This window comes from Ursus americanus, chromosome X (assembly GCF_024610735.1).
Source record: "Ursus americanus isolate L20-20 chromosome X, mUrsAme1.1.p, whole genome shotgun sequence".
Lineage (NCBI taxonomy): Eukaryota > Metazoa > Chordata > Mammalia > Carnivora > Ursidae > Ursus > Ursus americanus.
The window spans coordinates 30,668,839-30,735,387 of NC_142164.1; the positions used below are offsets into that span (position 1 = coordinate 30,668,839).

The window sequence follows — 66,549 nt, forward strand, 5'->3', positions numbered from 1 at the left end:
TTATTTTTGTTTGTGGCATGAGGTAGGAATTGTAGTTTGTTTGTTTGTTTTTCCTGGAGGATAACTGGCCCCATTTACTGAATAGGCCATCCTCTCCCCATTGCTGTGTAATTTCACTTCTGTTGTGTTTTAAGTTTGTGTAGGTCTGTTTTGTAGTTTTCTGTTTGGTTGTTTTGGGCTATATGTCGCTGCACTGTTACCATACTGTCACAACTCTAGTTCTTTTTTTTTTTCTTTAAGATTTTATTTATTTATCTGAGAGAGAGAATGAGAGAGAGAGAGAGAGCATGGGGGGGAGGGTCAGAGGGAGAAGCAGACTCCCCGCTGAGCAGGGAGCCCAATGTGGGACTCTATCCTGGGACTCCAGGCAGTCACTTAACCAACTGAGCCACCCAGGCACCCCACAACTCCAGTTCTATGGTAAAATCTGTAAAGCAAGTTTCTTCTGTTTTGCTTTTCTTGATCAATTTTCTCACTCGTCTTGGCTCTTTGTTCTTCCATATGGATTTAGAATCAATTTATAACATCCCACAAAAATATTTTTTAAGGTTTTATTTATTTAAGTAATCTCTACATCCATGTGGGGCTCGAACTCAGGACAGCAAGATCAAGAGTCGCATGCTCTTATGACTGAGCCAGCCAGGTGCCCCCAAAATCTTTTTTATTGAAGTGTAGTTGGCATACAATACTATATTAGTTTCAGGTGTACAACATAGTGATCTGATATTCATATACATTATGAAGGGATTACCGTGATGAGTACAGTTACCATACGCGACCATACAAAATGTTTACGATATTGTCAACTATATCCCTGTGCTGTGCATTATATCCCTGAGATTTATTTATAACTGGAAGATTGTACCTCTTAACCCCCTTCAGCTATTTTATGCATTCCCCCACTCCCTCCCCTCTGGCAAGCACCAGTTTGTTCTCCTCATTTATGAGTCTGTTTCTGTTTTTTGTTTGTTCTTTAGATTCTACATATAAATGAAATTATACAGTATTTTGTCTTTCTCTGATGTATTTCACTTACCATAATACTCTCTAGGACTATCCATGTTGTCGCAAATGGCATGATTTCGTTCTTTTTTATGGCTGAGTAATATTCCATTCCATATTCTTTATCCATTCATCTGTTGAATTGGTGTTTTTGTTTTCTTTGGGTAAATACTCAGTGGTGTAATTACTGGATTGTATATTTCTATTTTTAATTTTTTCAGGAACCTCCATACTGTTTTCCACAGTGGCTGCACCAATTTACATTTCTACCAACAGGGCATGAGTGTTCCCTTTTTGCCACACCTCTCTAGCATTTGTCATTTCTTGTCTTTTTGATACCGGCCATCCTCCAAAGTGATATCTCATTGTGGTTTTGATTTGCATTTCCCCGACAATTAGTAACGTTGAGCATCTTTTCACGTGTCTGTTGGCCATCTGTATGTCTTGCTTTGAAAAATGTCCATTCAGATCCTCTGTTCAGATCCAGTGTTTTATAAATGAATTGTTTCTTTGGTGTTAAGTTGTATGAGTTCTTTATATATTTTGGGTATTAGCCCCTTATCAGATATATAATTTGCAAATATCTTGTCCCATTCAGCAGGTTACCTTTTTATTTTGTGGATGGGTTCCTCTGCTATGCAAAAGCTTTTAGTCTTATGTAGTCCCAATAGTTTAATTTTGGTTTTGTTTCCATTGCTTGAAGAGACTTATCCAGAAAAATGTTACTAAAGCCAATGTCGAAGAGATAATTGCCTATGCTTACATTTAGGAGTTTTTATGGTTTCAGGTCTCACATTTAGGTCGTTTTAGAAAGTTTTTTAAAGTTTATTTATTTAAGTAATATCTGTATCCAATGTGGGGCTTGAACTCATGACCCCAAGATCAAGAATTGCACACTCTTCTGACTGAGCCAGCCAAGCACCCCACACTTAAGTCTTTCAATCCATTTTGAGTTTATTTTTGTGTGTTGTATAAGAAAGTGGTCCAATGGTTTCATACTTTTGCATGTAGCTATCTAGTTTTCCCAACACCATTTATTAAGGAGACTGTCTTCCACCCATTTTATAGTCTTGCCTCCATTTTCATAGATTAATTGATCATATAAGCGTATGCTTATTTTGGGGATCTGTGTTCTGTTTTGTTGAGGTATGTGTCTATTTTGCGCCAGTGCCATACTGTTTTGATTACTATAGCTTTGTAGTATTGCTTGACATCTAGGATTGTGATACCTCCAGCTTTATATTTCTTCTTCTTTTTTTTTTAAGATTTTATTAATTTATTTGACACAGAGAGAGAGCATGAGCAGGGGAAGTGGCAGGCAGAGGGAGAGGGAGAAGCAGGCTCCCTGCTGGGTGCCAGACCTGGGGCTCGATCCCTGGACTATGGGATCATGACCTGAGCTGAAGGCAGATGCTTAACCAACTGAGCCACCCAGGTACCCCTGTTTTTCTTTTTCAAGACTGCTTTGGCTATTAGGAGTCTTTTGTGGTTCCATACAAATTTTAGGATTATTTGTTCTAGTTCTGTGAAAAATACAGTTGGCATCTTTTTAAAAAGATTTTATTTATTTGTGTGAGAGAGAGTGTTCAAGAGAGAGCACGAGTGGGGGTGAGGGGCACAGGGAGAGGGGCAAGCAGACTCCCCACTGAGCAGGGTGCCCTATGTGGGGCTTGATCCCAGGACCCCGGGATCATGACCTGAGCCAAAGGCAGACACTTAACTGACTGAGCCAACCAGGTGCCCCTACAGTTGGCATTTTGATAGGGATTGCATTGAATCTGTAGATTGCTTTGGGTAGTACGGACATTTTAACAATATTCTTCCAATCCATGAGCATGGTATATCTTTCTCTTTATGTCATCTTCTTTTTCTTTCACCAATGTCTTACAGTTTTAAGAATGCAGGTCTTTTACTTCCTTGGTTAAATTTATTCCTAAATATTGTATTCTTTTTGATGCAATTGTAAATGGGATTGTTTTCTTAATTTCTTTTTCTTTTACTTCATTATTAGTGTAGACTTCTGTATATTGATTTTGTATTCTGCAACTGCACTGAATTCATTTATTAGTTCTAATCTTTTTTTTTTTTTTTGGCAGAGTCTTTAGGGCTTTTGTCGTAATCTGAAAACAGTGACAGTTTTCCTTCTTCCTTACCACTTTGGTTACATTTTATTTCTTTTTTTGTCTGATTGCCGCAGCTAGACAGGGTCAGTTTTTTATAAATGTTTCATGTGTACTTGAAATGAATCTATTTTTTAATTGTTATATGTAAGATTATATAAATATGTATTTTTAAAAGTATAGTTATGTGTTCACTTCTTCAACATGATTACTAGGTTCTGAAGGTCTAGCTTTGAAGCCTTATTTACATGTTGGTATAAACATGTCACCTTTGTTGATTATGAAATATGTAATTTATTTAAGTTACTACATGTGTTTTTTACTTTTTTTCAAGATTTTATTTAAATTCAAGTTAGTTCAATACAGACATTGTGTACATTTTTATCAAGTTGTTTTTTCTAATACATGGATGTGATTAAGTACACGTGTCAGTCTTTTAAGCATCTATACTTTTGTATTTGTTATCATAACATGTTTATATTTTCACCCTATCATTTTCTCTTGGACTTTCTGGTATTCTCATAGCAAATTATTTTTTGTTATGTAATTGCTACACCCAACATGAGGCTTGAACTCATGATCTCGAGACAGAGAGTTGCATGCTCTACTGACTCTCATAGCAAATTTTGAACTTTCCTAGCTTTGCTAAAGTATTTTGCTCCCTTCTTACATTACAAGAATATTAAACAGAGCTAGAACTTGAAGTGAAAATTTAGTAAAATAGAAACCTCCAGAACATCTCCTGGGTCTTATTAAAATAAGATAGCAGGTGCTGTTGCTATAGCACTCAAAGTCTATGTTGCTTTAAATTGCAGCTCTGCTCCACGAGGCTCAAACCTCAGTAGACCCCTGATTTAACTATCACTGCATTGTATGGAACATACATTAACAAATCAGAGTGTCCTAGAAATCTGAATATGAATGAGTCTTGGCTGAATACCCTTATTTGGCTAATTTGAAAGGCCTTACAAAATGCGTTGGTGTTCTTGGAGCCAATGTAATTTGTAATGAGTCTAAGAATCTAAAGAATCATTACCATTGGGCTCCAGAATAAAATAATATTTTTTGTTGTTATATTTTGCCTCTATCTTTGATGTGATGCTTTTAAAGTGGAACAGAGACTATTAACCGGATGCAAGCAAGTGGAGACTATCACATTTCAAAATCTAAAAATTTCCCAGCTGCCAGTGATTCACATTTATGTCTTAAATAATTCCATATATTGCTTGGAAGTTTAGAATGTTTGGGGGTGGGGTTGTTTCCTCTGGAGAGATGCTCAGTTTGTACAATAACTGTGTTGGCTCCTAAAGTTTTTAGGGGCTTGGCGAGTGTTGTGGCTTTCTCTATGGTGGTCAGATTTTGGACATCAGCTGCCTGAAGCAATACTTTTCTTGGCCTTTCTTTTAGATCACAGAAAGGAAATCATTATTTTTTTGTTATTTGGAAGTAGGAGAAGAAATGATATTCTAAATCATTTGAGAGGATGGTTAGGGTTAAGTCTGTGTAAGCCCTCTTTAGGAGAAGACTTCAGGAAGGTAATACCACGTTATGCTTGCATAAACTGGAATCTAAAATGTTATAGTTGTCTGCACAGCTAACCCTCAAATTTACAGAGATCTATTCCCACACTTTGTAAGTTGCATGTTTGGAATTTGGCATTTGGTTTCCCACAGAAATAATGCTATATTTGATTAGGGTTCAAGGTGGGCCTACAGAAACTGTGTTTCACCCACAGCGTGACTGAAATACTGTTGCATCTATGATTTTAAACTGTATTTCTTTTAAGCTTTGTAAAGTACATTAAAACGTACAAAATCCCTGCAAAAGATACCAAACATTCGGCATCCTAAGCCACCTGGCCCATATTTGGGAACTCAGGTGGCGTGTTGCACATTGCTTGATCCCCCAAAAGCCCTGCTAGAAATTGGCCAGCAATTGGAAGGAATGATGTTTCCTGGACCTCAAGGTTCAACAACAGTCTGGATGCTTCTGTTTCTGCTTTTCTAGGTCTCAGGGATCAAAAGCACCTCTCACCAAGAAGGGACAGAATAAGGTGGACCGTGGGAGCATTAGCACTAGCATATCTGGTATCAGCTAGCCACCCAAACAGCCAGACCGAGCCCTCGCTGGCAGCCACTGGGAGCAGGGAAACTGGCTTCTTTCAATCAGTCATGCTGTGGAGTGGAGTGAGGACAGCTCCCACAGAGCTGCCGGAGCTGCCAGCCTGCCCTAGCGAGATGAGGGGGAGGTTGGGAAAGAAAGTAAATTTGTTAAAATACCAATGGATTGGCATACTGATTTTTTAAAAGATTTTATTTATTTATTCATGAGAGACAGAGAGAGAAGCAGAGGCAAAGGGAGAAGCAGGCTCCTCACGGAGCAGGGAGCCCAATGCGGGATTTGATCCCAGGACCCAGGGGCCTCTTGTCTAGACTTTTATAGTCATCACATCCATGCTTTTCTTTAAAAAGTTTTCTCACCTATATGTGCATCCCTAGACACCATATCTTAGTCTTACCCATTTAAAAAATTACATATGTCTTTCACGTCTCTCTCTTTTTTTTTTTTAAGATTTTATTTATTTATTTATTTGACACAGAGAGAAAGATAGCCAGTGAGAGAGGAAACACAAGTAGGGGGGGTGGGAGAGGAAGAAGCAGGCTCCCAGCGGAGCAGGGAGCCCAATGCGGGGCTCAATCCCAGGACCCTGGGATCATACCCTGGGCCGAAGGCAGACACTTAACAACTGAGCCACCCAGGCGCCCCTCTATCACGTCTCTTTTAATCTGTAAGTTCTCCCTCCATTCCTCTTTACCTTCTAAATATCTGTTGAAACACCCAGGCTTTTTGACTACTCGTTTCCCAGTCTGGATTTTGCTAATCAGTGTGCCAGTCCAGGGCACCTGGGTGGCTCAGTCGGTTAAGTGTCTGTCTTTGGCTCGGGTCCTGACCTTGGGGTCCTGGGATGGAGCCCTGCATCGGGCTCCCTGCTCCGTGGGGAATGTGCTTCTCCTTCTCTCTTTCTCTCAAATAAATAAATAAAATATAAAAAAATAAAAGTCTAGACAATAGCTCTGTCTGAGCAAAGGAGGGGCTTGTGATCTGGCCGCCACATACGGAAGGGGCTCCTGGGGTCACCAACAAAGATCTAGTTCTTGACCTGACAGTGGTTGCAAGAGTGTTGCTTTATATGAACTCATTAAGCCATATGTCTGTGTGGCATTCTTTATCTGTTTTACTTTACAATATAAAGCATTAAAAAATAGAAGGGCCTATCCATGGAGTCAAAGCGCTAAGCTAGACTCCTGGGGACTGACCTGGTTGTGGAAGCTTTCAAAGGAAGGGAAAAAGCATTCCCATCAGAGCAGAGGTAGAGTGGAGTGGAGAAGGAGGAGATGACTGGGGCGGGCCAGCAGGGACAGAAAAGAAGGGATACTCAGGGCTTGGAGAGAATGGGAGCACTTGCTAAGTAGTTTGAGGCCGGATCCAGGCTGAGGGTACTGTTCCTCACTTAGGGAACATGGATTGAGGATGCTTGTAATGGTGCTGCCCCAGATAGCCCCGGGGACCAGAAACAAATGTTTCACATGTTTTTGCTCCATTTCCAAACAAGGATAATGTCCCCAACCTGCCTCAGGATGTTATGAATTAACAATAATACACGGTCTGATATTTTATTCTAAATTTTAACAGTATGGGTCAAAGTAACACAAGATTTCTCGGTCAGGAAACACCTAATAAGATGGCAAGGAGTTAAAAACAGTCAGCCTGTGAGCAGGCAAGAAAAACAGGGAGCAAGGAGGTGCTTAGCAATATGGAGTGGGGACCTGGCAGCTGGGTTGAAATTCAAGGTCAGGACCCTAATCTATCTTTCTTTTCTTTTTTTTAAAAAATATTTTATTTATTTATTTGACAGAGAGATAGAGAGAGCCAGAGAGCACAAGCGGGGGAAATGGCAGAGGTAGAAGGAGAAGCAGGCTCTCCGTCGATCAGGGAGCCCAACGCGGGGCTCGATCCCAGGACCCTGAGATCATGACCTGAGCCAAAGGCAGATGCTTCACCGACTGAGCACCCAGGTGCCCCTCAGGGCCCTAATCTTTAGGAATATTGTAGGAATAAAGCGGAGTCCCTGTTCCAGAGTGACTGTCACAACAGGTAAGTTAACCAGATAGAAACGTAGTCACAGGGCCCAAAGCAGGCAACTAATAACTGGGTCTGGGGCATAAGTCTCAGTGTTCTAGCAGGGCCAATGGCCAGGTGGACTGTATGCAGTCATGTGGGTTATGGAACTCGGGCTCCTTAATTTCCCCTTAATGAATAAACAGGATTTGTTCCAGAGCTTGGGGCTGACTGAATCTATAGGGGTGGGGTTGGGTAGGGCAAGTGGCTTCAGCTGTGAGAATTGGTTTGCTCTTTTACTTCTTGACTATAAATCAACCACTTTTCATAACTGTAGTTTTTTTTTCCTAGAGATTGGATTAGATTCGAGTTCACTTTTTAAGTTAAGAATCCCTCATGGGGGGTGTTCTTTATCCTGTATTGCATCTTGACATCAGGAGGCCTATACTGTCTGGTGTCTCCCTTTTTATAATATTAAGGTTGATGAGTGGGGTTCATTCAGGTGGTTCAGGCTGATTTTTGCATCATAGTATCCTATCAGGCTTCAAGCTGATGATTTTAGCAGTCGCTGATGATCGTGGCCTAGGTCCATTATTTCATTAGAAGGAGGGGATCGTTGATTTTCCAATGCCATCATTTCTTCTGCATTAGCTAGAATTCTATAAAGAAGAAATTTCCCTCATCAACATCGTGTCAACTTGAAATGCTGTTCTTATAGAAAAGGTCGGACAACCGTGTGATTTTTGCCTTGTAGTTATCAATTTTCAGAATGATTTTGGTGTCCAAGTAAGCTTCAACGGTGACTAATAGGTTTTTATCAGCTCATGAGGAATTCAGAGATTCTTATATATTGGATGTGTCTCAGTAAGTCAGTGATTTTTCACTTTGATGCCCCAATTGCCCCATATCAGGCTAGTGGGAGCCCCTTTTAAGTTGACTCATGAGGCCTGTTGACATGACCATAGTAATTGTTGATAGCTTCCTTGTTTTCCCGCACAAGAAGACCTCCCCAGCTCATCTAGTACAGCCCCTATCCCAGACCTGGAGTCAGAGATTTCTCTAAGGAATCCTGTTTTATTTAGTGGGGGATGATATTCAGAGATCATAATTTGTGTCCGGATCCTCATTGCTATAAGGTGGTCATTGACTCTTCGGCGGTCAGGGCAAGAAATGGCCTTTTTGTTTTAAGAAACCTGAATTTATAGTGGTATTTCCAATTTAAATTGAATGTTGCAGGGTTTTTACCTAGCTTTGAATTTGTATATGTATCTCCTTTCTCTGATTTGGAACATCTTTGTTCTTAACAGCATTAACATAGTTGCCTATAATATAACTCCCTATAAAAATAAAACTAGCACTATTATCATTAACAATAAAACTACTGAATGTGGTTTAGAATTTCTTTGTAGTTCTCTATGTCCTGATGGTATATCCAATTTGGCATGGACAGTCAAAATTCTGTGTTTTAAAGTCAAGTTGAAATAATTCTTTCCTCCATATTGTTTTGTCACCAATTGAGTATAAAGTTCAGTTCATTTGTTTCCATTTGCTTTCTATCTTTAGGGATTTTTTTTCTTTTTTATTAAGTTTGTTCCAAAGTCAAAGTCTGTAGCAAAGTATATTTAAAGAAATCTCAAGATTATCCCTGTCATCCACCCTGTCCCCTCCCTTGCACTATAGCTCAGCATCTTTATTATTGTTTATCCTTCTGTTGTGTCATTTCTTTTTTTTTTTAAAGATTTTATTCATTTGAGAGAGGCAGAGAGTGAGCGTGACGAGGGGCAGGGGGAGAGGGACAAGCAGACTCCCCCGCTCCCCTGCTGAGCGGGGAGCCCGACATGGGGCTTGATCCCAGGACCCTGAGATCATGATCTGAGCTCAGGTCAGAAGCTTAATTGACTAAGCCATCCAGGCGCCTCTTTATGTTGTATCATTTGAAACTGTAAGTGAATGTGTGTATGTGGGGTATATGTATGTTTCCCTTTAGATTAGGCTACTAAAAAGGTACCACATTAGAAGCATTGTTTTACTCTTGCTTTTTTCCCTAGTAATAGATCCTGTTGATTTACCATATAAGAATATAGAAGTCTTCCTCATTCTGTAAATGTTTTAGATAGCTGAATAGCACCCTTTGTGTGTATGTACCATCATTTATTTAAGCAGTCTCCCAACTGGCGGACATTTGAGTTGCTTCCAGTGTTTCGCTACTACAAGCGATTCTCCGCTGAATGGCCTTACGCATACACTACTTTGGTGTTGTCGGGGTATCTTTGTAATAACATGGATGTAATTATTAATGTGAGCTTCAGTTGAGCAAGACTATTTCCATATCCTAGTGGCTGTTCAATAGTAAGAGCTCTTTGCCAATCTAGTGTTGATGAACGCTACCACAGGAATAATCCTGAAGATGGCAGATACATGCACAAGTCACTTATAACTCACTGTCTCTCAGTTTCCCCAAAATGCATCATACCCACTCTAGTCTCTGGACCTTTGCTCTTCCACAACCCACTGTCCCTAGAATTCTTACCCTCCATCATGAATTCTAATGTGAACCTTTCCTATCTTACTGTTTTGTTTCCTCTGTCCTTTGAATTTTAAAACTTTTAAGTTTGTAGTTTGACTACCCAAGGAGTCTCCAAAATGATGCTTATCTTCCCCCTGCAATTAGGGTATACTGCTGCTAGATGGCAGAAGTATCTTGGTTTTGGGGTGCCTGGCTGGCTCAGTTGGTTGGGTGTCCAACTCTTGATTTTGGCTTGGGTCATGGTCTTGGGGTCATGGGATTGGGTCTTATGTGGGGCTCATGCTCAGCAGGGAGTCTGCTTGGGATTCCCTCTCCCTCTCCCTCTGCCCCTCCCCCTGCTCTTGGGATCTCTCTCTCTCTTTCTCAAATAAATAAATACATCTAAAAAAAAGAAGTATCTTGGTTTTGTTCTCAAGGTCCAAATGTAAAAGCATGGGCACCTTGGGCAAGTTTCTAGGAGCCTGTTTCCTTTTCTGTAAATTGAAAGGAATGGGTTGGGTGATTTCTAAATCTCTGTCTCTAACTTCTATGAGTCTATATAATTTCCTAATCATTTTTAGTTTCCTCTGACCACCTTTTTTTTTTAAGTTTCTTTCTTTCTTTTCTTTTTTCTTTTTTTTAGTAATCTCTACACTCAAGTGGGACTCGAACTCAGAACCCCGAGATCAAGGGTTGCACACTCTTGTGACTGAGCCAGCCAGGCGCCCCTCACTGCCTTTTTATTTTCTCTTGGCAAGAGAGAAAAATGAGCTATAGATCTTTCCTAGGCTGAAGGCATATAATACTTAGGAGTTCTCTCTAACAGAAGAGAAAAATTAGGAAAGAAAAGCCATTTTACATGTTATTCTGACCAGAAAGCGAAAATCCTCTTATTACTCTGGTATTTGTGTGTGTGTGTGTGTGTGTGTGTGTGTGTGTGTGTGTGTGTTTCTTTGTTTTTTTGTTGTGGTGGTGAGGGTTTTTTTGGTTTTTGTTTTGTTTTGTTCTGTTTTGTTTTGGTAGCTACTGGGTAGGTATTACTTGAATCTGCATTTGTTTGATTCGATAATTTATTTACTTATTCAACAAATATTTGTCGAAGGCCTTCTACATGCCAGGCACCATTTGGTTATTATTGGCTTTGCTCCTTTTGTTGTGTTTCGTTTTCAGCTGTAGCTTAAGCTCCAAATCTGGGTTCTTTTTTTGGAGCTTCTAATTATAAATTCAAACAATTCCCAGAAGAGAAACTTCTATATAACAAATGTAAGCGATTTTCTTGACTAAACTCTAAACCGGATTGATCATGTGACTTAAGCAGGTGGAAGTTACATAGTGAGTCTCATTCATTCTGAATTATCCGGCCAATAAAATTAAAAGACAAAAAGGGACTGACTTTTTGCCTTTTTTTTTTTTTTTTGGTTTTGCTAAGTGAGGCTGTTAAAAAGAGGCAACTGCCACCATAAGATTAAAAAAAACATTTCGGCACCTAGAAAACATTAGGTGGGAAATATTCGTAAGAAACTTGTAATAAAGGAAATTCTTTCAAATTGAATAGAAGTGTAGAGTCACAGAACATTCTCTGTATTATCCTCTTTGTTTTTCTTTTCATTTCGCCATGGACTTGTGTAAACACTGTCAGGGACTCGTCCTAATGTGTGGAGCGGTGTTTGGGATTCACTATTTTAGGACGAGCACTGCATGTTATTCTGACTTGTCTTCCCATTGTGCCAAGGCTCCAAGAGATAATCATCAAACTCAGTTGAAGTCTATCTTTGGAGTTCATGTGTTTTCACAAAAGCAGTATTGTTTTGACTGAGGAGGTGGTGTGTTATGCTGTGAATGACCCTGATGAAGTAAAAAAAAAAATGGCTTTGTATACAGTTAAGTATTTGTAGCCCAGATTTTACAGATGATGAAAGAGACACAGAAAGGTTAAGTGAGTGAGCACCCTCAACTCAGTGAGTCAGGAAAACAGACAAGAATAGAGCAAGACTCTAGACTTCTAGGACCATGTAATCACTCGAGTACAATCCGAAGTTAGAACAGATTGGGGCACCTGGGTGGCTCAGTTGGTTAAACTTCAGACTCTTGATTTCGGCTCACGTCATGATGTCAGGGTTGTGGGATGGGTCCCCAGTGGGGCCCCGCACTCAGCAGGGAGTCTGCTTGAGATTCTCTCTCTCCCTCTTCCTGTGCCCCTCCCACTGTGCACGGGCGCACTCTCTAAAAATAAATAAATAAGTAAATATTAAAAAAAAAAGAAATTAGAAGAGATTCACTGTGATTTATAACAGCTTTGACTGACTTGTTACCTGAATGATCCAGGATGACTTTTCAAGCAAATATGCATGGGTTTAGACCCTAGTGTTAGGCCGAAGGAAATTCGCTTCATCTGTGTTACACTTGGCTCTGGAATGAATTTACAGTTTGCTCCAGCTCACTAAAAGAAAGTGAATTCTTTTTTTTTTTTTAAGATTTTATTTGTTTGTTTGACAGAGAGAGAGCACAAGTAGGCAGAGAGGCAGGCAGAGGGAGAGGGAGAAGCAGGCTCCCAGCTGAGCAGAGAGCCCAACACGGGGCTTGATCCCAGGACCCTGGGTTCATGACCTGAGCCGAAGGCAGATGCTTCACTGACTGAGCCACCCAGCTGCCCTGGAAGTGAGTTCTAACAATGGTTTTCCAAAGTCCCACTTAATGAAATTCTGTGAAGATGCACAGATTCATGGGATTTGACAGTCAGTGATTATCCCCAGTATTCTCACAGCTCCCTCCTACAAACTATACTAATCTTGAGGGGTCCCCTCAGCTCAGAGATCCCAGAATTCTATGATTTTTGACATCTTCTGACCCATAGGCCAATCCTGCGTCGACTAGATAGGGACTGTCCATTTTGACAAGATTTTTTTTTGACAAGATTTTCTAAAGATTTTGTGTCTTTTGTGTGTCCAAAGCCATTTCGTTTCATCAGTGGAGTACAGGGAAATTTTTGCTTTGTTTAATTTCAATTTTATTTTTTGGTGTAAGAATACCTAGAGTCTGCAAGAAACCACATTAGACCCCATTCATATCATTATGAGTAATCTCATACTATTCTCTCTAGCCCTAATCATCCAATGAGGTTAAATTTTATCCCACTGTTTGAAAGGAAAAAGCCAAGGCTTAGAAAGGTAGAATTTCAAGTGGTCTTGGAGGACTGTTGGGCTATCAGCTGATGCCGTTGTGAGGCAGCGACCACTGCCCCCATGAACCCAGCCCGAGTTCTCAGAGGATGTGGTCCCTGTAAGACTACAAGAGGCGACCAGAGAAGACCCGAGCAGAAAACCTGGCCAAGATCCACAGACCTTGTTGACACAACCTCGCTTCTCTGGAGAAGTCCTTGAGGCTATTTTGTGTGGCTGGGCTCCTGCCTTGCTCTTGTTTCCACTTCCCTGGCTCCTCCTATGTCTGCTATAGCCCTGACCCCACATTTCCAGAACCAGACTGCTCGATCAAGTCAAGGGGAGCTTATCTGGTTTATGTTCATGATCTGTCTCACTCCCCGAGTATATTCACTCTTCCTTTTTTGTCTTAATTCCTGTGACCTGACTCTCAGGCTGCACGCCCTAGCAGGCACTGGCCACAGCTCGCTTTGGCTCATGTCCGCGTAAGGGTCTGCTGTTGCCATCCTTACCATGAACCTGTCTATTCACTCTCACCCTTTCCAGCTTTGTGTCCTTTATCCCAGCGCTGGGCCTTCCACAGTTGCCAGTAGTTGGGGGATTAGAACTGATTATATAGCTTGTATTTGTTCTTCGACATGTATTCATTCACATCCATTTATTCCAAATATATGCGTTGAGTGTCTACTATTAGTCCCTGCGGCGGGCACTGAGGATAAAGCAGTGAACAAGACAGTTTATGGCTCCTGTGCTCATGGAGCTTAGAATTTGGCAAGAGAGATGTTCATTAATCTGATAATCCCACTAATGAATATCTAAGCACAAATTGAGACAAGTGCTCCGAAGGAAAGAAACATGTTTTCGTGAAAGCATATAAAATGGTAAGTTTACCTTGACTGGGAGTGGGGGGGTTGGGAGGAAGAAAGACTTCCCTTGGGAAATGACCCTTTAGCTGAGATTTGCCCATGTCGTTATGAATAGAGGAGTCAGAGGGTGCGTTGGGGGCCATTAGAGTGTGACTGGCAGACTGTCTAGAATAGGTCAGTTGACTGAGGGCCTCAGCTGCTGTGTTCTGGCCCTTCCCATGGGCCGTTCCCTCCTGCGATTGCAGACAGTGGGGAGCCTCAGGCACATTACTGCCGGGAGATATGTGGATTGCTTTGTTGGCAACCTTTGGCTCCAGGACTCGGAGAAGCTTCCTTAAACTGCATGGTGGTCTAGACCACGTCCATTCCACCTTTGCTCCTCTCTCCTTAGTCAGGGTTAGGCTTTCGTCACAACTCCCTTCCTCTTTTCTTACACACACTCACTTCTCCTATGAAAATCTTTCCATGTTTAGTTCTGTCTTGACATGTGCTTCTTGGAGGACCTCAAATACACGCGTAGAGTGGGCGTTCGAATCGCAGGGAATTGTCTTTACTTCCTGGGCCTAGATTTGACTTACACGAGGTGGAAAGAAGACCGAAAGCTGTGAACCTTCAAAAAATTCTTTGTTGGTGGATGCTGGGGGCTAACAGCAAGTCCCGCCATGCCCTTCTTCCATCCAAAAGCTGGGGAAAGATCTCTGAGCAGGGGTCTTGGGGACACTGGTATCTTTATTCCCTACCATCCTGCATTGCTGCCTCTCGTCTGTCTTCCTGGCTACAGCTTTCACTCTTCTGCTCCAGATGGTTTTTCCGAGTAATTACCCAAGGAAATACAGGCAATATAGTAGAAAACATAGAATACCCCTTCCCTGAAGATTATCTTATTCAGTCAGGGCCTGTCTTCCAGTTTCCTCAAATCTCACTGATCTTGGTTTGGGCCTTTCCACAAGTTCTTCACCATATTTTTTGTCTTCCTAAACCTGAAATCTTTTCTTTTCCACACTCAATGAAAATATCCTTCTGTTTTGAACTTAACGTGAAAGGGCAGTGAATATTCTAGAAAGAGTCGGACCAGAGATGAAATCTCAGCTCCACATCACTTTCTGTATGTGAGACTTTGGGCAATTTACTTAATTATAAGCCTCAATTTTCTTATTATAAAATAGAGTTAATAACACCTGCCTCCCAGGATAGATGTGAGGATTAAATGACCTAGAGTATATAAAAGGACCTAGTACATAATAGCTATGGAAAATGCTAAATCCCTTTTTAGCTCCCATACCACCCTTCCTCTGTCATTCTTAACTCTTTTTTACTTCCCTGGATGCCTAGTCCCCACAGCACATTTGCCCTTCCCCGAACAATGAGGGCCTTGAGAGATCGATTTCTCTTAAAATTTTTCCACATCCCATTTATCCAACCACAAATAAGTCCTTTCTCTTACTCATTATCTTTTATTCTAGACTTTAGTACATTCAAAACTCGAATGAAAACATTCAGCTCATAATAGAGACGTGGAGCCTACAGGGCCAAAGAGGAAAAAATTAAAAACTACAGCCTAGATTCCATTCACGTATTCACCAAATATTTCTCGACTCTATTATATCTCCACTGTGTGACACATAAGTGTTCCACGGCTTGCTTTTCCAGGATCTCAGCATAGAACAGGGAGCAGTGTGAAATGTGTTAAACATCAGGGTTCCAAAATATACTGGGCCACATCTCACGGGAGGGATTGGCCTGCTGGTAGACCGCTCTCTCCTTAGGCCTTGGTGTCCCCCCAGGTTGTGGAGATCTGCTCTTACTCTATAGCTTTTCCGTTTTCTAACTAGGTAGCCTTGGACAAGTTCCTTAACCTTGAAGACACTGTTTTTTCACTTGCAAAATAGAGTGAAGACAAATATTTTTCTCCAGATGTTGTCACGAGGATTAAGTGACCTGACTCCTATAAAGTGCTTAGCACCATGCCTGGCATATCGTAAGTGCCCAATATCTGTCCCCTTCCCTCTGCATTATCAGCACCACTATTATTCAGGTTCAGTGAGCCTAACAGCTTGGAGACTCAAATTTACTAGTTTACACCATTTCCCCCTTTCTTTGGAGGAGGATGGGGGCAGCAGATAGGAAGGCCAACTTTGCCGCCTAGTAGCCATGAGCCTTTGGTAAGTCATTTAATGTGGCTAAACCTCAATGATGAGATCTGTAAAATAAGGATACTAATGGTCCCAATTTTGTAAGACTGTTGGGAAGGTTACATGAGGCATTTGGGGAAAGGCACTTAGCCTGGTGCCTGGAAGAACATGGTGAACGCGCATTAGAAGTTAGCTGTCAGAATGATAAAGTTCCTTTTCTAAGCTCTCTGTTACCCTCTTGCACTCCCTTTCTATCTCCTATTTCTGGGGCGGAGCTCTGTTTAGAGGAAGCTGAAAATAATCGCTCACAGGAACAATCTCTTTATTCCTAGAAAGACCTCTTTTCTACTTTATTATGTAGGCAATTATATCCCTTTTGACTACATCTCCCCATTTCAGACTCTGCCCTAGGCTTAGGCTTTTATCCCCAAAGGATCCATAACCGTGTTTTATGAAGCAGAAGAATAGCATACCCCTCTTTCTAACACACACACACACACACACACACACACCAGGTAAATTCTGTGGTCCCCTCCTCCATGTGGATTCTATAATTTTTAAAAAGCAATTTTCCTTTCCTGTAATACAGTGGGTCAGTGAATAAGAGATTTCATGCATCAGTGTCAGACCAGGAGGCCTCATTGACTACACCGTGTGTCCTCTCCACCTTCAGCAATTTCCATCTAAGTGCCTCTGACCTATTAATGTCAAATGCAGCGTGCGCAGTCGCCAACAGCCTCCGCCAGCCTGTGCGAGCATGCTTTGGCCTACAGGTGCATTAATGCCATCCCGATCCCCAGGGAGCTTTGAGTCAGCCTGCGGGGGGGGGGGGGGGGGCGGGGAAGAGAGGAGAAAAATGTGTGTGTGGTGGGGGCGGGGAGGGGTGGGGAAGGGCAGAAAGCAACTGAATTATAAAGCACATACTTGCCAGGTTATAAGAAACATTAAACCAAACAGCCTGTACAGTCCATTTGCTGAAGAGACATTTAATTATTTCAGCGAGAACTAGTTAGAGATGAGAGCTCATAAAATAAACAAAGAGACACTAGCATTTGATTTTAATGCCTTTCTATTTTGCCACAGGCCACGATTTAATTAAAATTCTGAATAGAAATTTTAAGACGACACATTCTCCTCCCTAGCAGCCAGACAATAGAGATAAAACATACCCAACATCTTCCTGGAATTTTGGACGCTTTAACGAAATGCCCAAAGCTAGGCCATCTTGGCCAGCTGCCCCCGCCCCCAGCCTCCCGTGGATGAGAGATGTTTGCAGTCCTTAGGCTTGACGTTTAGATCTGGGCCAAGTGCCCACAGGTCATAGAAACTTTGCTATTGTAGAGAAAAATGCAGAACTGATTATTGAAAAGTCGATCAAAGGAGGTGGAGGTCAGTGGAGGTTAGTGTGGGTTTTGGGGGAGAGACGTGGTTTTATTGATGTGATTCCATTGGTAGAACAAGCACCGAATCAGAATTCAGGAATTCTGGGTTTGAGCCCTGGCTCTTTTTTAATCTTCTCATTAGTTCAACTTTGCCATCTGTGAAATGGGATAGGCGAGGCCGGAATCCTTTCAGGTCTCTCCAGCGGTAATATTCCACGTCTTTCTATAGGAAGATAAATATGGCTTTAGGATAGAAATGGCCACAAATTCAAACAGTTTGGAAATGAGGGCAGTTCTTCCGGCTGTGTTGATGAGGTTCCAGAAGGAATTACATACACCGACACATCTATTTTTTGTTAATATCTAGTTACTAGAGCAATGCCTGGCTCGTAGTAGGTACTCAATAAATATTTATTGGCTGAACATGTGTCTCTTCTAAAGAATTTTAACTGTTTCTTTTTTTTTTTATTAAGATTTGATTTCTTTATTTGACAGAGAGAGAGCACAAGCAGGTGAAGCAGCAGGCAGAGGGAGAGGGAAGAGCAGCGGGGAGCCCAATGTGGGACTCATTCCCAGGATCCTGGGATCACAACCCAAGCCGAAGGCAGACTGACTGAGCCATGAGCCACCCAGGCGCCCCTGTTTTTTTATTTATTTATTTAATTTATTTATTTGAGAGGGGAGAGAGTGCATGCCAGGGAGCACGAGTGGGGAGGGGCAGAGGGAGAGGGAGAAGCGGGCTCCCCACTGAGCAGGGAGCCGGATGTGGGGTTCAATTCCAGGATCCTGAGATCATGACCTGAGCCGAAGGCAGATTCTTTAAGTTTTCTTTTTTTTTTTTTTTTTTTAAAGATTTTATTTATTTATTTGACAGAGATAGAGACAGCCAGCGAGAGAGGGAACACAAGCAGGGGGAGTGGGAGAGGAAGAGCAGGCTCCCAGCGGAGGAGCCTGATGTGGGGCTAGATCCCAGAACGTCGGGATCACGCCCTGAGCCGAAGGCAGGTGCTTAACCGCTGTGCCACCCAGGCGCCCCCGAAGGCAGATTCTTAAGAAGTCAGACTCTTAACCGACTGAGCCATCCAGATGCCCCTTAAACTCTGTTTCAATTACCTAGCTTTCCAACCCCCGTTGTCCAGATGTTTAAGATGTTTTGATGTACTTGGGGGTAAAATTTGCTTAATAAGTTATATGTTAATTTACAGGCCATTACAATTGCCTTGCTTTTGCTCTGTTAGTAAATTGCCACCATGAGGGATTTTTAAAATTGTTATCTATGCACCAATTAGGTAAAATCCTAGGGACGGCAATAATTTGTACCCTTCCTCAGCATAAGTTGTGTGGTTTTGTTTAACCTTGTGGATTTAACAGCCGAAGGCCTGAAAAATGATTTCTGTCACAGTCTCCCTTTCCACTCATTTCTCTATATTTATGGCAAAAGAGAAATGCGTTATTTAAATATTTAATTTTTCTGTTGCACGTAGAAAGTTCAGAAAGTTCCTCTGAACCTGAGAGGAGCCTTTATGTTGGAAGCTCCATCCCTTATCAGCAGAAATAATAAAACCTCTGAGTTTAAGTCCTGAAAGTTATTTTGGTCAGTCTCTCATCTGATGCTTGATTCCTTTTGACAGTATTTCCAGCGGAACAGTACTTTCTGGCCATGGTTCAGGTCTCTCTTAACTGATAAACGACCTCTCTTAACTACGGTTCTTAGCTCAAGCTGCTATAACAGAATACCGCGGACAGGGTGGCTTATTAACAAGAGAAATTTATTTCTCACAGTTCCGGAGACTGCGAAGTCCAAGATCCAGGCGCCGGCCCGTTCGGTGTGTGACAAGAGGCTGCTCTGTGGTTTACGGATGGCTGCCTTGTCGCGGTGCCCTCACGTGGCAGGAGGAGCGAGGGAGCTCTCGGGGCCTCTGTTACCAAGACACAAGTTCCGCTCCTGATGGCTCCGCCCTCTTGATCTCATCATCTGCCAAAGGCCCCGCCTCCAAATACTGTCACTTTGGGAGTGAGGGTTCCACATATGAATTTTGGAGGGATACACACATTCAGTCTATAGCAGATTCCCCCTCTGATCCATTTTTCTCTTCCTACTCCAACTAAAGCTTCTGAACTGGCAGCTTCCGCTTCCTCGCCCCCGAGTCACTCCTCCATTCACTCCTCCACGTGGTGTGATTTAGCAATGATACCGTGCGCGCTAAGGTCACAGACGAGCTCCGTCGCCAAACCAATGTATACTTATCTCGTAGCGCTTCAAAGCATATGAAATAATAACCACACCCTCCTTGAAATCTTTCCTTTGGCTACTGTGCCAATCTGCTGTCCTTGTTTTTTTCCCCTTACCTCTTACCTCATCCTCTGGCTCTGCTTCCTTGGCTGGACTCTTCAATCTTGTTGTTTCCCAAGGCTCTGATCTTGCCCTTGTACTCTGTTCCGTGTGCTTTTCCTAGGCAGTCTCAACCACTACCATTTATTTTATTTTTTAGTTCTATTCTTTATTTTTAAGTAGGCTCCATGCCCAATGTGGGGCTTGAACTCACAACTCTGAAACCAAGAGTCTATACAGATGACCCCGAAACCTCACCTTGAACCTAAATTTCTCTTCTGAGCTCCATATTCATTCGTATGGATATCCATATTCATTCATGCGTAATCTACATATTCAACCGATGACAGCATATCTGCACCTGGATGTCTTAGGGGTACCTCACCATGTCCCACCTGGATCACTGCAGCCATCTTCTGTCTCTTCCTCATTCCATTCTCCACGCTTCTGGCTGAGTAATTTTTAAAAATCCAAATCTGATCGGGCCACTCTCCAGCTCGAAATTATTTTGTTGTTCTCCATTGCTTATAGCATAAATCTAAACTTCTTTGTAGGTCATAGAAGGCCCCTTGTGATCTCTACTGTTTTCTCTAGGTTTATCTCTGTGCCCATCCATCCTTTCACTCTGCAACACTGAGCTACATGATTCGTCTGATAACATCACATCCTTTCATGATGTCTGAGCTCTTGCATAGGCTGTTCCCTCTTTTAAGTCAGCTTCAGTGTAGCTCTCTCTGGGACATTGTCTCTAACTCAGATTCTCACTCCTCTAGTCTCCTGTGGCGCCATATATCGATCTTCGTTATAGCTCTGATTGCTTCTATTGTGTGTTGGTTTGATTAAATCCTCATTTCTTAATTTTTTTTAAAGATTTTATTTATTTATTTGAGAGAGAGGCAGAGATAGTGAGAGAGAGCACAGGTGGGGAGAAGAGGGAGAAACAGGCTCCCCGCTGAGCAGAGAGCCCGACGTGGGGCTCTATCCCAGGACCCTGGGATCCTGACCTGAGCCGGAGGCAGACACCCAACCGACTGAGCCTCCCAGGTGCCTTCATTTCCCAGTTCCAAATATGAAGTGAGGAGCAGTCTTTCTTGTTAGGTGAGTGTACCGTTAGGGCAAGACACAGATTCCCAGTGTATGGGTAGAGCACTAGTAAGCATTGATAATACTTCCCATTCTTCTGAGCTCTAGTGGGGAAGGTAAGGGGACATTCCTTAACCAAGTGTGTCGGGGCAGGGGGAGTAAAGGTGACATTTGGGTTTTGCTCCAAGTAAGCCATGGCGTTAGCAGAGTACCAGATTAAGTGGAGTTGTCCTAATAGCCCATCGGCTCTCAACAAAGCTGAGCCCTATCTTGGCTATCTAGCAAAGTGATAACCTTTGTCAGTGGGTTCCAGCACTGGTATGTCCCCTATTTGTGTCCTGTTGTTCCGGATGTCCCTTCTTTTGCTGACAGGTATTGTCCTAATTCTTATGGGGGAGGGGGGTAGCAGACTGCTAGAGTCTGGGTGGTCTAAGCATATTAAGGATGACAAAGTATTTAGGGGCGGGGATGCTCACACATATCAGGGGAGATCCAGCATTTAGATACTAGAGTTCTCCAAACAAATATAACTCATCAGTGCTTTGAAAAATTATAAAGAGCCTATTGTATGAAAATCAAAATAGTGGTAACTTCGTTGTGGTGGGGTGTGGTTAATCTTGTGTTACAGGAGAAGCTTCTGGCATGCTATTACGTTTTATTTATTGATCTGGGTGGTAGTTACGCTGGTGTATACACAAATAAAAATTTACCAAGTGAGTCACATAAGCCTTGTGCACTTTACTGTAGGTATATTATATCCCAGTAAAAAAGAGAGAGAGAGAGGAAAAACTGAAGGGAAAAGACATGTGGCAGAAAAAGTAGCCCATCACAATTAGTATTTCGAACAAACTTGGCACCCATGTTCAAACTGCTGTATTATAATCATGTTTTACCTAAGGCCTCTAGAGGACAAATCGGTGACCAAAGGAACAGGGCTTCCTTACAACAGTATTTCCTTAGAGGCGCTTGGGCCCCTGCAGAGACCCCTGTCTCTGTGCCTGCCCATCATCCTCATTGTATGTCAAGCCTTTTGAGTTCAGGCATTTTGCCTTTCATGTTTATATTCCAAATGTGTAGCTCAGAGTAGATGCTTAATCAGCAGGCCCCTCTATGACAGTTTATACTCTCTTCTGCAAAAGAGCAGAGCAGACAAAGACTATCCTTTTACCTTCTGTCCTACTTTTCCGTCTTCCGCACCTCCATCTTGGTGCCCCTGTGCCCTGCCTGTCACCCCCAGCTCCCTGCTATTGGAGCCAGAGGAAGCATTCGCCTGGAGGAGGGAGTGCTATGCCTGTCCCATATCAGGTGCTCCATAGGCACTTCGTGACTGAGGCAGAGAAGCAAGGTTCCAGGGTGCTGGTGTACCTGGGGAGCTGGGTGAGTCGAGGATGCCAGACAGCGGGAAGGTATGTTAGGTCCCAGGTAGAAATGGGGCCGAGAATGGGTGCTGCCAGTAGCAACACACTAGAAAAGAAAGTCAAGAAATAGTACTAGGGCCCAGACACTGAGTGGAGTCTGGGGCCCTGGGGCCTGGAATGCCAAGCCAAGAGTGTTTTGCCACAGGAGCCAAAGTCAAGAAGAACCAGAGCTAAGCCCGTGGGGAGTCCTGGTCAGGTGTGATCAAGCCCCGAAGAAACTCGGCTGCCCAGGCGGACGGTTTTGAGTCGGCTGGGCCATGATCCTTTTTGGTTTACGCCTTGTCGGTCCGTCTTACACTGGCTGCATACATTTCTTTGGTGGTCAGCTAATTCATATTTTCTTACCAGGAGTTTAGCGGATCATAAGAACAGCTTATCGCGGTAGAGCCCTTTAAAGTCTGCAAAATGCTTTTGCAACCATTAAATTCCTGTAACGCTCCTGTGAGGGAGTCACAGCAGGTGTTACCATTGCCATTGAACAGATAAAGAAACCGAGACTCAGAGAGGTGAAGCGTCTTGCCCGACGTCACACAGTTATAATTGGCATTAGAGCTGGAAGCCAACTCTTACGAGTGCAAGTTCAATGAACTTTTTTTTTTTTTTAGTCACACTGTAGATGCCTGGTAGGGATTTAAGGGATTACCTTGCCCTGTGATATTTACCTTTTCATAGGGATTCTTGAAAATGCAAAAGCCTTTAGGAAGTAGAGAAGTGACTTTTGAATGGTAGAAATCTGGGATATTTTTACAGAAGGTGGGGGATATTTTCGGTCAGGAGATTCTGCTCAGTTGTTCTCAAATCATAACATGTAGTTGGCAGCCTAGTCTGGGTTCTCCTGTGAACAGCCCTGCTACCTGGACTTTCTGTTACATCTACCTGGGCCGATGTGGATTAGTAGTAAAGAATTGTCCTTTGCCTCTTGCTCTACAGATCAGGCCATATGGCGCAGTGGTTAAAAGCAAAGACTCTGGGGGCGCCTCGGTGGCGCAGTCGTTAAGCGTCTGCCTTCAGCTCAGGGCATGATCCTGGTGTTATGGGATCGAGCCCTACATTGGGCTCCTCCACTATGAGCCTGCTTCTTCCTCTCCCACTCCCCCTGCTTGTGTTCCCTCTCTCGCTGGCTGTCTCTCTCTCTGTCAAATAAATAAATAAAATCTTAAAAAAAAAAAAAAAAAAGCAAAGACTCTGGAACCAGTTAACCTGGGCTGGAATTGCAGCTTTGACCTATACTGATTGTGGAACCCTGGGCAAGTTCCTTTCCTTCTCTGGGCCTCAGTTTTGTCTGTGACATGGGCAACAACAGCAGCATTTTCGTCACAAGGATCATATGATTTAACATATGTAAATAGCATAGAACAGCTCTTGGCATATAGTAAATGCTACGGAAGTGTTACTTATATTTTTTATGTATTATTGGCAGCATTTGTTTTTGTTTTTTTAAAGATTTTATTCATTTATTTGTCAGAGAGAGAGAGCGTGCACACGAGCAGGGGGCGCAGCAGGCAGAGGGAGAAGCAGACTCCCCACTGAGCAAGGAGCCCAACGTGGGACTCGATCCCAGGACCCCGGGATCATGACCTGAGCCGAAGGCAGACGCTTCACCGACTGAGCCGCCCAGACGCCCCAAACTCTACTATTGGCAGCATTTGTATTATTATATGTCCTTCTGGTGAGAACTGTGTTAGATAAGTGTGTAAATAAGAGTGTTCTCAGGGATGCCAGATCCGGTAGGGTGAGAATGGGCATCTTTAGGAAGATCTACAGCTTGTGCAGGGAACCCAGCCCGTGATCGCGTGTGCATCTCAGGACTCTGGAATATTCATTTTGCCAAGAGTCCGAGCACCTGACGAAGTTGGAGGTGCCGCGTCCCTGGGCCACAGATGATGGCCGCTTACTCCCAGAGCGGCTGCTTCCCTCCCAGTGGAGGATATGTCATTAGAATCACCAAGTCCCATGATAGACCAGTGCTCCTCGGGACCCTCAATGACAGAATGTTTCACCTTTCACGTGTGAAGATTCGTACTCGTGCCCTGAAATTTTCGTGGGAGTGGATGCTCTTTTATTCCTTGGGCTCCCCGGGGGGGAGCCGGCCCCCTGTAGGCCAAGGGTAGGTGTGACCACTGAGAAAGCGAGGCGGAAGGTAAGTTATAGAAGCTCTGTCCTCATCGTCAGAGAGCAATTGAGATGGGCAGGCTCCCAGCCTCTTCTCTGGCTGCCCCAGAAAGCGTTCTGCGGACACTGCAGCTCCCACTGATTTTCCTGCTTTTGATCACCCCTAGAACTGCCTGCCACTCCGTTTGGCACTTAATTACATACTGCCTACGGTGACAATCTCCCTCCCCAATTATAGGCCCGTTCCAAGTATAACCACGTTCTCCCGGCCAAAGTCTGATGGAGATAGTTGATATGTCAGAGGGAGAGTCCCAGCTATAAATTAACATCTACTCCCCAGGGTCCTCTAAGTTCTGTCTGTACCCAGGCAGATCGCCAGAAAAGCTCTGTTGCTGAGCCATTTTGCTTTGGTCTCTTTGGTGGGCACCTCTAAAATTGCCTTTATAGCAGTGTGTTATATTTTCCGTCTGTTGTATCATGTTTTTACATGAAAGCTATCTCAGATCTCTGACGGATGGAGGGAACAGGTACGGAAATACTTGAAGTGTGTTCCTGTTTAGAGTAGACAATATGATCTCTGTAATTCGTGCCATGTGAGTGTTAATGAAGATGAGGAGGGTAAAGGGTTCCTTTATTGGGGAGGCTTGGAGCAGGTAGAGATGGCTGTGGGGAGATGTGAAACAGTGGATACCTGTGGTTTCTGAAGTGCTAAGATGTATAAGGAAGTTGTGAAAAATAGGACTGCTTAGGGCGGTGACTGTGGCAGCGTACCGGCTGCTTGGGAAAGGGGGTGAAAACACTCTCCCTCCGTCTTGTCCCTTCTAAATGTCCCCCATCTCAGTGACCCTAAATCGGGCTGCTGCTCTCCCCCTACTGGCTTCATGGCACTTCCTATAAACACTTTTCTTTTTTTAAAGATTTATTTACTTGAGAGAGAGAGAGAGCACGAGAGCGTAAGCAGGGTGAGGAGCAGAGGGAGAGGGACAAGCAGACGCCTTGCTGAGCACAGAGCCCAACACGGGGCTTGATCCCATGACCCCGAGATCATGACCTGAGCTGAAATCAAGAGTCAGATGCTTTGTGACGCCTGGGTGGCTCAACCTGTGAAGCGTCTTCCTTCGGCTCAGGTCATGATCCCAGGGCCCTGGGATGGAGCCCCACATTGGGCTCCCTGCTCAGCGGGGAGCCTGCTTCTCCCTCTGCCTGCTGCTCCCCTGCTTGTGCGCTCTCTCTCTGACAAATAAATAAATAAAATCTTAAAGAAAACAAAAAGAGTTGCGTGGTTAACCGACTGAGCCACCCAGGCGCCCCTAAGGACACTTTGATGCCTCAGTTTCCTCCTGCGTCTGTTTGCTGGGTCATACACTGTTGATCGCACTAGCACACGAGGGCCCCAGGGCCATGTTGGATGCCACCTTTGTTACACGTGCCCAGCGTTTTATCTCCTGGATCAGAATACGTACCTTTAGCTTCTACGTGATCTGCAGATCTGTGTGCTCGGGATTAGGCATAAAAATATCGTTGTGCCCAGCTTCATCATTTTTCATGATCTCGACTGTGGGGTGGAATCTTATTTTAGATATGTCAAAGAGTGGGTTCCTGATCTCCAAGGTCCTTTCAGACTCGATGACATTATGAGTCAGTGACTGGGAACTAAGACAGATCTTTTCAGCTGATTGTAGCTATGGTGTAGAGATGGCAAGATTCTGGCATGATCTATTGGTCATGACTTGGTGCTTACCATTTTTCTCTTAAAGTGAAAGCAACGTGTGGAAATCAGATTTCACAAATAAATTAATGGGTGGTTATTTGCTCTACAAAAGGACTCACAGAGACTCCTTTAAATAGCAAGCTCTTCTGGTGTGCTTAAAATATGGGTCAATTTATTTTTAAAAAGGCTTTTCACGTGCAGCACATTTAGAAACAAGTCTGTTATATAAAGAAAGATACATATGCATGATGGTTTGGGGTTTGGTTTTGAATTTAACAGACTTCACTTGTCCAGATGAATTCGCTTCTATCTTTGTCCAGGAAAGTCTTATTTTGACTTTGGTAGCTGAAGGTAATTGGATTAGGATTCTTAAAAAAAAAAAAATCAACTGAGAAGTCCCATTCATTCTGGCTCCTGTGGTGGTCTCAGACAAGCAGACTCTTGTTGCGGGGGAGTCTTCATGGTCTCAATGGTCCTTTCTATTCACTTCTTCCCTGGGGGTGTTAGCAGAAAGTGTGGTATTTAATTTTTTTTTTTTTGCTGGAATATCTAGATTCTGAAAAAGAAGTCAGAAACCTCTGGTCATATGTGAATCGCATGAAAAAAGTCTGCGATTTTTAGACAAAAGGTGACCTTCTTGAACATCCTGGAAAGATTAGTGCCTCGTCTTGAATTCTAATTGAAGTCAATATTAAGACCTTTGGGAAATAAGTCGCTCTGAAAGTCATGAGACCATCATTACCTTACTGTCTTGTTCTGCCTTTTAAGTCACACCAATAGGTACTCGTCTATGAGGCATGCTGAGACTCAGCAGGAATGGGGAGGAGAAGATTGAGCTGAACCTCGGTTAAGGCTCTCATCTGAAGAGGATGGCTGACTATCCAAACCCCAGCATCTAAAGACATGGGACAAAATTCACCTTGAAGTGGGCAGGTATTTGTGTCCTGAGGGTCTCCTCTGATGGTTGGGGCCTAATTGTGCAAGTAGAACTAAGAGTTAAGCACATGACAGTATCATGCTTTGCCGTAGATGGGTGGCTGTGGGTGTCTTTCTGATTTCAGTAGGATTTCAGCTGGTAGCTAGGGAGAGTAGGACAGGTCTGATCCAAGAGGAGAAGGAGCGGCCAGAGTCAGACGGGGACTGAGGGATCGAGCCAAGCTGGTTGGGGTTCCAGGTGGGATTCCGGGTGCAGCTGAAGACATCAGACGTGATTCACGGGCTATGAAGACACACCGTCATGCAAGGAATGGTGAAAGCTGCTTTTTATGAATCATTTGCTACCGTGTGCCACATAGAATTTACTTAATCCCCAGACCAACTCTATGAGGCAGTCTGTTGGTTTTTCCTTCGGATATCAACTCTGTGGTGTCTTTTCCAACACCAACTAATTCTCCAATTCTCTGACACCAACAAGGTGTCCAACAATTCAATTAAATTCTGACACTCACTACCCCAGAGTTAGTTCAGACTTTTTTGTAGGTTAAGGGCTCAGTCCCACATGATTGCACTCACTTCAGAGACCAGCTGCCAGTGGGGGGGTCCCCAGGTGACACATACTTCTCCCTGGCTGACAACCAATTCACATGTTCCCATGACCTCCGCACCAGGTTTGATAGTTCCCTAAAATGACTCACAGAACTCAGGAAAGCCCCTGACTTACAATTACCGGTTTATTATAATGGATAGAACTCGGGACCAGCCAAATCAAAGAGACACATAGGGCAAGGCATGGGGCAGGGTGCCCTGTCCGGGTGTGCTACCCTCCCAGCACATCACCAAGTTCGCCAGCGTGCAAGCTCTCCGCGTCTCCTTTTTCAAGAGTTTTGCTAGAACTCAATCTCCAGTGCCATCCCCTCTCCCCCACTGCCTGCACTCCCTCACCAGGGAATACAGGAGAAAATGCCATCTCTCGAACCGCATGTTTGGTCTTTCTGGCGAGCGAGCCTCCATCTTGAAGCTATCTAGGGGACCCACCTTGAGTCAACCGATTGCATGAACTCAAGTGTGGAAAAGGGCTCAGGATAAACAACAAAAGACACTCTCATCCCTCTGAAAATCCTAGGAGCGTTAGGAGCTTTGTGACAAGAAATGGGGCAAAAGACCGAATAGATTTTTTATTTTACCATTGGTAAGGGTTGCTATCTCTGTTTGCCAGATAAGGAATGGTAGGCACAAAGAGGTAAATTAACTTAGCTGGGAAGTAGGTGATAGAGCCGGAATTGTACTCAGCTGGGCGGCTCTCAGAGCCCTGCATTTAACTAGCTTGCTGCTCATACCGCAGACACATAGTGTATGGCATGGCCGAGGTTGGAGGGAGGGATTGCTGACCCTCGGATGGCGCCCCGCACCTACTCTGCTCAGGGAAGGCAAGGCCTGAGGTATCAGGCCGTGTAGAAAATAAAATTCCCGAATCAACACCACAAAAATTACAGCTCAGTTCTGCTGAAAATCAAACACACCGAAGGTAGTAATACTAAAGACCATTTTTCTTTTCTTTTTTTCTTTTTAATTCAGGGAGAACTGGAATGCACATGACTACCAGTCGCATGTTGGGGGGGGGCGGGGGGCGGGGGGTAGGGACAGGTTCGGGGAGCAGATTTCAGCTATGAAGGGAAGTTGAGTTCATCACACCTGTGTGGAGCGCATGGCTTCTCCTTGCAAGGCACTCTGCTAACAGTGCTTGGAGAAGAGAGGTAGGATGAGGAATAAAAAGACTCTAGACTCCGGAGATCAGCCCGTCTAAGTGTGTCAACCCCGTGGGGTTGTATCTTGGGAGCTTACCTGACAGTCATCGGTATGTGGCATCTGCGTGGCCCGCCCGAAGCAATGAGCTTCTGAGACTCACCTCCCCCTCTCAGCCCTCCCGGTTGCCCAGGTGGTAGGAGGTCTTGGGAATTGGGTCCGTCCAGACCGGTTGTTGTCCAAGGAGGTGCGAGACTCCATTTCCGTGCAGAGAGGCAGGGCCGTAGACATTCATTTGGTCACTTAGTCTGCAGTTATGCCTCGAAGACTTACTGAGGGCCAGATACTGTGCTACGTAACTTTGAGATAAAACCATGGGTTATCACCAGGAAGAAAAGGATATCGTGCAGATGTAAAGGATGAGTCAGGGACATAGTGGAAAGAGGAGTAGAACCAGCGGCCAGCATAGGTTGGAGCTGAGCAGGTCAGGGTCCTGGTGTGAATGAGCCAAGCAGTTGAGGGTTTGTCCTTTCGAGGAGGGCATGGCTGCTTAAAAGTGCCTTAATTGTGTAAAGATGCACCTCAAATTTGTTAGGCCAGTGCTAGTGAGCGTTGTTTACAGTCTGGAACTCAGTGTAGTCTGTTCGGGTGTAAGGACGTGCCCCGAGGCAGCACGATGCCTGCCCTGCCGCGGAGTGCGGAGCCCTGAATGGGGAGCCAGGAGGTTTGGATGCTAATTCCAGCTCTGTCACTAGATTTGTTGTGCTGCTCACTTTTGGAGCAAATCACTTCACTTCTCTAGCTCCTAGATTTTCCTTCTATCATAAGAAGAGGTTGAGCTTGACTGAACTTTGCATAATCAATTAAGGGAGAACTTCACACTGACTCCTGACTTGTGTCTTGCCCTCCCCCACCCCACCATCTCTTTCTTATTCCTTCTCTCTGTGTGGTAAAGACTGTCAACACTGTCATGGACCACAGGATGTTTGGAGTTGTCCTCAGGTCACTTCCAACTCTAAAATTCCATAATTTTGTTTCATTGTGAATGTAGGCTTGAGAGGTGTTAATTTCATCCTGTAACGATTGAGTTGCAGTTAGTCGGAAGATATGTTTAGGGCAGATACGGGAGATAGGGCTTGCCAAGTAAAAAGCTCTGCAGAGAAAATGGAATTAACTGGAATTAAAGAGAGGGATGGCTGTATCTAAGTTGTTGGAAACACAGCAAGTGTGAGGATCTCAACTGTCCAACAGGGGAGAGGTTAAATGGAGAAAACTCATTATGATTATGACTGTCGTTATCATGGTTAGTAACTTTTTTAATAATCACCCACGGGGCGGCAGGTTCCCAGCCAGGCTCTCTATATTGGTTACATCTTTCATTTTTACCCTAAACCTATGAGACTTTATTATTTTCTTATCCCCATTTTCAGATGAGGAAATTGAGGAAATGACTTTGCTCATTCCACAGGAAAAAGAAGCTTCTGGAGCCAGGCGGACTGGGCTTGAGGTGACTGAAGAGAGTATACGTTGGTTTTGAAACTTGGATAGGACCTGGAACCCTCAAAGGAGGGGTTGAGTGTCTCCGATGACTGGGTAAGCAGTAACTGATGAACTTGGAGCAGAAACAAAAAGAACCTAATGTTTGGGAATCAGACATACGTGAGAAGGTATCAAATTGGTTTCGTTTTGTTTTGTTTAGAGTCCCCACAATTTTCTTCAAAAGATTACTTTTCGTTTTTATCGTGAATTCTTTGTCCGTAACGGAATACATCAAGTGGATTTCTACGGCTTGCCTGTAGAGAGGACTGCACTGTTTCTGTAGGGACCCGTTTGCCTATGGAGATAAAGTGTTGAGTCTGATGATAATTCCCCTTTAGGGAGGCACTGTACTAAATGTATTGACTTATTTGATGCTCATTATAGTTGGCATTTAAATTTAAATTCATTGATCTTTAGAGCGATGCTTTGTAGCTTATATCTGGGCAGCAATCAATAATTTTATATTTAGTGTGACATTAACTGTAACCAAGAGATGGAGTGCTTCTTTGTCACGGCTCTTTATGGTAAATAGAATTTATGCTTTCTCTGTAGTAATCAGAATGAATGGAAAATGTATTCCTACTATGCTCTCAGCAAAGTCTCAGCCGGCTTAGGAGGCATAGAATTCAATATCTCGTGAATATGAGATTTATGGATTCCACTTTAGTGTGATGGGGATTTTTTAGGAATATGGTACTTGCCGTGCTACTGTATTTCAAACTACTTAAAAAATTCTCTTATTAAATATCATTAGGAGAAAAGTGCGTCTGTTTTGATAAGAGCTTAATTATTTCAATTTGATTCACTGTCCATGAATATAAGTCACTTCCCTTTTGTGTTTTATTTTATGTGTGTTTCCCGCTGAAATATACCTATTTCCTCAGATCTTTAATGAAGGCCAATAGGGGAGAGTATATGCTATTTATTCATTTGTTCATATTTGATGGTAATACACACTGTATTCCACTTGTGTAAAGTAATTTTCAGAATTCTCAACAAGATTATACAGTCTTGTTAATCAGCTCAGCCTCTGTCCGTTTAGATTGTTCTGAAAACTCTAGTCTGGCACACCTCTTCTCTATGTTGCATTTATTTATTTATTTATTTATTTATTTATTTATTTATTTATTTGAGAGAGTGTGTGTGTGCGTGAGATGGGGGAGGGGCAGAAGGAGAGGGAGAGAGGATCTTAAGCAGGCTCCGTGCTCAGCATGGAGCCCGATGTAGGGTTCCATCTCACCACCCTGAGATCATGACCTGAACTGAAATCCAAGGGTCGGACGCTTAACCGACAGAACCATCCAGGTGCCCCTCTATGTTGCTTTTATCGACCCTCTCTTCTTGATCTACTCTGAAATTTCTTTTTTTTTTTTTTTTAGATTTTTTAAAATTTATTTATTTATTTAACAGAGACAGGCAGCGAGAGAGGGAACACAAGCAGGGGGAGTGGGAGAGGAAGAAGCAGGCTCCTAGCGGAGAAGCCTGATGTGGGGCTCGATCCCAGAACGCTGGGATCACGCCCTGAGCTGAAGGCAGACGCTTAACGACTGAGCCACCCAGGCGCCGCATACTCTGAAATTTCTACCATTAAAATAACTCTGGAAGGATATGCTAAAATATACAGGTGTTTTCTGGAAAAGGGAGGAGGATCCTGATTCTCATATTCTAGCCATTTAAAGATGGCTAATTGTTACATTAGAAAGCACAGAGGTTCACCCTGAAAAGATTGGCTCTGTAGTGAGTGGTGCTTGGAAAGCCAAGAAACATAAAGTCTAAGCTCTGCTCTGCCACTAAATAGGTATGTGACCTGGGCTAGATCGCTACCTCTTCCTGGGCTCCAGTTGCCTCATTTATTGTAGTAAACTGAAAACTGCTCCCCTCCCTGCACTGTCCACACTAGGCACCATGAACGTTATCTCATATGGCAAAGGGAACTTCGCGGGTATGATTGAATTAAGGATCTTCATGTGGCGTGACCATCCAGGATTATCTGGGTGAGCCCAGGGTAATTACAGTGATCATTAGAAGAAGATGCAGGAGGATTCAGGGGAGGAAGAGGTAGTGGCCACATGATGACGGACAACACAGGTTGGAGTGATGTGCTTTGAAGGTGGTGGAAGGTGCCACAAGCCAAAGAATGCAGGTCACTAGAAGCTGGAAAAGACAAGAAGGATTCTCCTCTAGAACCTCCAGGGGAAACAGCCCTGCTGACACCCCGACTTTAGCCCAGTGAGACTGATTTTGGACTTCTGTCTTTGTGAGCTGCAAGAGAATAAATTGGCGTTGTTTTAAGTCACGAAATGTGTGGTTATTTGTTACAGCAGCAAAAGGAAACTGAGGCATTATAAGATGAGGGCGTTGGACGAGGCAGTCTCCGAGGTTGTTTCTAGCTCTTGTGTCTGTGATCCAGGATTAATTTAGAATATATGTTTCAGGGGCGCCTGGGTGGCACAGCGGTTAAGCGTCTGCCTTCGGCTCAGGGCGTGATCCCGGCGTTATGGGATCGAGCCCCACATCAGGCTCCTCTGCTCGGAGCCTGCTCCTTCCTCTCCCACTCCCCCTGACTGTGTTCCCTCTCTCGCTGGCTGTCTCTGTCTCTGTCAAATAAATAAATAAAATCTTTAAAAAATATATATATATGTTTCAGTGGAGGGAAAGAGGCACTGTCTGAATTGATTGGAAAGGAATATGAGAACTAGGTTTATTCTTGGTGATTGCTTATAGTTTTGTCCACAGATGGCATAATTGACTACTCATAAAAAATGACTGTATTCGAGGTAAAGGAACCTTTAAAAATAAGCATATATTAGTATCTGCAAACTTCATAGTGATCTGTTCTCGAAGGAATGAAAAAAACAGAAGATGAACACCATCGAACCATGTTGTCTCCAGAATTTATATCTTCAATTGGATTATAAGTCCGTTGGGCCAGAGCTGCATAGAACAGGAGGTAGAGCCCACAATTCTGGACAATGCCTTTAAGGACTGACATTCACAGGCGATAGTCTTGAGGTTGAAGTAGTCGTAAGGGCAGTTGCTGATCCGTCTACTGGGGGTGAGGGCAGGCCTCAGGGTTAGCAGAACAGCTTTGATCATGACCAGATGGTCTTACGTGTGCACACCCATGTTGGACTAATGAACTATATGCATGCCTGATTGAGGTGTCAAAACCTTAAAAAATAGTTACTACCTTCACTTCCCTTTATAGCTAGATGCTTAACTCCACCTGCAAGCCCCCAAAGGAGAAATGGTGAAGAAAGGGAATGAAATGGTTAAGTAGTGAATAGACTATGGGAGAAGGTCATTCATTCTGTCATCTAGGCAGCCAGCCAGCAAACAGGGTGTGAGTACCTGTTCAGGGCAAGGCTCTGTTTTACGCGCCATGGAATATCCAGATGAACTAGATGCAGATTTTATTCTGAAGGAACTTAAAGTGAGAGAGTTACAAAATGTGTAATGCATAATAAGAAGTGATACGTGCCTTAAGAGAAGTGTGGACAAAGAGTTAATTGTATAGAAATATCAGTGCCTGCCCAGTACTGTGTACCGTGTTATCTTGGAAGATACTCACCACACAGCATTGTAGTATCATCTAAAATCTATCCTCAGGGCGAAAATTTATTGTACAGATAAAATCAACTGGAGGATGTGTGTGTGTGTGTGTGTGTGTGTGTGTGTGTGTGTGCGCGCGCGTTCCTGCAGCATTCCCAACACGGATTACATACATTTATATCACTGGGACATTTTAGATAAAAAGGAAAGAGGATTATCGCCTGATATCCTCAGTCAGCCTCTGTCTAACCAACAGAACAGAAAAAGATCCTGGGATCTAAGTAGGCACTGTCCTCCTAGCTGCAAAGGGCATTAGGTTTTGTAGGGGATCATAATCTGCCATCCCAAAATGTGTCACTTTGGCATTAAGGATTATTTTGAGCTAAAGGCATTTAAGATTCAACAGATACACAAAGAACCTTCCCAGAGTTTCCCTTATCTAACTAAAAGCAGAACTTTCTGAGAAATGAGTACAACCCTAAATCCCCTCTCCCAGAGAAGATTATGGCCATGAAAAAGGCAGAAAGTTGATGCCAGTGTGGACCTTCCCAAACAAATCTTACTTCATTAGTTTCCCCCATATATTTGCATCTCCGCAGTTTGCTGCCCTTGGAAGCCCAAACCCTTTTCCTTTGTCTTGTCACTTCTCTATAAACTTATTGTTCTTTGTTAAGATGCCATATTAGAGCAAGCTCTAACCACCCCTTGGAGTTACTCATCCCTGAGTTTCCCCTATGTGTATTTCTGCTATGTGTGTTATTTATTAACTGTTTGTTTTTCTCTTGTTAATCTTTTGTCAGTCAGATTTCCAGAATTCCAGCTGGAGAAGCAGGGAAAGTAGTAGAAAAAATCCATTTTCCTTGCCTACAGACTGCTGTCTGCATGTCTGTTTATTTTAAGCAGAAGTGGCAGCTCCTATGGCTGTAGGTGCAGACATGTGATTTAAACGAGTGAAGCAAGAAGGATATATATTATATTGAAAGACACATTTGTTTGGCATATTGAATACATAGCAATATTCTTCGTTTTTGCAAAAAATGCTACGTTTTTCTTGAAATAAGTGGCACATATTTAGCATTTGTTTTCCTACTTCTGTTAGACACAGATAGGAGAAATATTTCATCTTTTTTTAAAAACCCATTTTTATTTATGTATTTATTGAGAGAGAGAGAGAGCGAGAGAGAACATGCAAGTCAGGGGAGGGGGAGAAGGAGAGAGAGAATCCCAAGCAGACTCCACACTGAGCGCAGAGCCTGATGCGGGGCCCAGTCTCACAAGCCCAAGACCGTGACCTGAGCCAAAATGAAGACGACACTCAACCAACTGAGCCACTCAGGCGCCCCTCATCTTCTTTACTGGAAGAAAAACAATAGTTCAAATGTCATGATAAATGGCCCCTGTATCCATCTGCAGGACAGGAGTAGAGGAGGCTGTAGGGAATGGTGAGGAACGTGGCTACTTAGAGAACGCATGGCCCCTCTCGTAGGGGCAGCTTCTGTTCAGCTCTGGCCGATCATTACCACATGAGAGTATGGGACCAACGTTGCCAGATTTTCTGATTTTTCAAGGAAAGATGGAAATAAAAAAATTTTAATGTAAAATCTCTGATTTTTAATTGTTAATTGTTAATTTTTTTTTAAGTAGGCTCCATGCCCAGCATGGAGCCCAACACGGGGCTCAAACTCATGATCCTGAGATCAAGAACTGAGCTGAGATCAAGAGACAGATGCTTAACCAATTGAGCCACCCAGGCGCCCCTCATTTTTTAAATTTTAATTTCTTAAAGATTCACGTATTCATCTGAGAGAGAGAGAGAGAGCATGGGGGCGAGGGTCAGAGGGAAAGGGAGAAAAAGTCCCAAGCAGACTCTGAGCTGAGCGTGGAGCCTGACCCGGGGCTAGATCTTATGACCCCAAGATCATGATCTGAGCCCAAACCAAGAGTTGTCTGCTCAACTGACTGTGCCACCCAGGCACCCCAGTAATTACACTTTTTTTTTTAAAGATTTTATTTATTCATTTGACAGAGATAAGGACAGCCAGCGAGAGAGGGAACACAAGCAGGGGGAGTGGGAGAGGAAGAAGCAGGCTCCCAGTGGAAGAGCCTGACGTGGGGCTCGATCCCAGAACTCCAGGGTCACGCCCTGAGCTGAAGGCAGACGCTTAACGACTGAGCCACCCAGGCACCCCCGGTAATTACACTTTTTGAACAACAAATTGGGACACGTGATCTGACAGTGAGACATAGTGTTTGAACGTGAGCGTGTTCAGGACAGTATGGAACACACAGCAGACATTTGCAAAAACACATTTGATTTACCTCCTAGGGATTTCTTGTTTTGCTTTCTTTCCAGCTGGTAGCTCCTGTCACAGGGTCTTTGGTGGTTTTGGTTTTTAATACCTCAGCAACCAAAACCCCTTGCGTGGACCTGCCTTCTAGGGAATTGCAGATACATCGAGGCTCTGGTGCTCTGGCTCTTTTCAAGGCACTGAAGAACCTGGCTGAGCCCCCCCCCCTTGCCTGTGACAGTTCCCGGTCCTCCTAGTCCCCCATCTTCAGTGGAGAGAAAAGGCCCGTGCTTCGTATGCGGGCCCACTTCCAAGTGCTTCCTGTATTGGTGCTTCCTGTATTGGCTGGGGCAGTACTGCAGGCCAAGCTCTCGTAGATTTGAATTAAGTGCTTTCTAAGAGAAGGTTTGGACTGGTTTGACTTTGGGGTTGCTTAGTTTTGGGTGGCTGCTGGAAACCAGGCTGAAGCTGATCCTTCCTAGGACAGATGTGAAAAGGGAAACTGGAAAGCAGCAAAGACGTCCTGGAAAGGTGTGGTTTCTGAGTCTTAGCTCGAACTGCAGAGTGTTTTGGGGCCAGGCTACTCTGTGTAAGTCCAGGAGAGGTCTCCCTACAGAAATGGGAGAGTATGTGCTCCTCCCAAAGGTATTCCAAAATCAAAATCATTTTAGATGGGTCCTGTTCTCACAAAACCTGTGCCGAATTAAGTACATCTGCTAATAGTTGGCACCTTGGCTTAGACCCTTAGACCCTCTCTCTAAGAGCCCTCCAGCTCTGGCCTTTCATTATTTAGTAGTATCTTAATTTTTTAAAAAAAATTTTAAAAAGATTTTATTTATTTATTTGACAGAGAGACAGCAAGAGAGGAAACACAAGCAGGGGGAGTGGGAGAGGAGAAGCAGGCTTCCCGCTGAGCAGAGAGCCTGATCTGGGGCTTGATCCCAGGACCCTGGGATCATGACCTGAGCCAAAGGCAGACGCTTAAGGACTGAGCCACACAGGTGCCCCTTGATAGTACTTTTAAACCCAAACTGAAAGGAGGCCAAGTGAATGTGTGGCCAGACAGCTTCTAGAAAGAAATGCTGTTGCTCCCAGAGAAGACCGAAGAGGAACCAGTTCTGGGCAGGCATTCACCTCTTTCCCCAGGCAGCTTTCCTTGACCTCCTGCCTGGGCCCAGTGGTCTTCCTGACGTCTTGTTTAGACCAGTCCTCTCCAAGGTAGCCTTAAATCCAATCACATCCAGATCTTTAAGAGTACTGTTCACGTTCTGCTCAGTGCTTGTCCCCGTAGCTGCCAACCAGCAGATGGGGCTTGTTCGATTGGATTTGGATGTGGAGACAGTCCCTGATTTGACTTCTGAAGCCTTGAAGAGTAATCTTGGGTTGGAATGCGGTGTGAGGAAGGGCGACGCAGCATAGTTTCTTGGACTTTGAATTCTTACTCATGTCTGTTGAAAATGAGAATGAGGAGCAAGGTCCATTTGTTTAATGGGGCTTTTTCCCTGACAACTTATTGACTCACTTCTAGTCCTTACATGTTGGTGCTGTTTGTTGACTCTTTCCAAATACGTACATGTGCTGAGTGGCCTGGCGATGAATGTGGGTTTTATGTATGTTTTTATTTTTTTTAAGGGGTTTTATTTTTAAGTAATCTCTACACCCAATGTGGGGCTTGAACTTCCAACCCCGAGATCAAGAGTCACATGCTCTACTGACTGAGCCAGTGGGCGCCCCTGAATGCAGGTTTTATAGACTCAGGGCTTTGTCCACCAAAGCCCTCGTTTTCCAGATGAGGAAATTGAGGCCCAGAGAAGAGAAATGGCACAGTGTTTTTGTGGCAGAGCTCATAGAACTCAGGGCTTCTGTTATTTTTTTTTCAATCCAGAGCAATTCATCTTTATTATTTCCTAATGTGTCATGGTTTCATAGATCATTTGTGGAGCTCAGCCATCCCCTCATTCATGACTCTGGTACTTGCCTTCCTAAGAAGCCCATAAATATTGGAAATCCCACATGACGGATAGCTATTCTGGAAAATGTTGCTGGTGAAAATTGTTTCCTAGCTGCAGGCTTATCACATCCAGTAGGGATTCCTCAGACTTAGTAATCAGTGGCAACACTTAAGATATATATATGTATCATATATACACACACACATACATACATACATACATTTTGGAAGTATCACTATCCCTAATTATTGTTAACACAGTTTTTAGTTGGTTAGAAAACTATGATCATAGTAATGGTTAAAAAAATCTTAAGTTCGAAAACCAGTGTCATACTTTTTTTGTTTTTATCTTGGTATTGAGTATGGAGTAGCTTTTCAATAAATATGGATAGGATGAAGTAAATAGTTCCCTGCAATTCTCGCTTCTGCTTTTGTCCGTTGGTCTAGAACTCCCAGGAGAAGGGGGACACGTGCCCTGAGCTGCGGGAAATCTGATGCTGTTTTCTAGAGCAGTCACAACAGCAAAGGGCTCCTATTATGAATACTTTCTTTCTTTTTTTTTTTTTTAAAGATTTTATTTATTTATTTGACAGAGATAAAGACAGCCAGCGAGAGAGGGAACACAAGCAGGGGGAGTGGGAGAGGAAGAAGCAGGCTCGCAGCAGAGGAGCCTGATGTGGGGCTCGATCCCATAACGCCGGGATCATGCCCTGAGCTGAAGGCAGACGCTTAACCGCTGTGCCACCCAGGCGCCCCATGAATACTTTCTAATGGCGTGTGTATAGTGTACCGACAGGGCTTAGCACATCCTGCCTGATTAGCAAATGTTTCAGGCCAATGTTAAAACATTATCGTAAGGAGCCTGCGGGGAAGCCTGTCTTATAATTGTAGGCCAACTTGATGACACTTCTTTCTTATCTTAGCTCCTCTGTTCTTCCCATGGTACAGAAGATCAGCTGGATATGGTGCTTCTCAAACAATTCTGCTTTTCTTTATAGTGGAGAAAAGTATATGGTGGACCTTGGCAAGTCATGGAGTGGTTGGAAGTAGCATCTTACATGTACACAATTTCTGTAAAAGCTTGTGTTTTATTTTGTAAATTCATGAGAGGTTTTTATTCTGCTACATCCTTATTTCAATGGAAAATCAGTTGGTTTTTTAAAAAGGATTTTATTTATTTATTTGAGAGAGAGAGAGAGAAAGCATTCAAGAGAGATCATGAGCACGGGTGAGGGGTAGAGGGAGAGGGACAAGTAGACCCCCCCACACTGAGCAGGGAGCCCTACGTGTGGCTCTATCCTAGGACCCCGAGATCATGCCCTGAGCCAAAGGCAGATGCTTAACTGACTGAGCCGCCCAGGCGCCCCTAGTTGGTTTTGTTTTTTGAGAGAGAATGAGTGAGGGAGGGGCAGAGGGAGAGGGAGAGAATCTTGAGGCTCCTCGCTCAGTGTGGAGCCTGATGCGGGGCTCGATCCCACAACTTTGAGATCATGACCTGAGCTGAAGTCAGGAGTCGGATGCTTAACCAACTGAGCCAGCCAGACACCCCTAGGTTTTGCTCCCAAATTTGAGATACAGTTGCTGCTCAGGATAATCTGCTGTGTCTATATCCCGTGGCCTTCTCTGGGACTCCCGGGCCGCATTGTCAGAGCCCCATTTTAGGAAAATGGAACTAGAGAGTACCCAACATATCCATCCCCTGAAGCAGGTCATTGTTCTTAGCCTGAGGCCGTCATGCTCTCTGATTTCTTTAGATTTATGGCAGTTGTTCTGAAACAATTCTTAAAAACCCATACAAGTAGGGACACCTGGGTGGCTCAGTGGGTTAAGTGTCCGACTCTTGATTTCAGCTCAGGTCGTGATCTCAGGGTCATGAAATCGAGCCCTGCATCGGGCTCCTTGCTGGGCAGCAAGCCTGCTTAAGATTCTCTCTCTCGGGGCGCCTGGGTGGCACAGCGGTTAAGCGTCTGCCTTCGGCTCAGGGCGTGATCCCGGCGTTATGGGATCAAGCCCCACATCAGGCTCCTCCGCTATGAGCCTGCTTCTTCCTCTCCCACTCCCCCTGCTTGTGTTCCCTCTCTCGCTGGCTGTCTCTATCTCTGTCGAATAAACAAATAAAATCTTAAAAAAAAAAAAGATTCTCTCTCTCCCTCTCCCTCTGCCTACCTCCCCCCAACCCCTGGCTCTCATATGTGTATGCTCTCTCTGGCTCTCTCTCTAAGAAGAAACAAGAGTCCCATCCACGTAATGTTTTCTTTAAAACAAAGCTGTCATGGAAGGCCAATATGTAAGATTCAGGTTAAAGAAGAGGACTGGGGGTCTAGAGTCTTACCCCTTTGGGTTCCTTCTCCTGGTAAAGGGGACACTGGAGCTCTGAAAGTAGTTGGAAAATCATTAAACTAGGGTGAGTCCATTCTTCATCCAGATCTCCTGTTTTATTCATTCAACACCTATTTATTTAACAAATATTTGTTGAGTGACTACTTTGTGACGGGTAGTGTTGATATGGCAGTGAATAAAACAGGTAATATTTTCTGCCCTTGTGGAATTGATGTTCAAGTGGAGTAGTCAAGCTAACATGATAGGTGAGTGAAATGTATAGTTCGCTCGCTTATGATAGTCCTACAAAGAACCGTAAACAGGGAACAGAGGTCCGAGGTGCCAGGATATTTCTATTTCTACTTCAGTGACTGGGGAAGGCCTGCATGAAAAGATGAATTTTAAGTAAAGTTGCAAAGGAAATGAAGGCAACCCCACCCCCACCCTGTGGAGATCTGGTGAAAAAAAGCCTTCCAGGTGGAAGAAAGAGCAAGTGCAAAGCCCTGAGGTGGGAGTGTGCTTGGCATGTTCGAGAACAGCAAGGCTTTCGTTAGGAGCCAAATGGAAAGTCACTGGAGGGTTTTAAGTCGATTCTGTTCAGTGCCAACAATATCACCCTGGCTGCTGGGTGCAGAAGAGACTGAAAACACAGCAAGGGCAGGCTAGGGAAACCTGAAGGAGGCCATTGCGAAAAGCCAAGAGAGAAATGGTGGTCACTTGGGACACCGTGGTGGCAATGGGATGGTGAACAGTGGTCAGATTGGGCAGGAGGGCCACCAGGATTTGCTCCAGACCATAAATGGTGCAGGAGAAAAAAGAGAAGCCCCAGGAATGCCGCTAAGGTTTTGACGTGAACAACTGGAAGGATGGGGTTGCCGGGGTGAGAGGGTGGGGGTTGAGGGACTATCGGGGGCTTATTTAGACATGTGAGGTTTGATATGTCTGTCCTATACCTACGTAAAGATGTCTGGGAGGCAGTTAGACACGCGGATCTTGAGTTAGGGCACAATTCCAGCTGGAGATGCCCATTTTCCCCATCCCTGTAGGAAGAATGTGGTCTATCAGAAACACATCAGCAAACTGTCTTTCTGTAAGTGGCGTGCTTCCAGAGGGCTCATGGCTTCCAGGCCCAGTCTCTTGAGGCCACATTGCAGTTGGCATGTGTGCAGACAATCCCTTGCTTTCACCCTTCAGCGTGTGGGTTAGATAAACATGTCCATGCTTTCTTTCAAGGCCCCCTAGGGATGACTTGTAAAGCTTGGAAATACGGTTCCGTGGAACTCAGTTTCGTAACAGTGGACCCAGAGCTTTAGTTTTCAGTTGCAATGGCCTCTTCGGAGGGTGGGGGGCGGGGAGGGGGGACACAAAAACTTTGGAATAAATGGCAACCAAAAAACATGTTTAGCCACCAAGGCTGCCTTTTTAGAACCCAGGGCAGATCAGAAAGCTGGCATTATCCCACATTGTAAGTAACTTTATCGGGAGGAAATCAGCTTCAAAGGGCAGCCTTGAGGGGAAAAGAAGTTAAAAATGCAACAGGCAGCCCTGGGAGGAGGGGCAGCAGATTGGCTTTACCTAGATCACGGAAGAAATGATCTTTTTGACTTGGGTGTACAGGAGCTTCAGTTTCACTTAGGATCAGAAGGCCAGGCCAGCTCCCTGTTGCCCAGTAGCTGCGTCCCGGAGAAACTGCTTAGCCCCAGGTCCAAAGCGTGGGAACTGGAGCAGGGCCACCAGTCACTCAGCACTGACAAATATAGTAATCTGCTGTCTGTGTCAGCGGGGGAGGCAGAGGAAGGGGAAGAGGCTGAGACAGGAGGGAAGAATACATGGAGCGCAGGAAAGAATATTGGGACTTCTAGAAGGGGAGCTGAGGGTCATTTAGAGAAGCTTTGAGGAGTAGGGGGCGTTTGAATGATCGGTAGGATTTGGCTAGGCAGAAAGATGGCCAAGGGCAGTCCTAGCAAAGGGAATGGCACGAGCAGAGGAAGAGGTCTTCAACGAACAGGAAGTTCAAGAGGGCAGAGTTGCAGTGAAAGAGGGCAGGATGGCAGGTAGTCCTGTGGCGCGGTTAGGTCCTTGGTCTCTGGAGTCGGACACGGAGTGGTCTGCGATTTCCTCTGTGACTGGGCAATTTGCTCAACCTGCTTCCTCTTCTGTTTCCTCAATGTTAAATGGAAATAATACAATTAATTGCATGATAGGGTGTTTGTGAATATTAAATGGGATCATCTCTTCAAGCACTTGGCACAGTTCCCCATAACCTAACTATTAGTCTGACTATGTAAAAGACTCAAAAAACTTACGCAAAAATATTTATAGTAGTTATTCTTCCTTTGAATGATAACAGGTGGTTTTTCTCTGCAGATCGTTGTCAACTCACAATGGGGTTAGGTCCCAATAAACTCATCGGAAGTTGAAAATACCGAAGCCAAAAATGCATATTTAACACATCTAACCTACTGAAGGTCAAAGCTTGGCGTAGCTTACCAGACACCTACGTTAGCTTACAGTTGGGCAAAATCAGCTACTAAAATAAAATGCTGACCGTCTCATGGGCTTGTTGAATACTGTACTGAATACACTGATACTGTACTGAAAGTGAAAAACAGAATGGTTGTATCTGTTGACCCCTGGGATTGTGTGACTGACGGGAGCTGGGGCTTGCTGCTGGCCAGCATCACCGAAGAGCATTGTACCCCATATTGCTAGCTTAGGAAAAGATCCAAATTCAAAAGTTTAAATACGATGTCTACTGAATGTGTATCACTCTGGCACCATTGTAAAATCAAAAAATGAGAAGTCAACCGTGAGTAGTTGGGGACCATCTGTATTTCATTTTTTTTATTTTAATTTTTTTATTATATTATGTTAGTCACCATACAGTACATCCCCAGTTTCCGATGTAAAGTTCGATGATTCATTAGTTGCATATAACACCCAGTGTACCATGCAATATGTGCCCTCCTTTCTACCCATCACCAGCCTAGCCCATTCCCCCACCCCTCCCCTCCGAAGCCCTCGGTTTGTTTCTCAGAGTTCATAGTCTCTCATGCTTTCCCCCTTCTGATTACCCCCCCTTTCTTTATCCCTTTCTTCCCCTACCGATCTTCCTAGTTCTTATGTTCCATAGATGAGAGAAACCATATGATAATTGTCTTTCTCTGCTTGACTTATTTCACTTAGCATTATCTCCTCCAGTGCCGTCCATGTTGCAGCAAATGTTGAGAACTCGTTCTTTCTGATAGCTGAGTAATATTCCGTTGTATATATGGACCACAACTTCTTAATCCAGTCATCTGTTGAAGGTATTTCATTCTTTTCTGTATTTAGCAGATTTTCTCCTACAACCACTAATACTGATAATCTGAAAAACATAAACAAGTTTTCTTGCTTTTAAAAATGTGTGAAAGTTGGGCACCTGGGTGGCTTAGTCAGTTAAGTGTCCACATTTGGCTCAGGTCATGATCCCAGAGTCTTGGGATTGAGCCCTGATTGGGCAGGGAGCCTGCTTCTCCCTCTCCTCCTCTCTCCATTCGTGCTGTCTCTCTGATAAATAAATAAAATCTTTTAAAAGAATGTGTGAAAGGCGATAGAGGATAATAAGTTCAGAAGAGTATATTGAGGCCAGATCAGCAAGTACTTTTTTTTTGATGGCAAGGGCTTCTAACTATATTTCATGAACTCGAGGATTCTGCACAAGTACTTCAGAGCTTCCATAGATATTTGATTTATTTTTCTAAAATATATGATGAAATATATATATTAAAAATATATGATGAAATATATATATTAAAAACATGGGAAATTACGTGTTTAAATATGTGATATACAAAAATTGGCACATCAGAAACATTAAAATAATTTATGCTACCACTTGACTTGTTTTCGTGCAGACCTTATAGTAAAGCTACTTTTGTGGGTGCCTGGGTGGCTCACCTGATTAAGCATTTGCCTCTTGATTTTGGCTCAGGTCATGATTTCAGGGTAGTGGGATTGAGCCCCGTAGTGGGCTCCATGCTGGCCATGGAGCCTGCTTAAGATTCTCTCTCCCTCTGCCTCTCCCCCCTCTAAAAAAAAGCTACTTTTGCCTTCTTGTGCAAATAAGGTATCTTGCAAGATTGTTATATTTTTTAGCATTTGCAGCTACTTATCTGTGTGTAAGAATTTTCTCAACACTGTACAACCAAAATTTAAAAACAGAAATAAATTGAATGTTAATATGAGAATGTTGTTTCCTTACCGATGATTTCAGATTTTTGTGTTTATCAGAAAAACCTTATTGTTTCCTCATTTACTTTATGATACATTTATGTTATGATTGTTAACTTAAAAAATATTTATTTACTTATTTTAGAAAGAGAGACAACGTGCACGCACGCATGTGTTGGCAGGAGGGGCAGAGGGAGAGGGAGAGAGAGAATCTCAAGCAGACTCCCCATTGAGTACGGAGCCCTATGCGGGGCTGGATCTCAAGACCCTTAGATCATTACCTGAGTGAAATCTAGAGTTGGATGCTTAACCAACGGAGCCACCCAGGTGCTCCATGTAATGATTGTTAACTTATAATAAATTCATATTAATAAAATATTTTTATATGCATATACATCGGCATTTGTCAGATTTTTTGTCTAAGAAGACAATCATCCTTTTTGGAAAATAAAAAAATATATGGAAACCAATATGTTATAGGAATAGGGAGACAAAGTTTATGGGTATAAAAGTTTAGATCTCGAGTCTGTGCGGTTTATCTTGCAGGAATGTGGGAGATGGACTGAAGGGTAAGGGGTAGAGACTAAAATCAGGGAGACCAACTAGAGGGCCACTTCAGAGGTATAGCTGGAGGTGAATAGGGTCTAAACTAGGTGATGGAGCAGTGGACATGGGGAGAAGATGGATGGGAGAAATGCTGGATGTGGATTGACAGGACTTGAGAGGACATGACAGCTGATTAGGCATGAGGTACGTCAACGATGACATGCTGAGGTTTAAAACATAAGCCCCCAAGACAATGGTAACGTTGTCCTCTAAGACCACAGACCCAGGAAGAGGAGCAGATCTGAGGTGCAGGAGCAGCAGATGATGAGTTCAGTTCGGAATCCATTGACTGTCAAGAGTCTGTTGGTAGGAAAGTGAGAGAGACATCTCATCAGCAGATGGATGTATGGGTCTAGAGCTCAGGAGATTGTTCTGGGCTGGACACAGAGATGGAAATTTGGGAGTCATCCACTTTGAAGAAATGAAGCCCCCAAATTCCTACTGCAAACTGAGTGTATAATTAGATTATACATTATTATTTTGGCCAATACTCCTTATCTCAAAAGGCGTCACGATAGCACTTAAATGTTGTTTCCTCTTAAGGAACAGTTTTCTCTCAGTTTGTGCTTGAGTTGGTATTACACTGGGTAGTGCTTTTCCAGTTTAAATTATGGAGTGCTGGGGAGCCTGGGTGGCACAGCGGTTAAGCGTCTGCCTTCGGCTCAGGGCGTGATCCCGGCGATCTGGGATCGAGCCCCACATCAGGCTCTTGTGCTATGAGCCTGCTTCTTCCTCTCCCACTGCCCCTGCTTGTGTTCCCTCTCTCGCTGGCTGTCTCTATCTCTGTTGAATAAACAAATAAAATCTTAAAATAAAATAAAATAAAATAAATTATGGAGTTCTTAGGGCAGAACCTAGGTTGACCTTGGCATACTCATGTTGGGCCATTGGCCCAGCTTGGCCTTGTGAAGTTAGTTAGCTCTGAGAGGATCACAGTTGAAGATAATACAGATATACCCCAAATCTGCCACTAACTACAAGAGACTTATGTTTCAGGACTAGGAATATTCGTGTAGATGCCAGAATGATGTGAATTATAGACATGATGCAAAAATTCCAGTGCTTCTATAAAAAACTATTTACTAAACAAAGAGGTGTTAATATATTGTGGTATTTTACAATTTGGACTCTGCCAAATAATGGCATTCTGGAACTAAAATGGTCTATAGAGTTCTTCCAGCTCAACTTTTTAAGTTAACATAATATGTGGTAGCCGAGCTCAGAACTCAGGATGGCCCAGTGTGCTTCCATGATGTCATAATTCATCCAATTCCTTGGTTTTGTTTTGTTTTGTTTTGAACTTTATTAGTCCTCTAATTCAATGGGATTTGCGTCATGTGGGGGAAATGTATGTCTGTGTATGAAACAGTGCTTGATCTGAGGTGAGGTGAGGATGTTGCAACCAACTTACAACCTCTGATCTTTGTGAATCAACCACGTCTTTATTTCTCCTTGTATGTATTTCCATACAGAATACAGTTGGAGAGTGTGGATTGTACAAGGGACTGTTAAATCTGCAAGGAAATTATCTATGTCAGAATGTCACGGTTGTAAATGTGAAGGGGTGTGTGACGGAGGATGGTAGTCACACTCGAAGTGTGCAGAAATTAAGCAGTGTGGCTCTTCTTCCTCTCTCTTCCCCAACCCCTACCAAGCCCCTCATTTACAACATTCTATAAACGGTACCTACTACTTCAGAGTGGTCAACGGAACTCAAGGCAAACTTGAGTCAAGAGGGGATCTTTTTTTTTTTTAAAGGTTTTATTTATTTACCTGACAGAGATAGAGACAGCCAGCGAGAGAGGGAACACAGCAGGGGGAGTAGGAGAGGAAGAAGCAGGCTCATAGCGGAGGAGCCTGATGTGTGGCTCGATCCCAGAACGCTGGGATCACGCCCTGAGCCGAAGACAGACGCTTAACGACTGCACCACCCAGGCGCCCCAAGAGGGGATCTTTTTTTAAAAGTCATGAGGATGTGATTTTATCTCAAAAACTTTGGAAGAAATTGACTTTTATTAAGAATAACACCAAGTTAGGGGCAGCTGGGTGGCTCAGTTGGAGGGGTGTGAGATTCTTGATCTTGGGGTCATGAGTTCGAGCCCCACGTTGGGTGTAGGGATGACTTAAATAAATAGATAAACTTAAAAAAAAGAAGAGCACCAAGTTAGAAACAAATAGTATTTTTAGGGGCGCCTGGGTGGCTCAGTCATTCAGATCAGGGTGTGATCCTGGAGTCCTGGGATTGAACCCCACATCAGGCTCCTCTGCTGGGAGCCTGCTTCTTCCTCTCCCGCTCCCCCTGCCTGTGTTCCCTCTCTCGCTGGCTGTCTCTCTCTCCCTGTCAAATAAATTAATTAAATAAAAATCTTTAAAAAAATAGTATTTTTAAACAATTAAAATATTTAGAATGACCAGTTCCTTTTTCAGTGTCTCAACTTTTCTTTTATCACTCCTAAATGGTATAATACTGAGGTTTTGTAATTCGAAAGAGATTAAAATAGCTTAAAATGATAGTTAGATAATGTCATATTTGTGTTACCTAATTTTAATGTGAAATTCACATGTAAGAGGAATTATAAGCATACCTTGTTTCATTGTGCTTCACAGACAATTATGTTTTTTGACAAATTGAAGGTTTGGGGCAACCGTGCATCAAGCAAGTCTATTTGCACCATTTTTGCAACAGCGTTTGCTCACTGCACGTCTCTGTGTCACGTTTTAGTAATTCTCGCAATATTTCAAGTTTTTCATTATTATCGTATTCCTTAGGGTGATCTTCGATCAGTGATCTTTGAGGTTACTATTGTAGTTGTTTTGGGGCGCCACATACCACACCCATATAAGACAATGAACTTAGTCATTAACTGACTCCACTGACTGGCAGTTCCTCTATCTTTCTCTCCTGGAGGCTCCTTATTCCCTGAGACATAACAGTATTGAAATTAGACCAATTAATAACCCTACAATGGCTGGTAAGTGTTCAAATGAAAGGCGTCCCACGTCTCACTTTAAATCACAAGGTAGAAATGATGAAGCTTAGTGACGAAGGCATGTCTTAAACCAAGACAGGCTGAAAACTGGGCGTCTTACACCAAATAGCGTCTTTGCGAATGCTGTGAATGCTTGTGAACGCCCTTCTATGAAGGCTGAGAGAGGTGAGGAAGCCGTCGGAGAAAAACTGGAAGCCAGCAGACGGTGGTTCATGAGGTTTAAGGGAGTAGCCATCTGTAGCACACGAAAGTGCAGGGAAAGCAGCCCGCGCTGATGGAGAAGCTGCCGCCAGTCATCCAGAAGGTCTAGCTAAGATCGGTAATGAAGAGGCTGTGCTAAACCACAGATTTTCAGTGTAGATGAGGCAGCCTTCTATTGGAGGAAGATGCCATCTAGGACTTTCATAGCTGGAGAGAAGTCAGTGCCTGGCTTCATAGCTGCAGAGGACAGGTCGTTGCTGTAATTATTAGAGGCAACTATAGCCCGTTCCTTTAAGTTGAAGCCAGTGCTCATGGACCATTCCAGAAACCCAGGGTCTTAAGAATTGGGCTAAGTCTACTCTGCCTGTGCTCTCTACAAGGAATGACAAAGGCTGGATGACAGCACATCTGTTTACAACATGGTTTGCTGAATGTTTTAAGCCCGCTGTTAAGACCTACTGCTCAGGAAAAAGATCCTTTCAAAATAATTACTGCTAGTTGACAGTTCACCTGGTCACCCAAGAGCTCTGGTGGAAGTGGTCCTCCAAGATTCATGTTGTTTTCATGCCTGCTAGCACAACATCCATTCTGCAGCCCGTGGGTCAAGGAGTGATTTCGACTCCGAAGTCTTATTATTTTAATTTTATTTATTTTAAATATTTATTCATTTAAGACAGACAGCGAGAGAACATGAGCAGGAGGAGAGGCAGACTCTCCGCTGCACAGGGAGCCTGAAGCAGGGCTCGATCCCAGGACCCAGAGATCATGACCTGAGCTGAAGGCAGATGCTTAACCACATGAGCCACCCAGGTGCCCCTAAAGTCTTATTATTTAAGCAACACATTTTGTAAGGCTCTAGCTGCCATAGATAGTGATTCCTCTGACGGATCAGGTAAGGTCAGTTGAAAACCTTCTGGAAAGGATTCACCATTCTAGATGCCATTAAGAACATTTGCAATTCGTGAGACGTCAAAACGTCAACATACAGAGGAGTTTGGAAGAAGTGGATTCCAACCGTCATGGACGACTCTGAGGGAGGAAGTAGCTGCAGATGGGGATGGCGTGGAAACAGCAAGAGAACTCGAATCAAAAGTGGACCCTGAAGATGGGACCAATCGCTACAATCTCGGGGTCAAAGTTGAACTGACGAGGAGTTGCTTCTTAGGGATGAGCAAAGAAAGTGGTTTCTTGAGATGAAAACTACTCCTGGGGAAGATGCTGCAGAGATTGTTGAAATGACAACAAAGGATTTAGAATATTCTGTACATTTAATTGATAAAGCAGGTGCAGGGTTTGAGAGAATGGACTCTAATTTCGAAAGGAGTTCTAGTGTGGGTAAAATGCTATCAAACAGGATCTCATGCTGCAGAGAAATTGTTTGTGAAAGGAGGAGTCCGTCGATGTGGCAGACTTCATCGTTGTCTTATTTTCAGAAATTGCTATGGTCGCCCGAACCTTCAGCAAACTCCATCCCGATCAGTCAGCAGCCATGCAACATCAAGGCAAGACTCTCCACCCGCAAAAAGATTACAACTTGCTGAAAGCTTAGTTGATGGTTAGCATTTTTTAGCAATAAAGCATTTTTAAATCAAGACGTGTAAATTTTTTTAGACGTAATGCTATCGCCCACTTAATAGACTCCAGTATAGCATAAGCACAACTTTTATATGCACTGGGAAACCAGAAAATTAATTTAATTCACTTTATTGCTATGTTTGGTTTATTGTGGTACTCTGGAAGTGTACCCACAACATCGCTAAAGTCTGCCTCTACTTTTAAAACAGTAAACACTGAAATTCTCGAAGCAAAATTGTGGGCTCAATTCACAAAGTATGATTCTCATTTGGCTTCTGGGAACGCACATGCCATTTACCCCAGGCCGCCAGGAAGGAAGCCCAGTGGCACAGCAGACAGCACGAGAGTTGCTGACCAGCAGGGTGATCTTAGGTTCTGACAGGACAGATTGTCATTGTTTGGGTCACTAGGGTGGCAGAGCAGGCTGGTTCTGGAACGCATCTCTTCTCCTGACTCTCTGTGTCCTCCCATCTCAGCTTAACGTTCGTCTGTAAACATCTATTTCTGAGCAAAACTGAGCTAGGCATAGATAGAGATGGAGGACAGAGAAGACATCAAAACAGGGCAGGATCCCTGCCTTTCTGATGACTATAAACTAACAGTATTGAGCTCTCGGTAATTACGCCAATAAATACAGTCGTATAGCATAGGTGCACTTCTGTGATTTCCATTCGGAACACTTTCCTTTTTTAATTAATTAAAATACCGACATAGAATTTGCTATATAATCTATTATATACTGGATATTCCTGTGCACAAAATACATTGATACATACATGTACAAGGTAGTATATACAAACCATCCATATTGTGTTTTATGGGAAATTTAATTTTTTTTAAGATTTTATTTATTATTTATTTATTTATTTGAGAGACAGAGCACGAGCGGTGAGGAGGGGCAGAGGGAGAGGGAGAAGCAGACTCCCCACTGAGCAAGGAGCCGGAGCCAGAGGGGAGGTGGGACTTGATCCCAATTAACACAAATATTGTAGTAGGTCAGTGTATTTTGTAAAATGGCAGCTAAAACCAGGAGAGAGAGTTACAAGTTTTCTACCAGAGTTAAAATGTACCAAAGTGGGTATAAAGTGCACAAGTGATGTTGCAGTTATGCCTTGAAAATGGTAGGAACACAGGGAAGCTGCTAATAGACTCCTGGACTGGACAAATGATGCTGTGGGTCTTTGATTGGGGGGAATCTATGTATCTATTTATATTTTAAATCCAAAATGTGGCTTAACTGGGAGGAAGCAACGATAAACATATCAGATGGCAGCCAGATTGGAATTTAAACTTTGGTGCTTATAATCTCCACGTAAAATATTTGACTTGATTATAGTAACTTCCTTAAGGAACTGATGAACTTCCTTGCACTGTTTTAATTCACGTTCATTATTTCCAGTTTTAAGTAAAGTCTCATTGTAGTAGGTTCCCAATAACATTTCTTCACGTACTTGAATTTTATGGAAATGAATGTGAGCTGTTGCCTCTAACTTGGATAATCTTTTTTTTTAAAGTTTATTTATTTATTTTAACAATATATTTTTTTAAAGATTTTATTTATTTATTTGACAGAGAGAGTGCACAAGCAGGGGGAGCTGCAGGCAGAGGGAGACAGGGAAGCAGACTCCCCGCTGAGCAGGGAGCCCTCCGTGGGGCTCGATTCCAGGGCTCCGGGATCATGACCGGAGCTGAAGGCAGCCGCCCAACCGACTGAGCCAGCCAGGCGCCCCTTAAATGATTGCGGATGGTAAATTGGAGTCTGCTATTTTCACCTCCTGCTGATTTTAGAACCTAACCCGTGGGTGAGCTGGAGCTTCGTGGTGATAAGGGTTGTGAGGCAAGAGCACAGGTGCTAAGAGCCAAGATAACCAATGGACCCTATTTAGATAGGGAGAGCATGAAAGGCTTACTCTTCCACTCTTTGTCCATTTTTGGTAGATTCGCAGAGACCCAAACTGGCTCATTACTAAGATCAGCAGAAATTGTCTTAAAATAGAGCTCCAAGGTAGTAGTGCAGCTTTGCAAAAAAAAAAAAAAAAGAAGAAGAAGAAGAAGAAGAAAAAGAAAGAAAGAGAAAGAAAGAAAGAAAGAGAAAGAAAGAAAGAAAGAAAGAAAGAAAGAAAGAAAGAAAGAAAGAAAAAAAAGGAAGAAAAGATAAGAAATCGAGAATTGAACGTCTGTTTCCCGCAGTGGTTCGAAGGGAGCTCAGAAATGTCGAATCCCCGCTCCTACAGAGCTGTTCTTTGTTCCATGTCTGATTTCTTCTACATGAATAATTCCCATTCTTGTGTTCAGATGCAACAATCCAGCATTCATTGTCATGATAAAAATAGAAAACGACAGGCATTGAATGTTCACAGCCATTAGCCCTATGTTTGTTTTTTTCATTTCTTGAGTGTCCGCAGGCGAGATGGGCGGGGCAGGCAGATGGGAGAGAGCGCCGCCTGCCTGAACGGACGCAGTTGTTTGGGCTGTAAGGAACGAGGAGGGACGCGGTGTGGCAGAGAGATTCCGTCCCGTGTCAGAGGAAACCTTTCCTCGTGCATAAGAAACATCTGCTGAGAAGATCAGATTCTGTCTCGTTCAAGTAACCACAACAACTTTATCAGGGTTTCTTTTATCTCTGCTGATGCTTTGCTGTTGCACAGACTACTTCTCAAGGCCATCTGTTGTGATGGTACCAGAAGGGGTTTGATAAGATCAGCTGAGATAATGTGTTGAGCAGTAGTTTGGCGACTGTCAAAGTGTTTTAGGAAGGGGAGGTATTCTTCTTCTTCTTTCATTTCATAAATATTGATCGCGAGACGCTTCGGAGCCAGGCATGGTGCTAGATGCTGGCGAACGTGTAGAGAATAAGGCAGGCGAAGGCATAGTCCAGCCCCTCGTGGGGCTTACATTCCGGCGGGGGTGGGGAGTCAGTAACCAGGAATATGAGCTAAGTTCTGGAGACCTTGCTCCGTCTCCTAAATAACTCGCTCTTCAAAACACCTTCCAAACACCATTTCCGTCACTAAGTAGTCCCTGGTTCCCCCTTCCGCCCTTCCCACCATGATGCGTGCGTATCTCCATCACAGGACTTATTTCGTTACTGTGTGACCGGTCCTGGTTTACCTGCCTATCTATTCTCTTATATTGTGAGTTCCTCAATGGCAGACACCGTGGCCTATTATCTCCTTGGTACCCGTGATGCTTTCCTTGCACATAGCATATACTTCATTAGTGTTTGTCGTGATGGGTCCGTTAAGGCATACTGGTGTAATTTTGGCCCTGAAATCATAGGCTCTCTGTCCAGAGCCATAACATAGAAAGTGTTATCTACAGTCCTATAGTCTAGCCCACCCTTTATATATGAGGAACTTGAGCCCCTCGATACAATGTATGACTTCGACCAAAGCACATCATCGTTCTGTGTTTCAATATTTGCAACTGTTAGGTAGAATGAGAATTTTAGACCTGAATGAAAGTTCATAATGGTCCAAATACTTCATTCGAGAGCTCATTAAAATGAGACACAGAAAGATTAGGCAACTCTTCTAAAGTCCCACAGCAAGTTAGTAGAAGAACCGAGAAGAGATCCGATGTTCTGGAACACATAATAATTCTCTTTTCACATTCTCTTGTTCCCTCTCCCTGTAAGCTTTGGTAATATCACAAGAATACTGTGAAGTTACAGGGCAACAGTAGATGTGAATACTGTGGTGGGAGTATGAATTAGTGCTACCACTTTGGAAAATGCTTTGTTATTATCTGGTAAAAATGCTTGTCCATTATGACTCAGGGGTTCAACTCCCAGGAATTCATCCTAGCATTCTGGGACTTGTACATAATTGGCATGTAAAAGAACACTCAGAAATGGGGCACCTGGGGGGCTCAGTCAGTTAAGCGTCCAACTCTTGGTTTCAGTTCAGGTCATGGTTTCGGGGTTGTGAGATCGAGCCCTGTGTGGGGCTCCACTGAGTGTGGAGTCCGTCTGAGATTCTCTCCCTCCCTCTCCCTCTGCTGCCCCCCCCCACGTTCTCTCTCTCTGCCTCTAAAATAAATAAATAAATAATTAAAATATATATATATATATATTTTGTCCTCACTACATTTTTTTATATTCTCTGTTACATAGAAGGTTGAAGATGGCTGGTGTGGATGTGGTTCTAACTGATTCGGGTTTTTCTTCCTCGTGAAATTTTAAGGGGACAAAGTTGATATTCCATTTTTAATTTATCCTCAGAAAATGTAAAGCACTCTCAAATAGAGCTTTCCTTCGAAAAGCTGATGGCCTAAGTGGAATTACATACCTAAAAATTAAATTCAGTCCTTAGACAGCGTTTTGTTTCATGTTAGAAATACAAGCACACCAAACAATTAAAAAATATCATAATTATTAAACAATCTAATCTATGCTATTTGGCCTTGAATTATTATTTAACTTTTGTAATGTTAGCTCAGAAAGGGTATAATTTTCCTCATAGATTAATCTAGCAAATGCACTCTTAATATTTATATTCTCAATCTATCTCCCTGTTTAACTATTTGACATTCATAATAATTGTGCTTGCACATAAATTTAACAGATCATTTCTATATCAATCATTTATTAGTGTAGCATTTTACTCTTGCAATAATAAGGGGATTTTCAGTCTATGTATCATCTAGAATGCTTGCCTATATGTGAAACAGAATATTTTGATATTCATAATAATTCCGAAGGCTGCTCCTTGGTCATGCACAAGTTCAGAAAAGCTGAAACGCTGTTGATGTAGGCATTTGCTATTCAACCTTCCAAAGACCTAGACCAGAATCAAAACCAAGTAACAGACTCGGTCCAAATACAGAGGCCAAAGGTGGTTTTCAGCATCTCTTTGGTGGACAGTGGGTTCACAGGTGTTGTGACTGTGCTTGCTTGCTTGCTTGCTTTTTTAAAGATGTTATTGATTTATTTATATGAGAGAGAAAGAGAGAGAGAGGGAGCACGAGGGAGAGGGAGAGAGAATCTGAGGCCGACTCCACGTGGAGCACAGAGCCCGACGCGGGGCTCGATCCCACCACCTCGAGATCGTGACCTGAGCCAAAACCAAGAGTAAGTGGCTCCACAGACTGAGCCGCCCGGGCGCCCCGTGACTGTGCTTTCTCATTTACATATACTTTCCAGAGATTTCTTTGAAGCTTTCTAATATTCAATAATTAAAATTTCAATGATCTGGAGGCATTTTGGAAAAAAAAAATCATATGAGGATAAGCCAAGTTGTAGTCCATGCTTCTGTTTCCCCCTTTCTTCCTCAGATATCTCAGCCAGTGTCTCTCAATAGGCCTGATCCGTGTGACCTCTCGTATTGGGCACTCGCGCGCTCCTTGACCGGCTGCCTACCCTCGCAGCTGGTGCTCTGGGTAGTAGCCTTCACTCCAGGCTGTGCTCGGGCCGAGGCTTGCCCAGTGTTTCCTTGGGTGCCACATATACCCCTGGCAGACATACAGATGGGCATATGGATGTTAATAAGCCCTCCCTCACTATAAAATATTCCGAAGAAGGTTTAATGAGCTAAGCATATTAACATTTATTAGCTTAAAAACACCATTCATATTTATAGTGAACTTCCTGGATGTAAAAGAAAATTTATGCAGGAATTGGTTGATTGCCTTTGGGAAAAGTATTAATGTCTTCCTGTCGTGTTTATGAGCCCAAAGACATAAAGAATGTGAGGCAACCAAGGACATACCGCATAATGATCCCTTTTCTCCTTTTTTTTTTTTGTTTTTGTTTTTCCATTGGGGTCTCATGACAAGAGAAGTTCTGTTTCCATGGGACATAACCGATTTTGTAACTAAGAAGCAGTGAGGGGACTTGTATTTTTTGAGAATTTGCTGTGGCCCGAGAACTTAAATGTACCCGACTGGTAAACAGGAAGGGTCTCCTGGGAGTGTTTCCTGGGTATTATGAAAAGCGGTAGAAGTAGATACATTATTGGCAGGTATTAGTAGAACAATAGGGCCCTGGACTCAAGTGACCCTGCTGTTCAGTCCTGGCTCTGCCTCTTACCCAACCGTGGGACCTGGGATGATTTGCTCAACGTCTCTGAGCCTCCATTTTCCCTTCTCTAACGCAGTAGGGGCTGGAATGCGCTTGATCTCATAGTGTTGTTATGAGGATTGAATGCGATTATGCCTGTACAGTACTTAGCACATTGCCTGACACAAATATACTCAATAAGCATGATAAATAGCATTTTATTATCATGGAGGCTAACTTGTTATCTATTATCTGTAAACTTTCTTTATGGCTCTCTTATGACACCTACGACTGTCCTCCTTGTATCAGAGTTATTTACATAAGGGCTAAACTCCTGAACCCAGCTCCTTGGGGGAAGAAAGCTTGTCTGCTTCATACCCTGTAGGGCCCAGCACAACGAGGCAGCACGAAGGAGAAGGTGAGGCTGAAGGGGTAGCTAGCAAGCCTTTTTACCGTGGCCAGATTTGCTTTCCATTGTAACTGAATACATGCCCGCATAATCGAATTTGGAGAGTTGTGCAAGATGAACCGTATTATATGCCATGCAGTCTGACATTGTCTTTTCTGTTTTATTTCGGTTCGTTAAAGAAGTCTCATCTTGGCCCACTCCATTTGTTTCAAAACTTGCGAATGAGTCTCACCCTGCGGTTGTTAAATCCGTGGGCTAGACCGTGAAGCAGCCCTGACTCTGGCCACCGAAGGTGGGGGTGTAGTGAGTGGAAAGCTGACAGAAATGCTGGGCCTGCCCCATGTGGCAACTGCTTTGAGGATACTTAGGGACCAAGTCTAAATAGCTGAGACGAGGCATATCAAGACTACGAGGGATGGGGGGGCTTTGGCTTGAAAATGCTCAGTTTTTAAGGTGAAAGCATGCAATACAGAGCTAGGTCATTCCAGCAGTTCTATTCAAAAACAAAGAGAGAAAGAAAAAGAAGAGGAACAATTCCCTTGAAATGCGGCTGGCAGGACAGAAGGCCAGGTGGACACGGGATCTCTCTCCTGCCCCAGGGACTCTCCCTTTACCCAGATTGTTGTTTTCCTATCAAAAATAGCCTTTGACTGGTTAAAAAACCCCACCAAGTGGAACACAGGCCCCAAACTTTATTTTTCTATTTATTTTTTATTTTTAAATATTTAATTAATTTATTTATTTGACAGAGAGAGAGCAAGAGAGAGAGCACAAGCAGAGGGAGAGGGAGAAGCTGGCTCTCCACTGAGCAGGGAGCCCAATGTGGGGGCTCGATCCAAGGACCCTGGGATCATCCCCTGAGCGAAAGGCAGGTGCTTCACTGACTGAGCCACCCAGGGGCCCCCTTCATTTTTATTTTGAGAGAGAGAGACAGCACAAGTGTGGAGGTGGGGGGGGAGAGGTGGAGGGAGAGGGAGAGAGAGAATCTCAAGCAGACTCCACACCCGACGCGGGGTTCAATCTCACAAGCGGGAGGTCATGACCTGAGCCGGAATCAAGAATCGGATTCTTTTTTTTTTCTTTTTTCAGAATATTAATATTTATTGAAATATTCCAGTAGTGAAACTAAACATTAGTAATACTAAATTGACAAAACCTCTTCTTTTTTTTTAAATGATTTTTTATTATATTATGTTAGTCACCATACAGTACATCCCCGGTTTCCGATGTAAAGTTCGATGATTCATTAGTTGCGTATAACACCCAGTGCACCATGCAATACGTGCCCTCCTTACTACCCATCACCAGACTATCCCATTCCCCCACCCCCCCTCCCCTCTGAGGCCCTCAGTTTGTTTCTCATAGTCCATAGTCTCTCATGTTTCATTCCCCCTTCTGATTACCCCCCCTTTCTTTATCCCTTTCTTCCCCTACTGATCATCCTAGTTCTTATGTTCCATAGATGAGAGAAATCATATGATAGTTGTCTTTCTCCTCTTGACTAATATCACTTAGCATTATCTCCTTCCGGTGCCGTCCATGTTGTAGCAAATGTTGAGAACTCGTTCTTTCTGATAGCTGAGTAATATTCCATTGTATATATGGACCACAACTTCTTAATCCAGTCATCTGTTGAAGGGCATCTCGGCTCCTTCCACGATTTAGCTATTGTGGACATTGCTGCTATGAACATTGGGGTGCATATGGCCCTTCTCTTCACTACGTCTGTATCTTTGGGGTAAACACCCAGTAGTGCAATGGCTGGATCATAGGGTAGCTCAATTTTTAACTTTTTAAGGGACCTCCACACTGTTTTCCAGAGTGGCTGTACCAACTTGCATTCCCATCAACAATGTAGGAGGGATCCCCTTTCTCCACATCCTCTCCAACAATTGTTGTCTCTTGCCTTGTCTATTTTTGCCATTCTAACTGGCGTAAGGTGGTATCTCAGTGTGGTTTTGATTTGAATTTCCTTGATGGCTAATGATTTTGAACATTTTTTCATGTGTCTGTTAGCCATTTGTATGTCTTCATTGGAAAAGTGTCTGTTCATATCTTCTGCCCATTTTTTGATTTGTTTATTTGTTTCTCGTGTATTGAGTTTGAGAAGTTCTTTGTAGATCTTGGATACCAGTCCTTTATCTGTAGTGTCATTTGCAAATATATTCTCCCATTCCGTGGGCTGCCTCTTAGTTTTTCTGACTGTTTCCTTGGTGCAGAAACTTTTAATCTTGATGAAGTCCCATAAATTCATTTTATCTTTTGTTTCTCTTGCCTTTGGGGATGTGTCATGAAAAAGGTTGCTTTGGCTGATGTCGTAGAGGTTGCTGCCTATGTTCTCCTCTAGGATTTTGATGGATTCCTGTCTCACATCGAGGTCTTTCATCCATTTGGAGTTTATTTTTGTGTATGGTGTGAAGGAGTGGTCAAATTTCATTCTTTTGCATGTAGCTGTCCAATTTTCCCAGCACCATTTATTGAAGTGACTGTCTTTTTTCCACCGGATGTTTTTTCCTGCTTTATCAAAGATTAGTTGCCCAAAGAGCCGAGGATCCATTTCTGGGCTCTCTATTCTGTTCCATTGGTCTATGTGTCTGTTTTTGTGCCAGTACCATGCTGGCTTTGTGATCACAGCTTTGTAGTACAGCTCAAAATCCGGCATTGTGATGCCCCCAGCTTTGTTTTTCCTTTTCAACAGTTCCTTGGAGATTCGGGGCCTTTTCTGTTTCCATACACATTTAAGGACTATTTGTTCCAGTTCTTTGAAAAATGTCCTCGGTATTTTGATCGGGATAGCATTGAAAGTGTAGATAGCTCTGGGTAGCATGGACATTTTAACTATGTTAATTCTTCCGATCCATGAGCATGGAATATCTTTCCATCTTTTTATGTCTTCCTCAATGTCTTTCAAGAGTGATTTACAGTTTCTAGAATATAGATCCTTTACGTCTCTGGTTAAGTTAATTCCAAAGTAACGTATGGTTTTTGGTGGTATTGTAAATGGGATGGATTCCCTAATTTCTCTTTCTTCGGTCTCGTTTTTCGTGTATAGAAATGCAACTGATTTCTGAGCATTGATTTTGTATCCCGCCACGTTACTGAATTGCTCTATAACTTCTAATAGTTTGGGAGTGGCTTCTTTTGGGTTTTCCATATAGAGTATCATGTCATCTGTGAACAGAGACATTTTGACTTCTTCTTTGCCGATCTGGATACCTTTGATCCCTTTTTGTTGTCTGATTGCTGTTGCAAGGACTTCTAGTACTATGTTGAATAATAGTGGCGAGAGTGGGCATCCTTGTCGAGTTCCTGATCTTAAAGGAAAGGCTTCCAGCTTTTCCCCATTGAGAATAATATTTGCAGTAGGCTTTTCATAGATGGCTTTTATGAGATTGAGAAATGTACCTTCTATTCCTACACTCTGAAGGGTTTTAATCAGGAAAGGATGCTGTATTTTGTCAAATGCTTTTTCGGCATCGATTGAGAGGATCATATGGTTCCTGAGTCTTTTCTTGTTGATATGATGTATCACGCTGATTGATTTGCGAATATTGAACCATGCTTGCATCCCAGGTATGAATCCCACTTGATCGTGATGGATAATCCTTTTAATGTACTGTTGGATTCTATTAGCGAGTATCTTGTTGAGGATTTTGGCATCCATATTCATTAGGGAGATCGGTCTGTAATTCTCCTTTTTAAGGGGGTCTTTGCCTGGTTTGGGGATCAAGGTAATATTGGCCTCATAGAATGAGTTTGGTAGCTTTCCTTCTGTTTCTATTTTTTGAAATAGCTTTAGGAGAATAGGTATTATTTCTTCTTTGAATGTTTGGTAGAATTCCCCAGGAAAACTGTCCGGGCCTGGAGTTTTGTTATTTGGAAGGTTGTTTATCACTGACTCAATTTCTTCATAATTAATTGGCCTGTTTAAGAAATCAATTTCTTCCGGTTTTAATCTTGGTAGTTTATAGGTTTCCAGGAAGGATTCCATCTCTTCCAGATTGCTTAGTTTATTAGCATATAGCTGTTGATAAAAATTTCTAATAATCCTTCCAATTTCAATGGTGTTTATCGTGACCTCTCCTTTTTCATTCATAATTTTAATAATCTGGGTCCTTTCTCTTTTCTTTTGGATAAGTGTTGCCAGTGGTCTGTCAATTTTATTGATTCTCTCCAAGAACCAGCTTCTAGTCCTGTTGATCTGCTCTACTGTACTTCTGGTTTCTGCTTGATTGATCTCAGCTCTAATTTTGGTCAACTGCTTCCTCGTGCGTGGATTAGGCCTGTCCCTCTGTTGCTGTTCCAGCTTCTTGAGGTGAGAATATAAAAACTGCATTTTAGATTTTTCTATTCTTTTGAGTGAGGCTTGGATGGCTATGTATTTCCCCCTTAGGACTGCCTTTGCAGTATCCCATAGGTTTTGGACCTTTGTATTTTCATTCTCATTGGTCTCCATAAATTGTTTAATTTGATTTTTGATTTCCTGGTTTATAGAGTCATTCCTGAGCAGGATGGTTCTTAGTCTCCAAGTGTTTGAGTTTCTTCCAAATTTTTCCTTGTGGTTGAGTTCCAATTTCAGAGCGTTGTGGTCTGAGAATATGCAGGGGATAATTTCAATCTTTTGGTATCGGTTGAGACCTGTTTTGTGTCCCAGAACATGGTCTATTCTTGAGAATGTTCCATGGGCATTAGAATAAAATGAGTATTCTTTGGTTCTGGGGTGTAGGGTTCTATATATATCTATGAGGTCCAACTCGTCGAGTATGGCATTCAAAGCCTTTGATTCTTTGCTTAGTTTTTGCCAGGGTGTTCTGTCTATTTCTGATAGTGGAGTGTTGAGGTCCCCTACTATTAATGTATTTTTATTTATATGTCTCTTTATTCTGGTTAAGAGTTGGCTTGTGTATCTTGCTGCTCCCCTGTTGGGGGCATATATATTTATAATTGTCATATCCACTTGTTGAATGCTTCCTTTAAGAATAATATAGTGCCCTTCTGCGTCTCTAACTATAGTCTGTAGTTTAAAATCCAATTTATCTGATATGAGAATTGCTACCCCAGCTTTCTTTTGAGGTCCATTTGCGTGAAAGATGGTACTCCATCCCCTTACTCTCAGTCTGAATGCATCTTTGGGTTCGAAATGAGTCTCTTGTAGACAGCAAATGGATGGGTCATTTCTTTTTATCCAATCTGCAACCCTGTGGCGCTTTATGGGATGGTTCAAACCATTTACATTAAGACTGATCACTGAGAGATATGATTTTAATGGTGCCATGTGGCCAGTAAAGTCTTTGTTTGTATTGGTTGTGACTTTCTTTTCTGTATCACTCTTGGGGCCTTTTTACCTTTATAGAACCCCCTGTAATATCTCCTGTAGGGCTGGTTTCGTGGTTACAAAATTGGTTAGTGACTGGCGATTCTGAAATGTCTTTATTTCTCCATCAATTCTGAATGACAGCCTTGCTGGATAAAGGATCCTTGGCTGCATGTTTTTCTCTGAAAGAGCTTTAAATATGCTCCCCCAACCCTTTCTCTCATTCCAGGTCTGTGTAGACAGGTCTGACGTAATTCTGATGCCTTTGCCTTGGTACGTGAGCGATTTCTTTGCCCTGGCTGCTTTCAATACTGTATCCTTGGATCTAATATTTGCGAATTGCACTATGACGTGACGTGGCATAGGTTTGTCGTGGTTGAGCTTGGGAGGGGTCCTCTCTGCCTCTTGGACACGAATGTTTGTTTCCCTTGCTAGATTAGGGAAGTTTTCAGCTACAATTTGTTCAAATATCTCTTCTAGACCTCTGTTTTTCTCCACCCCCTCGGGGACGCCGATGATTCTGACATTGGATCGTTTCATTGAGTCAGTAATCTCCCCTAACCTACATTCGTGGGCATGTATTTTTTTAAGTCCAGCTTCTATTTTCTTCTAGTAACCCATCCTCCAATTCGCTAATACGTTCCTCTGCCTCAGTGACCCTGGCCGTCAGAGCCTCTAGTTTTGACTGCATTTGGCTCATAGAATTTTTAATTTCTGCCAGATTCGCTCTCATTTCCGCCCTTAGAGATTCTATATTCTCATTAACATTTTCGTTAATACTTTTTTCAAGTCTACACATCATCTTGACCATTGTTACTCTGAATTCCATTTCTGATAATTTGGTTACATCCATATCCATTAGTTCTGTGGCAGAGGCCACAGACTCATTGTCTTTTCTTTGCTGGGGGGGACTTCTCCTTCTCGTCATTCTGATGAGGAGAGGTTGCGGGGTTGTCCAGAGCCCAAATTATTGACTGGGACCCAGGCCGTGTGCCCTTGTTTTATAGGGACCTTAGGGATGTGGGCTTCTTCTTTAAAGATTTTATTTATTTATGTGGCAGAGAGACAACCAGCAAGAGAGGGAACAGAAGCAGGGGAGTGGGAGAGGAAGAAGCAGGCTCCCAGCGGAGGAGCCCGATGAGGGACTCCTTTCCGGAACGCTGGGATCACGCCCTAAGCCGAAGACAGGCACTCAATGACTCCGCCACCCAGGCGCCTCGGGTTGTGGGCTTCTTGATTTTTCAGCCTGCCTTCTGGGGGAGGGGCCTGCCGCGCCGATACTCAGGCAACCCTGTTTGGGTAGAGTCTCCGTGTCCCCTGCGAGGGGGGATGGGGATGGGCCCGCTGTGAGCCGGTATTTCCAGGCTTTTGTTCTCTGGCGGCTTTCCCTGGCGGTTTGCTGTGCCTCTTCTGAGGGTCAGAGCAGCAGTGGCCAAATTTCAGCCTCTGTCACAGAACAGAGGGATTGCGGCCCGTTCTCTACTAATGTTCTGGCCACTTTAACTCTGTTTCTGTTGGTGCTGCTCAACCCTGCAGCGTCCTGGGATGTGCGCCCCACACCCGGCGTCCCAGCCCTCACTTCCAGGGCCGGCGCGTCTCTGTCCTTTGTGTTTCTAACACCGCCAGCCGCCCCGCGCGCTCCGGATCTCCCGGTCTCAGTCTGGATCCAGTGAGCGCACCGGGATTCCGGTGTTCCGCGAGATGCCTGGTGGCGCGCGCACCCGGCTCACGGTCTCAGTCTGCTGTTTCGCGGGTGCCGACCGCGAGTCCGCCCGCTCTCCCGTGCAGGTGGCTACCGCTTCCCGGCGCCCGAATGCGGCAGCTCCCTCCCCCTTCCGTTTATCTTCCCATATCTATGCGTGGTTTCATGGCTCCCCGCTTTGTACCTCAATACTCAGCGCTGGAGATGTTCATTTGTACAGATCCAGATGCATCTTCCTGCGTCTCAGGCTGGTTCCGTGGTTGTTTAGGCTGGTCTGGTACCTATCCAGCTCGACTGGGGGGACCGGCTGAAAACGGTGTCTCCTACTCCTCCGCCATCTTAACTCCCCCTCGACAAAACCTCTTCTTGAACATACTACATACACCTATCTTCAAGTAATCCTTCTTTCAGGTAGGAAGGGATTATCAATAATTGTTTGGCAACATAGGCACTTCACTATGTTGTGGTCTTTTAATGCCCTCCCTCAGTCAGATTTCTGCTCCCTCCTTTACCTCCTCCTACCTGTGACTCCAAGAATCAGATTCTTTTTTTTTTTTTTTTTTTTTAAGATTTTATTTATTTATTCGACAGAGATAGAGACAGCCAGCGAGAGAGGGAACACAAGCAGGGGGAGTGGGAGAGGAAGAAGCAGGCTCATAGCGGAGGAGCCTGACGTGGGGCTCGATCCCATAACGCCGGGATCACGCCCTGAGCCGAAGGCAGACGCTTAACCGCTGTGCCACCCAGGCGCCCCAAGAATCAGATTCTTAACCGACTGAGCCACCCATGTGCCCCCCATCTTATTATCCTTAAGGCACCATTTTGTTCTCCGGGCTTTTGCTTCTATAGCCTCATAACCGTTTCAAGTTCCAGGCTGTTTTACAATCTCATCTGCAGAGTTGGAGCTTCAGCTTTCAATTTCTTTTGGCTGCCATTTGATCTTTCTATACAAGTTAGATTCATTCATTTTTTCATTCATTTCGTCTGTCAATTTCTTGAGCACTTATTATGCGCCAGGCACACGCTACCAGCTACTGAGTTCACGGTGCACAAAATCAAGTTCCTTAATGTCACTGAGCACCCGGTTAGGAAGCAGAAGCAGAAACGAATCCTCCATTCACACAAAGAAATAAAAATGGCCCCTGTGATAGGTGCAGTACAGGAAAGGTATGTGACGATTTGACAGTGTTGATAAATCGTTAGTCAGGAGTGTGTTCTTTGGGGAAGTGAGGTTTGAGCTGAGTACTGAAGGATGAGGAGCAGTTAGGAAAAAGGAATGGGAACATTCAAGGCACGCAGGACAGGGCCGTGGGGTGGGAGGAAGCAGGTTGAGCATGAGGAACACAGAGAAGGCCAGTGAAGTAGTAGGAAGGTTCTAGAGAGTAGAGTGGGAAGCTCAGCCGTGGCTTTATGCTGCAGAAATTCACCTACTACCTTGTTTTAGCCTATGTTAGGGTGTTTTGACTTTATCCTCAAGGCAATGTCAGTCAACTAGAAGGTTCTGTGGGTACTGGTACATAGTGGCAGTGGGAAGATATGATCACATTTATTTTGGAAAATGCCACTTTGGCTACAGTGTGGAGAATGAGTGGGTGGCTGGGGAAGGGTGAATGCAGATAAAATGTACAAAGCTATCGTGTGGGTTCCACGTACTCTGTGTTAAGCATAGTCGTAAGGGGTTTTTATACAGACTGTTATGGAATCTTCATGACCTGTCAGGTGGCTGGTTATTATCCCCACATAGCCTGTGAGGAACCTGAAGCTCGGAGAAATGAAGAGACTCGCCCAAGATCACACAGCTGGAATGTAGCAGAGCTGGGATCTTATCCCAGGGGGCCGCTCAGACGTCAAGGCCAGAGGTGATTGTGTCTTGGGCCAGACGAGTGGTGATGGGGAGAAGTTCGGCAGGGAAAAGTGATAGTAATTCATGGTAATGTGGGTGTGGGGGGTAGAAGGAAATGTTAAGGAAAATGTTTAAATTTCTGATTTGTACAACTGAGTGGCCAGTGGTATGTTCATGGAGGCAGGGAATATTGAAAGACAGTGAAAGGAGCTTGCAAGGCACAGAAGAGTGGTTGGCGAGGCAAAGCAGGAGACTAGCATGGAAATGGGGGTTGGGGGGATCCTCAGGAAGTGATTCAATAGGAAGTGGTGGGCCCCAGCCTCGACTGCTGCTCGGGGTGTCCTGTTCAACCCCATCACTCTGAGTTCAGTTGCATGTGCTGCCACGTGGGAGTGCTCACACCAATTTGTCACATTCTCGAAGGTGTCCAACTCAAGATGTCCGTTGATCTGGATGTCCAGTGCTGCGTGGCATTCTTGAAAGAGATTGCCATCAAGTGCGGCCTCTTTCCCCAGCCTTGTTGATTTTCTTCCTCCACAGTCGGGGGCTACCTGTTTTCCCATCTGTAGTTCAATCCCGCCTGAGCCCTTGGACCAATATGGATTTTAGACAGGAGGAAGTCAGGCAGTTCCAGCATAGCCATCCAGACTTCAGTATTGGGTTATTATTCCTATCATAACCTTGCTTCCCATTTTTAAAAACAGGGCTTCTAGGTTATATCTATATCCATATCTATATCTGTATCTATATCTATATCTGAGTCCTTGTATCAGCAGGTGAAACAATGGCTATGAAAATGCTTTGGAAATGATAGAACTCAATGTAAAGCTTCTAGCATAGGCGATTAGTACACAGTAGATTCTCAGTAAATAGTAGCTATTGCTTCTGGGACCATTGCTTGGTTACTGCAGGTCAACCAAACCAAGTCACAAAGAGTGTCGTGGAATTGCAGTATCTTTTCAAGGAGTGACCTATTCCTCTCCTTCCGAGATCCCTCTTGCCCTGCTCTGGACACATTACCACACTCTCAGATTTTCTACTTAGACCAGTCTGTGCCTTTTCCTAACCTGGTTGGTAAGGTGGAGGGTGGGATATTCAAAGAGAGCACGGGGCTTCTGGAATCAGGCGGATCTGCATTTGAACCCTGACCTCAGGAAAGGTACCTAACCTTTCTCCAGTTTCCTCAACTGTAGAATCAGAGGACCTCTCACGCCTTGAAGGATTGAATTCAGCCAAATACATCAAGGCACCTGGCCGTGCACTGGTACTCATTAACTACGAGCTTCTTTTCCTCCCTCTTTTCTTCCACGTGCCTCATCATAGCTGCTCAGAGCCTTGCAGACTTCTGAAGCAGGTCTCATTTTCCTATCATAAAAAAGTCCCGTGACTTAGGGGTGTGCTGTAAACTTTGATCTGTTTTATTCTTG

At 43.6% G+C, this 66,549-nt stretch overlaps 1 long non-coding RNA gene across 1 annotated transcript; it reads left to right on the forward strand.

Annotated features, from left to right (window-relative positions):
* The first annotated feature begins 23,588 nt into the window (after positions 1-23,588).
* On the forward strand, positions 23,589-30,876 carry LOC148106878 (uncharacterized). The gene is made up of 3 exons (XR_015723360.1): positions 23,589-23,787; positions 26,710-26,874; positions 30,092-30,876. It is a non-coding gene; the product is annotated as an uncharacterized LOC148106878 (long non-coding RNA).
* Positions 30,877-66,549: the final 35,673 nt, after the last annotated feature.